Source organism: Micromys minutus, assembly GCF_963924665.1.
Source record: "Micromys minutus genome assembly, chromosome: 1".
In the NCBI taxonomy this organism is placed as follows: Eukaryota; Metazoa; Chordata; class Mammalia; order Rodentia; family Muridae; genus Micromys; species Micromys minutus.
In genome coordinates, this window is record NC_137969.1 from 102,495,435 (window position 1) to 102,567,523 (window position 72,089).

A 72,089-nucleotide genomic window follows, 5' to 3' on the forward strand; every position below is an offset into this window, starting at 1 on the left:
GGCAGAGGCAGGTGGGTTGAGAGTTCTAGCCTAGCCTAGGGTACATAAGAAAACCATGTCATAAAGAAGGCAGAAAAAAGGGGGGGAGAAAAAATATATGAGAATGAAAGGGAGGAAGAGGAGGAAGAGGAGGAAGAGGAAGATGGAAAGATAGAGACAGAGAGACAGAGAGTACACTTGGTGTCTGAGCAAACACACATGGACATTTTTTTATCTGTGGTTGTTAGCACCCTTTTTCCCCCATCACATGGCTATCTCTGGTTTTTGCTCTCCCACTCCCCATCCCTCCACTCCAACCCAGGCACTTGCCACTCTGAACTGTGCCTCCCCAAACCTCCTACCTCCCTACCTTGAACCCTGATGTCTGAGACTCATCTTGTCTCCTTGATATCTTGGCTGCTGGCAACACTTGCAGCACCCAAAGCACCCAGTTCGAATCCTGTGACCCCTGCAACTATCCTGCCTTTCCTTTCTCCCTCATGGAGAGTCCACTCATGGAACCCTCCATGACAGCAAGGCCGGGACCTGGGTTTCAGTTGGTGAATCTTCCTTGCCCAGAGGCCCACATCGCTCTATAGTATAACACAGATCTGGACGACAGGGGACCTTTGGTGCCAGCTCACTGCTAAGCTCTCCACAGATGACCGAGCTTGAGTTTCACAAGGGTCTAGGGAAGGAAACATTTTTATTACCTTGTTTTACAGAAGAGGAAATTGGGGGTCAGGGTGGTTCACTGACTCACCCAAGGGGAAACTAGGAAGTAGCAGATGAAGGATCCAAGCCTTCCTCTCTGAGCTCGCAATAAACCAGGATTTCTGCTTGAAGTTTTAGAAAGAGAACAGGGAGCCCCAGGGAACAGCCCTCTGTCCCACACTGTGGCCACATTTGCCTGTGTGTTCACTGATTTCAAGATGTACTCCAACAATTTCGAGCTCAGGAACCATGGCCAAAGGCCCTGTTGCAGATGACACAGGAAGGATCGTGGTCTCTGTCCTAATCACAAAGTGGAAAGGACTAACGCAGTTCACAAAGGATATACCATGAACACAGTACGAATGGCTGAGGTTCAGGTAGAGAGTAGTGCCAGAGACACATTTCATCCTGTGAGGAGGCTCATTAAGCATCGAGACATAAATACAACTTGGAATAGCAGGAAGCTCCTGAAACCCACAAGATTCACAAGGCTCCTGCCCAAGTTGTTTAAGCAGCCAGGATATTAAGGAGATGAGTCTTTCCAACCTGCGGAGAACACTAGGAATGGAGAGTTTCTGAGCTGTTACCCATGCTGAGGCAATCTCTCCAATGATGCAATTGCTTTGGAGTGATCTATGCTCTTGTAAGTCACCTCTTCTCCTCTGGTAAGTGACCCCAGTGAGCTTACAGGTTCACTAAGCTCGACTCAGATGGAGTCATTTCTTTGACCTGTCGCTGATTTCCCATCTGTGGTGAGTAGACATTTGTTCACCTCACACAAAAGATGGACAGGATTACAAGGTTTGGCTGGTGAAATCAGCAGGTTTAAGCATGGCCCTGGTGTTCTGTCTGCCCGTGAGAGAGACAGCTTCTTCCTTAACCTTCAATTCGTGACAGGATGACAGAGGGGCATAAAGGGGCAACTGTCACTCTGAACAGACTGACATCTCATGAAATAATGGCTTCTACGTCCTGTCTTAGGGGAAGTGATCTTGATGCTCAGACCCACACCAAAGGAAGCTGTACGCACCCCAGCCAGCATCAAGGAGAGACCAACAGATGTGTCAGCTTCGTGGATTAGCAAAATGTTCCAGAACAGGGATCCTTGGGTACTAGGTGGACACAAGCTACAGATTCCTGGGGAAAATAATGGGCAAGTATTTGTGTCCTATAACAGACTTTTCCTGGGGAGATGTCTTACACACACACACACACACACACACACACCTAATTATGCCAAAGGAGGAGCCCCTTGACAAACCAAAATAGAGATACTATCAAAGTCCAACTTAGTGAACCAATGAGTTTTATTAGGGTCACCTACAGGAATATGGGTATGGGATTACTTACAGGAGAGAAATGACTCAAAGACCGCAGCATCACCAAAGTCCACCCCAGCATGGCTTATAAACCTGGGAACCTGAAGCACACTGCACGGCCTGCTGGCAGCTCCAACAGTCGGAGAGAGTCCCTTTCAACTGACGCTGGTCTGAACCTCTTCTAAGCAGTTCAGTTGATTTCTGCTTCCTGCAGGGAGTTGGTCTGGTCTTAGTCTTCTTTACAGCTTGAGCGAATCTCAGCTGTCTTGAACTTTTATTTTTGAGAGGGAGGGGTCTAGTGAATCTTGTCAGTTTCAGGGACTTCCTGAAGCTGTTTTAAGTTGTCTACTTTATAACCAAAGGAGCTCCCCTGAAGGAGGGAATGTTTCAGTCTTGAAGGAAACTGCTATTCTCAAGTTGGTTAATAAGCTAAATTTGGGCATGGTCTCCAAAGAAGAAGATCCTAGTGTCACAATGGAGCACCCGAAGGACAGAAAATAATAAAAGGGCTGTTTTGTTTCACTTTGTTTTATTTTGTTTACCTTGGTCTGTCAGGATGGATATCTAGGTATGGACTGATACACTGACATGGAGCAAAGATGGTCTTCTGCCATGAAGACAGTATCTGCTCCATGTGATTTCTCCAGGTCACCTAGTCCTCAGTCCTCTTAAAAAATCGCCCCTCTCTTAATGACACCAAGCAGACTGACTATGACCTGCCCTAAAGATCTCCATTACCTCTGGTTATTCCAAAAGACTTTATTGCCAGATGAAGTCACAACATGAATCTGGAAGCCTCTCCTGGAGAAGGACACCATCACCCCTAATGCTTGACCTGCATAAAATGTGAAGACCTTTCAGCAGGAGGATGTGGGCACATCCTCAGAGACTAAGCCTCCATACAAGGAGTATGTTGATGGGTTCAGGTTAGCTGGTTCTCTGGCTGCCTCTGAAGGTGGAGTGTGACAGTCACACCTGCTGGATTCCTCCAGGTCACTACAGAGCCCCCGATTGTGGCCTCCTTCGTTGGGAACCAGTGCTACCCTTTATACTTCTGTGACATACATCACAAGTCGGCGACAGCTTCATGGAGCATACAGCCTGTGCCTGGGTCAGCATGCTCTCTGACATCCTCACAGCAGCAGTGAACCACAGGGGTGCAGCCTGATGCCCATCCTGCCAAAGGACAAACAGGCAAATGGTTCACAGGGCTCAAGAGCGATGGGGCCAGGCTTCAAGCCCAGCTGTAGTCAGGGTCTCCAGAGAAACAAGACCCACAGAGTAAGAATCTAGACAGAGAGCTATTACCCAATATTACCCATACTATTACCCAATCTGTGACATCCTATCCTTGGCAGTGTGCAAGCCAGAGCTGCTAAGAAGCTGCTGTTCCTGCACAGATCCAAGGACAGTGAAGGTCTCCTGTGGGTGGGCAGGAGAATTTAATTCCCTCTTTCCCTGTGCTTTGCTCAGGTCAACAACTAATCACATGAAGTCTGCCATGTTGGAGAGGTCTGGGTGCTTTTCTATCCATAGACTCAAGGGCAAGAACCATCTGCAAACTCCCAGACATACACACAATACATGACCAAATATCTGGACACCCAGGGACCCAGGCAAGTTGACCCTTATAGTTCCTCGTCTTACTGAGATCATGACTAGTCACCAGATGCCTTCAATGCTACCCGATGACCAGGGCTCTGCAGGTTGTCCCATCTGAACGTCACCAGAGCACTGAGTGTCTGTAGACTCAGAGAATCAGTCTCCTGTGCTAGCTGAATGAGACCTCATGCAGTACCCATGCTGCCGGGGTTCTATACTCATGAGCAATTAGCCCAGCTAAGTTTTGCTGAGGCTAATTCCCCATCCTTCCACCAGGGACAAGTCAGGTACACTTGAAAGCCAAGTACAAGCCTATACCTAATGTGACTGAGCATGGAGCCTGCATCTCCCCTGGAGGTCAGAGGTCAACCAGATAGACAGACAGACAGACAGACAGATAGACAGACAGACACACACACACACACACACACATAGGGGGAGTGTCATGTGCTGTCCACAGACTGGAAGAGGAAATCCCTAGAATGTGCCCACCATTCCAAAATTCATAGCATCTGTGGCCTGGGTATGGTGATACTCTACCCCTCTGCATACACGTATCCAGCATTAAAGAGGTAGTTAAGCCCCTAAAATTTATCTGTATCTTTCCTTGGCATTTGCTTCTGTGGGAACAGCAGAATTCTGTACCAAGGCTTCACAATGCTGCAATAGCAAGCCAGCTCAGGGTGGAATTTGCCCTGCAGCAGGACCAACCGTGATCATGGGGGCAGGCCCATGGTTTCTCTTGGCTCTGGCAGGCTTCATCTCTAAGGGTGGTTGGCTGAGGGTGATGCAGGGAGAGCTATGAGTGTGCAGAGCAAGTACTCTGGACCTGGAAGGCAGTTAGACAGCCAGTAGTGTCTGCAGGGAGGTTGGGTAGAGGCCTGTGCTGGGTTCCTGGAGAACAGACCCTAGGGGACTGCAGACTCTCAGGCCCTACGCACCTCTGAGTAGACAACAGCTGGCATTGGAAGCTGCTGTCTCCAAGTCACCAATGGTTTTGGCTTCTATTTGTGCTTCCTGTGGGTCTTTAGCTAAACTCCCAGTCAGAGGAACAAGGGAGGACTGTTGTACTGGCCTTGGGCTCACCTGAATACCCTCCCCCCACCTCCCTGTATCTTCCCACTGTCCCCCTCCCCCATCCAGCTGCCTCATGTCCTCACTGGTTTCCTCCCCACCTGATATTCCCAGCCCACCTACCCCCACACCTCCTCCTGAGCCCTCTACAACTCCCCATCTCCCTTCCTTGGCAATTCTGCCTCCCGCCCAACCCCCACATACTCCTGAGTCCCACCCTCCATCCATGCCTCAGTACAGTGGCCAACTGTGTTCTTGCTCCTCTATCCTCCAGTCTCATCTCCTTTCCCACACTATCTCATCTCCCTCCTCAGTCCCCCCTCCCCACATTGCCTCTCTCCCTGCCCTCTTCCTCCTCCTTTCCCTCCCACCCTCTCTTCTGTACTTTCCCCAATTCTTCCTCTCCTATTCCTTCTCCTCTTCCTCTTCCTTCTCACACTATTTGGTAGGCACCACCTTATGCCCATGCCTCATACCACAGGACTTCTGGCTGGACCCAGTCTACCCTTGCCTGTGCTCTGAAATAAATCATGGAGCTTTCTTTCCATTCAACCACCTAGGATGCCTGCTGTCTGTGGTCAGGGCCATGGTAAGAGGCCACCCAGCTTCTGTGGTGACCACCAAGGATTCCCTCCCAGGTGAAACCCACTTCCTGCCCAGGCTGCCACCCTATCATGGCTTAGAAATATCCCTCCTTTCGCTTATCCTTCAGATCCTTAGACCCACCACCAACCTCAGAGTCCCTCCCTGACCCCTACAATGCCTACCACCCACCTTCACCTTGATGCTCACACCCCAAGAGATGCTTCCCTTAAGAGAGACCACCAAGATGAGAACAGTTTAAACTGCTTGAGGTGGTATCCACCTAAAAAAGCTTCAACCACCACCCAGAAGGAGACCCAGAGCCATAAGAAAAAAAAAATCAGTGGAACTCACGCCCATAAAGGATGCAGGGCTTCCTGCCCATCTCCAGTATAGCCCAGCAAAGCTGCATCTTCCCATGGGGCTCAAACCTACATCCCCGGCCCTCTAAACAAGGGACTCCCCTTTCCAGCAGGTCACCCAAACAGGTCCCACATGTTTGTAGGATTCATCTTCAGACTCCTGCAGTACCCCGCTAATGCCTGACAGCTGATCTGAACAATTTATTAACTTCGAGTCAGATTCCTCAGCATATCTTCTGAGTTGAAATTCTATCCATCCTCCACATGCCCGGCCTCATTCCCCAGCAGCTGCATGGGAGAAGAAATACGGTCTCTTTGAAGCTGTGAGCCACCCAGGCCCTGCAACTGTGTAAAGGTGCAGTTGAGCAGGACAGAAAAGTCTTGGCAGGGGGATTTGCTGGTGTCGGGGCATGGGTGGGGGTGGGGGCTTACTCAGATCTCCAGGAGAATCTGTCCGGAAGCCACAGGCTTGCCATGGAAAGCAGATGTGCTTCTAGTTTTGATCCTGAGGACACAGAAAAGAGCTGCTAGGAAAAGGCATTGTCTGAGCAGCTGTGGAGATTCTGCATCTGTTTTCTCTCCAGAGGTTGCCAGCTCCACCATTGGCATTGTTGTGTTGTTGTTATGTTGTTCTTGTTGTTGTAGTTGTTGTTTTTCACTGAGGTAAGTAAGCCCCCACTGGTTTCCCAGACGGTTGTAACAGATATTCATGGAGCTAAAGACAAAGCAGAAAGAGGTGCCAAGGGGCTGCGACAATGGCTCAGTCAAGTGCTTAGAGACAAGGCTCGGCACTTAAGTGTGATCTCCATGTACAAACCTGAGCAGTGGGGCATGTGCTGGTAATCCCCACTCAGGGGAGGTGGGTACAGGAAGATCCTCGGGGATCACTTGACTACCAGCCTGCCCTAGTCAGTTAGCTCAATGGAAAATGAGAACTTCTGTCTCAAAACAACACAAAATAGACAACGCTTCTGGAACAATATTAGGTTGATCTCTGACCTGCAGACACATAGAAACACATACGTACACATGGAGAAAAATAAAATAAGTAAAAAAAATATGGTGCCCACAAACTCACTTCCTGCCACCTTGGAGCCCACTTCCTGGCATTTGGAGCTCACTTTCTGCCACTTAGGAGCCTACTTCCGGTCAACATGGTGCCTGTGGTGGTGTTCTTATACCCCAAATGCCTCCCCAGAGGCTGGACAATTATCTGCTTTGTGGCTCTAAACTTGTCACCCTTGATCAACTTCCTTTATTCTCATGGGTCAGGAATTTAGTCCAGCAGAAGTGGCTTCTGATTCCTCACAAGACAACTGTTGAGTTTCCATAACAGGCACATGTTATCCTGTCTGCCACAGCATCTCCGGCAGCCTCAAGGGTTCTGTGTAGCTATGGTGATAGAACAACCCTCCTGACTTTCAGAGGAGATAGGGAGGCATCCACAAACGATCTCCCACAGTGATGGACAAGCAGGACCCAGTGCCCCACCCACCAACTTGCCTGTCTTTTCTTGCTTTCTCTCCCATGTCCATGCTTAAGCGAAGATCGCATTCTTGAGATGACCCTGCCCAGGGAAGAATGTCTGCCTTCTGCAATTTCCTGAGGTTGCTTTCATGTTTTCTGTAAGAATCACATCCAGATTTTTAAAAGGGAGAGACTTCACCCATGCCTTCAAGGTGGCCTCTGAGTTATTGCTGAATGCCCTCTCTGCTAACGGCTGCTGGCAGTAAGTTGGGATTCCTTCTCAGGGCATGCACTAGGCAATTGCTAGCATATTGCTTCAGCATGCGCAGTCTGTCCTATAGAGATGCTCATCTACTGTTCAGCTGCCCACTGTGCAAGCCCAGGCCATGTGGCATCCCGCCCTGGTTAACTGACTGTATGGTCACACCATGTGGCCAAAGCCGCTCCCCTGGACCACACTCAGTCTGGCCAGACACTCCAACAGTCACTGTCCTGGCAGGCTGTGTATCAGGTGCGTGGCCCGCCATGATCTCAGCCTGAGCCACCCCTGTGTGAAGTCTCTTGCATGACGAGTGTGGCTCAGCAGTTCCCCGAGCACCCGGCCCAGGTGACGAGGCTTTTCTGTCTACCCACTAATTGCCATTTTCACCGAGCTCTGTCTGGCCGCAACTCCGAAATTCCATTCTAACAGACTGCATCGTGTCCCCAAGCAGGGAGTCATTCCTCACTGTCTGTCGGTGTTTGGGATCGGGTAACACAGACACATAGATCAAGGCTGTTCATGGTCCTCGGTAAGCAGGTCTGAGCCTGCTGCTGGTCCATAGACCTTTGTCTTGTGTGGTGTAGACAGCCCAAGAGATGAGTGGGTGGTACGTGGGGACAAGACACTGGCTACGCAGATGCCCACATGGTTTTTCTCTCCCTAGTCTGCAGAAGTCTGTGAGACCCAAGGCTCACATCGCTGTCCAAGAAATGAGGGATGATTTCTTCCTGGCAGATTCCTACTTGCCCCGGAGACCCCCACGTGGGGCTGCCGGCTGCAGGAACCACCCAGCGAGCATTAATCAGCTCTGCAGATTGGCCTCCAAGGACACACTGTGCTACAAGGAGAAAGCTTTGAACTTCAGCTGCCACAGCTGGGGGGAACTTGATAGTGGGAAGCAATAAACAACCCTGGAAGGCAGGTCATCCGCAGCCTGCGAGACAGGAACGGAAGCCCTGGCACCTAGCCATTTTTCTGCCTGCATCATCGGCTTCCTAGATGGGCAGGAAGTGGAGATCTAAGGGCCAAAATCCAGGGCCAGACTATATGGTAAAGAAAGCACTCTGGTCCTTAGATGACTTTGAACCATGACAGGCTGTTCTCTCTCGGGAAGCGACACTCCACTCTGAGGCAGGTTTCAGAGGCTGAAGAGCTTGTAGAATACCAAGGTTCACCTGACTCAGCTCCTTTGAGAGGCCTCAGAGGGAACAAGTCATTGACTTGAAACCTTTGCAGATCCCAGTGGTCTGCTGAGCTCTTTGCGGCTCTGGGCCAGCCTGTACTCTGCCTTGTGGGCGTGGCCTTCGCAAAGCCATGTCTTCCTTAATGTAATTCACTAAGTGCTAGGGCAGGGGCAAACAGAAGCAAGTCCTGCCTTCTGCTGTCCACTGTATGTAAAGAGGAGTCTGTAAAGAGCTAAGGCAAAACAAAAGCAAGTGAAGAGAGTTCTGGGGCTTAGAAGGGCAGCCCATTCAGGAAGGCAACTCTGCAGGAAGAAAGGAGATTCTAGTCAGAATAGTCAAGTCCTTGATGAACTGGGAGACAGATAATACAAGTTCCTGGCCCTAAACACCAGCAACTCACAGAGGACTCTGTGGCAGTGTCTTGGTGTATTTATTGTCAATGTGGACCTTTTGGACCTTGACAGAGTCAGAGTAACTCTACAAAAGCTACTTTAAAGGACACTATGTGACCACAACCCCTCATACAAGGTGTATCTTCTTATTCAGGATCCCACGACATATGGGCCAAAGAAGAACATGCCAAGGGCCTGGGGAAATGTCAGTAAAGTTCCTACCTCACAAGCATAAGGATCTGGGCTTGATGCCCAGAAGCTGTATAAAAAGCATGGTGGCACGTTCCTATAATCCCACCACCAAGAAGGCTGATACAGGGGCGTCTCTGGGGTTTGCTGGCCAACCAGGTTAACCTAATAGGGAGGTTCCAGGTCAATCAGAGATCCTATCTCAAAAGTGGGGGAATCTTACACACACACACACACACACACACACACACACACGAGGAATACACTTGTGAACCCACAAAAGACACACGAAGTAGTTAAATTTGAAAAAAAAAAATGGAGAGGGGATGTTGAAATGGCTTAGTGGTTAAGAACACTGACTGATCTTCCAAAGGTCCTGAGTTTCATTCCCAGCAACTACACGTTGCTCACAGCCATCTATAATAGAACCCAATGTTGTCTTCTGGTGTGTCTGAAGAGAATGACACTGTACTCATATTCATAAAAAATAAACCTTTTGAAAGCAAATGAAGACGATATCGCACTCTATAATTAGACATGGCCATGCAGATACCAGAGTTTGGTCATTTGCTAGAATGACAGAAAATCCAGGGAGCACCGTGCAACTGTCATTGTCTGCCATGCAAGGCACAACCCAAATGAAATCTCAGAGTCTCAGAGACTCGCAAACAAAAAGTTTCTGGGCTCCTGGGATTTGTCACCTTCCTGGCTCATTAATGTATGACCAACTCAGGAAGCTAACCTGAGTGTCATGTGCCCAATTTCCCCTGAAGTCTCATGAGCCTGTGGGACCAATGGCTCTGCTAAATACAATCTCCACCATCACACCTTCTTCTGCCCTCTTGTGTAATCCCCAAGGGCAGACCGATAACCTGGATGCTCTAATTTTCAACCACAGTGTTGGTCATTCTGGCATGACTGGCCCTTTTCTCCTCATCAGAAGCTGACCCTGCCACTGTGTTTTCGAGCCTCCAGAATCATAAGCCAATATCAACCTTTTTGCTTACAAATCACCCAGCCTAGAGGGTTGTCTTACAGCACCAGAAAACTAAGTGATGAATAGGAAACCCACAGGTGTTCAATTATGATCACACACACACACACACACACACACAGAGAGAGAGAGAGAGAGAGAGAGAGAGAGAGAGAGAGAGAGAGAGAGAGAGAGAGATATCATCATTCACAAAGGCCTAATGGGTCTCTGAGCTAAAGGTGTTACCTCTGCTAGATGAGAATTCTAATCCTTCCATCACTCATATCGAAACAGAAACTCAGCTCAGCCAAATGTCTCTGGCCTTCACTTTTCTTATCCATCAAATATACTTAGGAAGAAGTCCTGTGCCCCTTGGAAGTTGGTGGCACAGAAGTTATGACCTTCAGGATGGATCGGATCAGTGGCATTCTGAAGGTTCATTGCTCAGTCCCCTCTGAACAAAACCTTTGTCTGATGCAAACTGGGCACAAGTTTAAGGGAACACTGACTCAGAAGCCACCGACAGGCACTGTTCCCCCGGGACCGGACCCCTCTGGAGCTTCCCATGCTCACCTTGTGCCCCCCAAACCATGATGCAATCATGGGAAAGGGAACACTTTGCCAGTCACACAAAGGTCCCTGCTGCCAACACTAGGTCACTGAAGTCACAGGATCTGGTTTTCCAAGAAGAGGCCAGCCAGGCAGCAGGGGCAAACACTGGGAATGGAAACAGGCAGAAGCTTGTCAGTGTTTTCACACAGGGGAGACGAGGCTATAAGGCTTGGGGTGCCAAGCTAAACAGACACACAAGCAACCTGCTCCTGCACGCCACCAACACTTTAGCCCAGCCCTGGGGAGAGAGAAGAAGAATGAAATTTCCATCATTGCCTTAGCCTCAATCCAGTTTGAAGCCTCAACTGCAGAGGCATCTCAGGATAGTGCAGCCTCAAGGCAAGGGAGATGTCAAACAGGTCTCAGGTGGGAGAGTGGGTAAGGGAGAAAGCGGGCATTAATCCACTAAGAAGCATAGTCACATCCCCAGCTCTTCCCGGTTATCGTTTCCAAAACTTAAAAACAACGCTATACAGACCCCGGGGTTGCCACTGCTGCAGAGGTCTGTGTTTGATTTCCACCACTTCTCTAAGGCAACATCAAAACCTGACACTGACCTGGCTATTCCTCCTGGGACAGGAGGACACCAACACATTCAGGCAAACAGTCAGGCGCAATTGAAAGCAGCATCTTGCCGTCTGCTCCTGCCCGCTCCATCATCCTGTGCTCCAAGAGACTCTGCACCCAGAAGGGCATCCAGGACACTCCTCCGGCCTCACAAGCCCATCACCCTCCTGCAGTCCCAGCTTTTTGGAGCAAAGTAGCTTTGTGACAGATTGTAAGCGGCACATGAAACAGCCCCTTCAAAGAGACGGGGTGCCTCTAAGGAGCTTTTGAAAGACACAGGGCCCCACCCCACAAAAAAAAGCATGAAGTGGCCACCCAGGCTCTGCAGACTCAGAGCCATGTTCCATGGGTTGCTTTGTGGCAGGAATTCTCAGAAGGCCAGTCATCTACCTAGCATCGTGCTCAAAGTCCACAGAGGGCAGGAATGGCTGCTATAGGAGCTGGGTGCACCTTGGCTCTAGTTTCAGTCTAACCACCACCTCTCAGCCTGGAATCTCTGGGCATAGGGGTGTGTGTATGTGTGTGTGTAAGTCTGTGAATGCAAGTATATGTACACTTACATAGATGTGCATGTGAAAGCCCCAAGTGTCCCACCCCAGGCATCGTCTACCTTGATATTTCATGCAAAGTCATCGTGTTGGGTTTTTTTGTTTGTTGTCAACTTGACACAAACTAGAGTTGTCTGGGAACAGGCTGCCTCACCTGAGAAGTTGCCTGCATTGTACTGACCCATGGGCATCTCTGTAGGGTTTTATTTTTTTAATTGGCTGGTTAATGTGGGGGAGCCTAGCCCACTGTGGACAGTGCCAACACTTGGTGGGTGGTTCTAGGTTATATAAAAAAGCAAACAGAACAAACCATGAAAGTCAAGCCAGTAAGCCTTGTAGCTGCTGCCTCAAGGGCTTGCCTTGAGTTCCCTCTTTGGCTTCCCTGGGTGAAGGACTGTAAGCCATATTAACAACCCCATCCTCCACCAAATAGCTTTTGGTCACTATGTTGTCACAGCAACAGAAACTAAATTAGAACAGACTCTCACTGACCTCGACTCGCTGACTCGGCTGTGCTGGTCAACCAGTAAGCTCCAGGAATCTGCCAGTCTCTCCCTCCCCAATAGTGGGACATAGCAGGTCCTAACACAGCTTGGCTTTCTTAGCATACATTGTAAACATCAAATTCAGGCCCTCAGGCTCAAAAGGAAAGTAATGGCTATATCTCTTGAAGTTCCCTGCTATTCTTTTCTTGGTTTCCTTGGAACTATCTTTTATGACCTAGGCTGCCCTTAAGTTTGATGTATAACTAAGGATGGTCTTGAACTCCTGATCCTGCTGCCTCTGATTCCCAGTGGCAGCTCTCATTCACTTGGGAAACCCACCCAGCTGAGGGGTCACCTCAAACCACAGGGAGTGCCAAGCACTTCAGCAGCAGCACAGATGAAAGGCCTATGCAAAGATCAAGCACAACATACGGTCCAACGGAAAAGCGTGTGCCTACCGAAGATTGTCACAGAGTACTGCCGTGTTCAGAGGCCCATCACAGAGTTGGCAAAGGGGACCTCTCTTTCCATATTTGGCCAGACGTGTGGTTGACAGAACACATGCTACTATTTTGAAATAAATAGGGTGTTATTTTTGTATGTCTGTTATTGGTCTTACGTTTCATGGCTGATATCAAACACTCCTAAATGCCCATGTAGAAATATTAAACCCAAATTGGAGTACTGGTGGAATGAGAAATGCATTTGCTCATCTGTTGCCATGGAAGCAGATGCGTTCCTCCTGTTTAAGACCGAATCTGGCATTTGTAAGTTTTCTTGGCCATCAGATTACTCACCAGATTCTCACTGCACTCTGAAGAGGAGCTCGGAGAATTGCAAGGTCTTCTACATGACGTGCACCTGTCAGTGGACTTGGTCCCCTGAAAGGGACTCAGGGGATACTGGACTGGACCTGGAGTTAGAGGTTTAAGTTGGAAAATCTCGGCATTTTATAAAGTCTCAGGTGCCCTTTCAGATTCTATCTGAATCCACAATAACCTGATTCGTCCTGTATTTCGGAGGGCCACAGAGGCCATTTTATTTAGATGAGAGAAGGCCCAGTTTTTTCAACCTAGTGGGCAGCAGCTGAAGAGGGAGGTAGGACAATCGTGGAATGCAGAGTAGAGTTGAGGTCACATGCAGGTCAGTAGCATGAATGGGATTCAAGAACCCAAGTGATGGAGGTGGCTTCTGGACTGTGGTCCTGCTCACCCTCTAATGGTGACATGGCTAGCACCCTCAGAAGTCCCACTACACAGACATTGTGATGACCTGGCTTGTCATCTTAACCTATGACAAGCTGTAACAGAGATCCACAGAGTCAGCATAGTGCCCCCTCCAGGCTGAAAGGCACACACTGCCAGGATGTAGTTTTGGCCAGTGGAGCAGTGCCAGTCTCTGATGATTAACATCTAATCACCTAATGGAGAATTTCTGTGTCTCTGAAGGGTTCCCCCCCCCCTACTTTCTCTCTCTCTAATGTATGTGTATGTGTGTGTGCTGCCGTGTTTCCTTTCTAGATAAGTAAACATTCAATAGACCTTTGGAGCAACCCTAATATGCCTTTGGACCATTGATAAGTGAAGTTTTCTCTCCCTACATGTCAGCACCATGAAATTCTTTAGGTTAACATTTAGACTTTAGGCTTGACCTTCAGTTATGTTACCACTGTCCCCAAGTGGGCAAAGCCTTTGGAGGTGGTGGTGGGGGGTTATGAATTCTTGCAAGGAGCTTTGGAAACCTTGACTAATACCTAGACTTCCCAAAGACCTGGTTCCTGACTGTAACTCTTCTGGCTGAGGCAGAGTGGAGCTGTGACTATTTGACGTGGGGTGTGTGCTGGGGTGGCAGGTAGCGGGCAAGTGACAGTCGTTGGCCTATATTTATTATAACTCAGAATATCAAGGCCTAGAGGTAAGCTTCCCAGGCTGGGTTTACAGCAGAGCCCCATGGGGAACTCCTAATCTTTTGTATGCATAGGTCTTTGTTCAGATCCACTGAAGGGACAAGGCGGCCCCAGACATTTAGACTTGTCCCTCTGGTTACATGGTACAGCCCAGCAATAAATGAGCAAGCTGAACTCTCATCGGGTCAAAGTGAAGGGGAGGCAGAGCACCACTTCCGGTTGGTTTCCCAGCTCCCAGGCACTGCTCCTCAGATGAGTCACCACAGCTGGGCAAGTGGTACCTCCCTATTTACTTCCCCATGTCTACAGGAGACGGGCACATGGGACCAGGGCTCTGTCCTCCTGTGCCATGTGGGCAGAGGGGCTGGAGGGGTCTCTGCCCAGCCAGGCCTGCGGAGTCTCTGCCTCTGAAGGACCCTCCACATGGACCTGGGTTGCAGGAGCGACTGAGAACGTTGCTGCGTGGACCACCTTCTGAGTCTCTACATGGTTTGGCCAGGGTCCAGGAAGCACGGACACTGCGCAGACGACTCATCTGCTTTCCTGAGAGCTCACACGTTGACCCCATCGCAGTGAGAGAGGCCGAGCGACAGCAGCTGCCCTTCATCTGAGGACATCCTCTGCCAGTGACTGTCTGTCTTCTGGGACAGCGAGGGATCACAATACTGACACTGCATCAATTACTTCTCTCATCATTGTGACAAAATGCAAGACAAATGCAACCTCAGGAAGGGAGGACGGGGTTATTATGGCTCCCAGTCTGAGCGTACAAGCCATCATGGTGGAAAGGGTCTAGGAGGGGAGGGAGCCTGAGGTGTGAGGCAGTTGATCCCATTGCCTTTGCGGTAAAGAACGCTGGCACTCAGCTCATGACCTCCTTTTTATTTAGCCAATGGGACAGTGCCACTTCCCTGGTTAAACTTCTCTGGTTGCTCCCTAACAGATGTGCTCAGAAGTGTGTCTTTGGTACACTTTCAAATCTATCTGATTGACCTTGAGGATAAGTCACCACAGCCTCCAAGACAGGTGACCCAAGCAAGCACAGAGGAGCAAAGACTTGAGTTCTGGGCATGGGCAAGAGTCTGGGCTACTAAGACCTGTGCTAGCCTCCTCTCCTGCCCTCAGCTACCTCCTGTTGTCCCCAGAGCCACTGTGCTATAAAGCCAGGGGGCCTCCGCCTCTCCAAAGGGACCTTGGCTAGTTCTTTCCCCTGGCTGTGATCAATACATGAAAGCAACTTAAGGAAGGAAGGCTTAATTCCAGAGCTTGGAGTTCACAGGGTTACTCCATCATGGAGGGACAGACATGGCAGGAGGTGAAAAAGACCAGCTGGTCCCCCGGGAAGCAGACTGCAGGCAGGAAATGATGCTGGGCCCTCAGGTTGGCTCAGTGAGTGAAGGGTTTGCTCTCAAGATGGATGACCTAAGTTCAAGCCTTGGGATTGGCAGAGTGGAAAAAGAGAGCCAACTCCTACAAATTGTCCTCAGACCTTCACACTCATGTTATGGTGCATTCACACACAACACACACACACACACACACACACACACACACACACACACACACGCATGCATGCACATATTTTTTTAAATGTTTAACTTCAAGGCCTGACCCCAGTGTCTTACTTCCTCCAGCATGGCTTTGTCTCTTAAAGGTTCCACAGCCTCCCCAAACAGCGCCACTAACTGAGGACCTAGAGCCCATTGGGAGCATTCAAACTAATACAAATCCCTTAACCCAGGCCACCTGGGAAGGATCTAGTGGGGTGGATTTGCCATTTTATTAAACTCCAAATGGCACAGGATTGGGCCAGGTGTGAAGACACAGCCATTGGCTGAAGGATCCCATCAAAGTCCCCATTCTGCGGAAGCCCTTCACATGAGCCTTCCTTTCCGGGTCAGTGTGTCCTGGATGCTTCAGGGAAGCTACCTTCTACACACCTGCCCTCCCTCCGAACCCCTCTTCTGTTCCTCCTGCTGCCCAACCAGGAAACACAGACACATCATCTCTAAGCTGATCATAGCAGAGCAGGCCTGTCATCCCAAACACAGAGGGAGGGGGATTGCTGCCATCTGGAGATCAGTGTGTGTATGGTGAGTTCAAGACCAGCTGGAGACTTCACAGTAAACTGAAGGCTAGTCTTTAACAAACAAACAAACGAATAAATAAATACCTCATTTGAGGTATGATTTCAACTATTCTTTAATCTCTAAGGCCTGTACTATGTCCCACTCTCAGAAAATAACTTGAAGATTACTTAACCTACTTAACACTAAGAAGTTAATGGCTACTGCTGTCTCTGGGGCTGTTCATTACAGCAGGTGTGTGTGTGTGTGTGTGTGTGTGTGTGTGTGTGTGTGTGTGTGTGTACACATAGAGAGAGAGGCAGAGACAGCGACAGACAGACAGAGACAGAGAGACAGAGAAAGAGAGAGTTATCCAGAATCACATATCCAGCTACAGTTATATGAATCCAGCCTGGATTCTTTGCCTGGTGGTAACCACCCCAGAGACAATTCCCACCTCGACTTATAGTATTCAGGTGGCTCCCATCATACATGAAAGGCCCCCTGATCCGAGTCTCAGTTCCCATCAAATCTCGATCAGGAGAACAGTAGCATCTTTTCCGACCTCCCACTGGAGCACAAGGTATCTGAGGGTTCTGTGCCCCCCCTTCCGCCACAAAAGCCTCTCTGTAGCCTCCAAGAAAGGGTTGAAAGCAGCTGGGGTTCAGCATCTGGGTTCCTACTCACAGCCAAGGAAAGACCCTACACAGGAGGACCGGAGGAGCCTCAGGCTGACAGTGCCTTCCTGCCTCCTTCCTCCCCTCCTCCTAGCAGCATGTGGGGCGCACATGGCTGCCAGCAGACACACAGCGGCTGCTGCGCAAACACATCTTAAGACTTCTTTTTCTTTTTTGTAACCTGGAAACTGTCATTTATAATCTGATTTTTATCTTTATAGGGCTTTGGCGCCCGAAGGTATCAGGCTTCTTATATTATCTTGTGTCACCCAAGCTTGCAGCACCAGCTTGACATGCTGTTTAATCTCCGCACATCAAAGGCAAGGGCCTTGCTACACTAGTTACATTGTTACCAGGGCTCAGACCCATCCCTACTCCCAGGGAACTGCAGTTCCCCCCACCAACGGAGCCTCCTCCCACCTCCAGTCTGCAAGACACAGCAAAGCCATTGCCTTGAAAAATAATAATTAAATAGCAGAATAAAAAAGCCAGCGGGGAAGGGGTGGTTGGGGGTGAGCAGGGGAGCAAAGAACAACACTTCTGTTGCTTTCCAAAGTGTTCCATTATGTAAATGGAGTCAGGACCAGGGCACCAGCAGGGTGCCCCCTCGTTAATGGCCTTTTCCCAGTTTACAGTGTAATAATAAAGTAGGGTCTGTCTGCTTATGTGAAATCTTTACTCCAAGGGGCCTAGAGTATTCTGGAAGATTGGAAAGGAAAGAAAGGTCTGATAAGCAGTAGACTATTATTCCAGGACTGCTCCAGAGGATGACAGCTGCCCCCACCAGCCTTTGCCCAGTATGGAACAGTTTCTTTGCAGGAAGACAGTCTTCCATCACTAAAAACCCAAGCAGAAGCTCACAGTGGCAAGGGCAAAGGCTCCCCACAGTCTCTCGGTGCTCCTGTCACTATGGTGACTTTGTAGCTGAGGGTCTATTTCCAAACTCTGTGATATGAGCCACATTCAGCTGGAAAAGTAGGCCCAAAGCCCATGGGTGTCGTCCATTGGTGTCACATTCCTCTACATAATATCACGGGTGAGAGCTTGCGAGATGACTTAGCCTGTGAAGGTGTTTGCTGTCAACTTTAATGACCTGAGTTCAATTCTTGGGAGAGACTTCATGGAAGGAAAGAGATTCTGGCTCCTGAAAGCCATTCTGTTTTCCATATGCACCATGGCACACATGGGTACAGATGTACATACACACACATGCACACACACCATAAATGTTGATACACATTACAGGTGAGAAATGAGAAACACCCTGGCCATGAGGTTACCTGTCACAGAGTGGAACATTCACAGCCACCAACCATCCAGAACTCCAGCTGGATTCTCTGGTTGTATGTGCCCCACCCCACAGGGCAGAATAGTACAGCCAAACCCCAAAGGGATGGGAGCTCCCAAATCCACACAGAAGGTGACACGGGATCCTGACGGTGTAGGTACATTACAGCCCGTGTCTGACAATGCTCCCTCACAGTGGAATTTTATAGGGTGGGAGACAAAACAGACCGAAATCCCAATGGCAGGAGCTGGGACCTTAGAGGCTGAAGAAGTCATAGGGAATGAGAAAAATGGAGACTTATTCTCCCCAAAGCAGCCCCAGACAGACAGGACACAACATGAACAGCTGCCGGAGCCCTTCAAGCAGCGCCTGTGGCCAAAAGAGTGGAGAAAGATCTAGGAATTGGCCACCTTTGGGCATCCACACCTCCTGGAGAAGGCTTCACTTGATGGTGGGGGGAAGCACTGTTTTTGTTTCCATAGCAACTTCCTCAGCATAGACATTACCTTTTCATTGTATGTGCTATGACTAAGACAATGATTTGCTCAGGCTAAAGTTCAATAGGCAAATGTGTGTTTCACAAACAAGTCTAGTCTTCTAGAAACAATGTCTGGAGATATGTGTTACTCTGGGCTTTTTAAATTACTCTAATAAAATATTTTAACCAGGCTACTTCATTTGTAAAGGGAGTGTGGCTCACCATTCTGAAGGGCCCATGTCTCTTGATAGACTAGTGGTGATAGCAATCTGAAGTGGTATAGAGCATCAACTCAACACAACATGAACCATCCTCTGGGTTTTTCTTCCTTTCCTTACAAAGCCACCAGGGTTCAGCCATGGGGTTCCACCTTAGTGGTCTTCCATAACTCCAACGGCACCCTATAATCATTCTGATTGTCTGTTACCCTCTTAGCTCCTTGCCATGGGGGACATACTCAAGCTATATCCAATTGGTAGCGTCATGGCACACCTGAAGCCACCTGTCCCTCACTGCCCAGACTGCTAAGTCAACAAGACATTTGCCTTGCAAACACAAGGACCTGAGCTTGACCAGAAGACTCAGTTGAACCGTGCTTGAGGGTGTGTCTTCTGGCCTCCATATGCATGCTTATTCCTGTGTACCTATCTACACATTCGAGCGTGTGCACTTGTACACACACACACACACACACACACACACACACACACACACTCTCACACAATCACATATACTCACTCATACTTACACACTCACATATACTCACACTCACACATACACATACACATGCACTCACATTCACACACTCACACACTTACACACACACTCACATACACTCACACACACAGACAGAGACAGGCAGGCAGGCAGACAGACAAACAGACAGAGAGATGGGGGGGGAGATCTTACCAGCTCTCTTGCTCCCTCAGCCATTCAGACCAGGTCCTACCAGAGACGGAACAGGAATGGCTGCCACCTTGTCAGAGGTTCTCTCTCTATCACAGCCCTGTACTCAAACCTCCACACAGTCAGACAGCACAGCTGCTCGAGCCCTGGTAAAACACACCACCTATGTCACAGGGAGGACCTGAGTCAAGACCTGATCTGAGCATGTCACCGCTCTGTCCTTGATGAGAAAGTGCTGGAAGGCATCGGGACATGAAACGAACCCGTTCCATACCCTGACTGGAACTGCAACTTGACTTTGTAAAAACGTCCGGCCTGGGTCTGCAGGCCGGGTCCTGGTTCCTGTTTCTAGAAGTCTGAGCTGCAGCATCTCTGGCCTGACTCTGTCTTCCTAACTCCTGGTTGTTGTTTCAAAAGCCACTGTTTAAACATAAAACAAGTGTGATCCCAAGGGCGGGTTGTATGTCACACCTGGAGCAAACTAAGCCTTGGGACATTATGTTCTCCCCTGTGAACCAGGAGGGTATGTGTCTGCCCTACCACACAGCTGGGAGCTCTTCCATTGAATGTCTCTGTGAAAACATCAGCTCCCACACCCATAATCCCCTTTCTATGGCTCCATTCCCTGAAATCAACTTCAGTCCTAACACACTGCTTGTGAGCTGGGGGTGTGGCTCAACTGGAAGAGTACTTGTCTGGCATGCATGAAGCCCTGGATCCATCTCCGGCCTGGCATTGAACCAGTTATGGTGGTACATTCCTGTAATCCGAGTGCTGGAGCCTAGAGGGAAAAAAAAAAAAATTCAACACCATCTTCAGCTACAAAGAAAATTTGAGGCAAGCCTGACCTACGAGCAACCCTGTCTCCGTGGTGATAGTGGTACTGATGGTGCTGATATTGATGGTGGTAGCAATGATAACAGTGATAGAAAAGGTGGTGATCATGGTGGTGATGGTGGTAAAGACGGTGATGGGAATAATCATGGTGATGGTGATGGTGGTGATAGCGATGATGATGGTGATGGTGATTTCTCCAGAGGAAAATCCCATTTGCATAGCTTTTATTAAGTATTGTTGCAATCTTTCTATTTCATTGCTGTTGTCAATCTTTTTCTGAGCCTAATAGATACATTAGTTTCTGTCATATGTTTATATATTAGAAAAAAAATAGCATACACAGGATTCATTATGTAGGACTTTAAAGCACTAGTGGGCCTTGGGTGGTGTCCCCCATGACTGGTTCTGACTATACAATGTTCGTTAAGACATAATTATCTGAGGCTTCTGTGTATATTATTAAACTCCCACACAACTGCCCCAGACCCTGCTTGGGATACCTGTGTTTGTAGACTGTGTTTTGTCCCACCAGCCCTCAGAGTCACCGTTGCTTGGTGATGGTAAATAGCAGGCTAGGGTAGTGGTGGGTGATTTTTGTTTGAGGATTCCCCAAAGACAGTGAACCTGCCTTTCATCTACAGGAGGAGGTAACCATCTCCACCTTGGAGTCTTTCCAAGGGTCCCTGGAGTAGGGCAGAGGCAGGGTGAGGTCAGAGGGATCGCTGAGTTTCAGGTCACAAAGAAGATCCATGGCTTTCCTGGAAGGTTCAACCCTCTACCCCTCAAACTCCTTCTAGTGACATAACTCAAATGTCTTCGCTGTGTCCAAGTCACTAACCCTGCCTTGCCTCTACAGAAACACATTTTAGGATACAAAGGACCACAGTCTCTGCAAAGATGCTCATACCCTACACAAGCAGATACTTTCTTGCACCCCAGTCTCTGCAAAGACGCTCACACCCCTACACAGGCAGATACACTCTTGCAGGTCTTTGTTTTCCTGTGAGGATCTTAGAAAAATGATTTTAAAAAAACTCATTCTGCTACCTGTGAGCTCTGAGCGACACTCCCGGGAATACGCTCAAAATCGCTGGCTGCAGAGACTCTGGGAGATATCTCCACACCTAAACTCACAGCAGAATGGTTGGAAGCCATCAAGATATGCAAATAACCCACATGTGCATCACCAAATGAGTGGGTATGGCCTACAGTGGGATACTGTTCAACCTCTCAGAGAAGAGGAATTCTGCAACAGTACCAGGAAACCATGACAGCATCCATGCTGAGTAAAGCCAGCCAGTTACACAGAATCAAATGCTGTGTGATTCCACACACTAGAGGTCCCTAGGCTTGTCAAGTCCAGAGACACAGCAGAGGATGGAGGTGCCAGGAGTGGATGGAAGGGAAATGCATGCTCAGGGCTTAACAAGGGTGGAACTGCAAGATGGTTCAAAGGTTCTGAAGGTTGTCAGGGAGAACAGCTGCCCTGCAATGCTGACACCTTTAATACCACCCACCTTACCCCCCAAAACACTGAAAATGGTCGGTGTCATATTACATACATTTTAGCATAATTTTTTAAGTTAAAAAACATTGGGTCAAAGGAAGCAGGTTCCCTAAAGGAATAGAAGAACAGGGTGAATGCCTATTACAGAGAGATTTATTGGTTTCCAGGTTAGGGAGCGGGTACTTCATGCTGTAGATGCCGAGAACATGACAACTGCTTTAGCCTTCAGGGCCAGATACCTTGGCTCTCCCCATCTGACAGTCAAGGGCTGGAGCATTCCCGAAAAGTGGTCTTCAGTCCACATGGAAAGACCTAAGGAGAGAGACTGCAGCAGTGGCAGCAGTGTTAGGCCAAACACACGCATCGGCCAGGAATGGGCAGCCCTGGGCTCTCTCTCTCTCTGCGTGTGCATTTGTTGAACCCAAGAGTGTGAGCTGCACTGTGAGAAGAGTAGAGGCAAAAAGGTCAGTGACCCATCAGTGCCTATGCCAAACACTGCTCTTGGCCAGTGTGTAAGCGAACTCTCTAGGTTCCCTGTCGCCTAGGACAGGAGCCATCACTGTCCTGCCCTGGCAGCTCAGAAGAGTAGCGGAGCACAAGGCTCCATAATGACCATACTCATGACTAACACCTGGGCCACCAGGACACCTCTGGTACCTTTAGTTAGTATTGTCATTTTGACTTCACCCAGTCTTAAGTTTTGAAAATCTGCTTTTCATTTAAGGACATGTTTCATTTTGTAACTGTCTTAGGGTTTACTGCTGTGAACAGACACCATGACCAAGGCAACTCTTATGAAGGGAAACATTTAGTTGGGGCTGGCTTACAGTTCAGAGGTTTAGTACAGTCTCATTATGGTGGAAGTATGGCAGTGTGCAGACAGACATGGTGCTGGAGGAGCAGAGAGTTCTGCATCTTGATCAGAAGGCAGCCAGAGGGAGACTGTCTCTTCTGTAGTGGGCAGAGCTTGACCACTAAGAGCCCTCCAAGCCCACCTACACAGTGACACACTTCCTCCAATGAGACCACACCTATCCCAACAAGGCCATGCCTCCTAACAGTGCTGCTTACCCCTAGGCCAAGCATATTCAAACCACCACAGCAACTGAATTCTAATACCACCAGCACAACTTGGAATTCATGCCTACTGCTACTTTGTTACTAAGTCTTAGTCTGGACTGCATGAAACCCCTTAGAGATGTGAATCTGAGTGTGGGATACATCAGGGCAGGAGAACAGCTCTAGCTATCAGCCTTTAGCTGAGGAAGGTCCTCTAACGATAAATACACTGAAAGGCTGATCTGTAGTCCTCTACTGAGCTTCCCATGGGAGGAAAGTGGGCAGGGACTTGGGCCATTGATTGAGTACGTCCCCAGAGGTCTGCATTTTGGTACCAGCATTGGAATTATCTGTAAGGCAATGGTTCTTGAGTTTGCACGGACATCTTGATCATCAGAAGAATTTGATCTGACGTGGTTGCCAGACACCTGGAGTCTCTAATGTATTCGTGGGTCAGGACACCTGAGGAGTCTGCTCTGGGACCCAGTGCCGAGAGGTGCCACAGTTCCTTCCATGACTGATCTTAAGGATCTCTGGCCAAGTCAGTTGACAGCCTCAGGTAAGAGACTAACTCCTGGCCTAGACACTGGTCCACTAGCCACCTGATCACCGTCACAGGCGAGCATCTGCACCTGTGCCCACTATTGAACTGGGAAGCAAGACAAGGCAGCCGTGAGAATGAATTAAGAAAGAGAACTTTGTAGGGACCTTTAGTTGGTGACATGATGATTTATTTACCCCTGGTACTACCCTGAGGCAGACAAAGAGGCCCAGTGACCCTCAGGGAAGTCCTGTCATCTTGGCCAAGAGGAACCACTGACCTATGACATCTGAAAGGCTACCCTTCTTTGTCAGCCTGACTGCACTTGGCATCACCTGGGAGAGCATGTCTGTGTGGATATCTCCAGAGGTGTGACCGAGGAGGGAAGACGCACCTCTGTGAGGGCAGCACCATCCACGAGGCTGGAGTCCTGGAATAGCGCAGGTAAAATGGAGAAAGCTAGCTGAGCAGCAACATCCTCTGCTTCCTGGCTGCAGGTACAATGTGATCAGCTGCTGCAGGCTTTTGCCTTCCTAAGCCCTAAACCAGGAGCCAAAAAAAAAGGGGGGGTGTTGGGGGTAAGTCCTTTACATTGCTTCTGTCAGACAATCTGTTACAGGGACGGGACAAAATGGGCAGCGTCTATGCTGCCTCCAGGCAAGCCTAGGGTTATTTCAAAAGAACTGGGAGTCCCTGGTGATGCGGTAGAGTATGGGGCGTGTGCCCACGTTTGGAAAACAAGCAAAGTTCACTAAGATAAAAGGGGAAAGGTTTCTGAAGTTGACTCTTGGAGTGTGCCCCACCCACCTTCTCAGAAGTCTTTGGTAAATGCTCTGGCTGAGAAGCTGAAAGAGAGCAGCTGATGTGGGGAATGAGGTCCGGGGAGGGTGGATTTGGGCCTGGAAAATACAGTGTCTGGTGAAGCCACCAGAGGCCCAGTCAGAGCACAACTGGAGACACACTGCCTGGTGAGAGCGGGAGACTGAGCTAAAGCCCACTGGCTGGGGGAATGGGGTCCCCCCATCCAGTCAGCTCACTGGGTAGCTGCTCCTAACTCTCGAGGTCAAATGCTGCTAATGCTAAAATTTCAGCTATCTCAAAATGGAGCACAAGGAGGTTTGTTATAGGTGAATCGCTTCAGAGGAGAGGTGATGCTTTCTAGCCCAGAGTGTCCCACTTCCAGAACCATTGATCCGGCTGAAATCATCACTCGCCCGTCCGTCCCTCTGCCTCTACCAAAAGAAGGCCTCCCACGTAGACTGTTCATGGTGACCAAGGTACCCTCTTTCCTTGCCAGTCCACAGCCAGCTTTCAGTCTGTGTAGGTGCTCTAGTGAACAGATGACAGAGTAACACTTGAGTTGTGAGCTGACAGGAACCACACAGCCCCCTGAAAACTGGTATTACATCTGCTAAGGCAGTCCCTTCCCAACCTGGGGCCTCAGGAGTCCTCAAAAAAAGGGGGAGGGGATTCCTAAGCCCTTGACTCTCACTGTTCTTACCTCCAGGCTGTCTCTCAGATGAGATGGGTTTTCTTTCTTTCTTTTTTCTTTCTCTCTTTCTTCCTTTCTTTCTCATTTTCTTTTGTTCTTCTTTTCTTCTTTTACTTTCTTTTTTAGGCAGCAAGAAAACCTGTGTTTAGTCCAAAAATACACATTAAAAAGGAAAAGAAAAATAGCCAGGTGTAGTGGCACACCCTTGGAGAGGTAGAAGCAGCGAGATATCTGGGGCTAACTGGCCAGTCAATCTAGCCAATGAGAGACCCTGCTTCAACAGTTAGTAAATGTGGATGAGGAACTAGAATGCAGATTGTTTTGCCCCCACAAGCATGCAGACATGCACATACATACATGCACATACATACTACACACACATACATAAACCAGCTTGAAGGCACAAATATACACACAAATACACACACGTTCAGACATGCATGTTCACACACAAACCAGCCTGAAGGCACAAATACACACACAAACATGCAGGCATACATGTGTACACACTTGTGCACACACTCAAGCATACAAACATTCATGTGCACACACACACAAGCATGCAGATATGCACATACACACACATTTGTGCACACACACAATCATGCAGACACTTAAATGAACACACACATACACACACCAACTTAAAAACACAAATGCACACAAGCATGCAGACACATGCACACACACACAAACACACACAAACCAATCTGAAGACACAAATATACACACAAATATGTAGACACACATATGTACACACACATACATATGCAAACAAGTGTATGAGTGTGTATATACCCACATACACATATAGATAGATGCTCATACATACCCAAATAGTACCACCTACTAGGAACCAAATGTTCAAACACATGAACCTATGGAAGATAGTTCATATCCAAACCACAATGTATAAACCTTCCATGGATATCAGAGAGAGAAAAGGAGGAGAGAAGGGAAGTCAATTCCTGCTAGCCATATCTCTTTCCCTGTGTTCACCTACGGAATTTGTCACTAGCCCTGGAATCACAAAGTGGGCACAGTGCTGACCCCACCATATGCTGGCAGCCACCTCTGTCTGCCCCTGCCTTCTTAGGTGCAGGTGGGCACAAGCTCCATCGGCGTGGGAATGGCCCCTTTTCCCTTAGAAGCCCAACCTTGAAGCCATTTTGGAAAGATATCAAGGTTTCTGGTATCTGCCCGTTAGCCCCCAGCTGGTTGGTTTGAAAGCGCCTTTGAGGATCAAAGGTATTATAGAAGGTTATAAGACTTGAAGATCAAGGAGAGTCACCTGTTCATCAAAGGAGAGGAGGCCTTTCCTAGGAGGTTCAGGCCAGGACAATGTTAACCACAGGGAACTCTGCTTTTGGAGGAATGCTCCACATGGCTAGGGAGCTAGAGAGGCTGGAGGGCCTGCCCCCCCCCCCAGCCCCCGACCCACACACACTCAGTGTGAGACTAGGAAGCAGCCAAGAGGAGCCCAAGAGGGGGACCAGGGACTGAGGTTGCATGATGTTACCACAACCTTGTGTGGCTGTGAGGAAGTCAGAAGAAAAAAAAAAAAAGACACCGAGGCAGAAGGGAAGGAAGGCAAGACAGGCAGAGGACAGCCACATCCTTAGAAACAGAGCAGCACTGGATGGATGGCGTGTGTGCACATGTTGTGCTGGCTCCTGTGGAGGGAAGGCTCACCCAGTTCTGAAAAACTGCTGACACCATGTCACCAAATAACCACAACTCCTCACACTGTGTGTATGCATATTTTTAAACAGTGGTAGAGAGGGACAGGGGGGACTTTGGTCTCCTTCCCGGAGAGCACTGGGCTGGGCTCAGGAGAATAGACTGCTTTCAAATACTGCCCATCTATTCCCATGCAACCCAGCCTTCCTCGGGGCCAGAATTCCCTCCTATGGACAACCTTGGCTGTGGGAATTCAATCCATAGGATCCCTTACCTCTTGAATCAGGCCAGGGGCATTGACTTCATGGTGATCCAGAGAAGTCTGAATCCTGGCATCATGGGTGTGGTTCCAGCTCCACAGGTCTCCCACTCCTCCAGGGCTGTGCTTGGTTTTTAGAATCTCAAAGGGGCCTCCCTCCCTCCCCTCTGTCTCTGAGGCTCAGACAATAGAAGCTTGCTAATTGGGAGTCTCATCTTACACCTGGTGTGGTTTGCTAAAAGCTTGGGTATTCACTCTCACCTTGGGAGAGTAAAGGGACTGCTGTAGCAACAGGCTTCAGAAATATCATTCCATCTGGTAATGGGAAAGAAAAAGCAATATGCCTCCCCTACAGCCATGCTTCAGCTACACCCCAGGTAGCAGCAGGACCAGCTGCAAAATGCCCTCCCTAAAGGAGATGCAGCCGACACAGCATGTTTGAAATAAGCTTGCTCCCCTTCTCCTGCCCTTCATATAAAGAACTGAGGGAATTTCCCAGCCAGCTACAGAGTGGGTGATTTGGAGGAACTCATTCTGTACAGTCATGGGGCAGGGGGAGATGGCTCAGTTACCTACATGCTTGCCCTGATATCATAAAGTCCTGATGCTCACATCAAAAAATAAAATAAGACAAAAGAATAAAAAGAAAAAAAATGTGGTGGTATCTTCTTGCAACCCTAGCTCTGGAAAGGCAGAGTCAGGCAGATCCCTGGGGCTTTCTGGCCAGCCAAGTAGCCTACTTGAAGAGCTTCAGTCCTGAGACAGATTTTGTTAGGAAGAAAGAAAGAAAGAAAGAAAGAAAGAAAGAGAGAGAGAGAGAGAGAGAGAGAGAGAGAGAGAGAGAGAGAGAGAGAGAGGGAGGGAGGGAGGGAGGGAGGGAGGGAGGGAAGGAGGGAGGGAAGGAGGGAGGGAGTGAGGGAGAGAGGGGAGGAAGGGGAAAGGAAGGGAGAGAGGGAAGGGGAAGGAAAGAAAAGGAAAGGAAAGGGAAGGGAAGGGGAGGGGAGGGAAGGAAAAAGAAAAGGAAGGGAAAGAATCAAAATGTAAACTGCCAAGATGACTTAGCATGTAAAAGAGTTTGCTACCAAGTCTGATGACAAGAGTTCAATCCCTGGGACCCACTGTAAGGTAAGAACGGTCTCTCACAAAATGTTGGCCTCTGACATCCATATGCAATTCAGTCTCTGGTCTTACACACACACACACACACACACACATGCACAGGACGTACACAAATGCACATGTACACAAGCACATGCACACACATATATAAACATACACAAATGAATACAAGTACACTCGAATAAATAGATACTTGAAATTTTAACACACCCCAGCATGCAAGTGTGTGCACACACAAAGAAAAATCCAAACAAGCCACTAAGCCATTGACATGAAAGAAATACTTTATCTTTTCTAAAGCATGTCAGATCTGGCTCCAAGCTTCCCACCGGCTTGCCAAGGGTTGGGGGAGGGGGGAGCTGGTTTCAGTTGTATCTTGTGGTTCCTTCTTAACCTCTTGCAGTGTTTGATGCTCATGCTGTCCGAGAAAATGAGGTACCAGGCCACAGTTGGTTTCCCTTCAAAGCAGCGCAGCCCCTCCCAGTCCCCACCAGCGAGCCTGCAATCAGAGCTGGCAGGCCTCCTGGAACTCCCCAAAGCTCCCAGGTTCTTTCCTGGATCCTGAGGACAACCTCCTTGCACTGCACACAGCAGTGTAATGAGATGCTATTGGCTGTTCTTCCTCCTCATCCCAGGCTTCAAAGCAGCAGGCCTGTCACAGTCACGCCCTCCTCCATCCTCGGCACTTCTAAATATACATGCTGGCAATCTACAACTCATTCCTTTTAGGCACAATAAAATTGCCCTTAGGTTTCCCAAAAAACCGTGGTGCTGTGTAAGTGATCTCTTCAAATAACCAGTTGCTCGCTCCCTCCCTGACTCACTACAAGAACGTGTCAAACTAACCAAGCTTGTTCCTTGTTATTTATGAGTCACAGATGTGGACCAGAGAGATCCCGGGGGATTGGATGGGCCGGCTCCTAAGAGTCTTTGATGGTTAGGGAAAGTGGCTTCCATAGATGGTAGTTCAAACATTTGGAGATAAAAGAGCACACGGGGACCTGCTCCAAAGCCAAATGCCTTGCTCAGTTTCTCTGATTCCTTGTAGCTAACTTATAATGGGATGCCTGGAATAGTCTAGAAAACCTCTACACAGAGTTAAGGGAAAATAATAGGCTGCTAGTGTTTCCTGGCTATGAAAAAAAAATGTTGGAGAAATTCAACAGAGTAGGGAGAGTTTGTTTTGACATCTGGTTGGTTTCAGAAGCTTAGGTTCATAGTTGGCTGGCCCTGCTGCTCCAGGACCTGTGGCAGGGTGGCATGTCATGCCCCGCAACTCACAAAAGCTGCTCACCTTATGGCATCCAATAATCAAAGGGAAGGACAAGGAGATATCGGAGTCACAGCCTGGGTGATCTAACGTCCTTCTACCAGGCCCTGCCGCCTGAACCCTTCTTCAACCTTCCAAAGGTACCATCAGCGGAGGAACAAGCCCTCTGTGTTTGGTCCTCTGTGGGACATTCATGATGCCACCATTACTGAGTCACTGCTGTGTCTAGACTAGAAGCTGAGCCCTCCCTCCATTAGAATTCTGCTTGCATGAGATTCCCCATAGGATCTCACAAAATCCAGGGGAGCCTGCATCTCACGGTGTGGTTATGTGGAGTACTCCTGGTCATCAATCTATTCCAGATAACCAAGACTAAAAGGTATTTCCGCAGTCTATAAAGCACTTGCCTTGAAAACACAAGGACTTAACTTAAATGCCCAGAACCCATGCTAAAAACAAAAATCAAATAAAAGAACAAAACAAAACAGCAAAAACCAAACAAGTGTGGCACTGTCCACACATAACCCCGGTGCTGCGGAGGTAGAGACGGAGCCTTTCCAGAGTCCATAGGGCCACCCAGCAAGTTCCAGTCAGCAAGTTCCAGGCCTGTGAGAAACCCTGTCTGGAAAACCAAGGTGGACAGTGTCCTGAAGAATTATGCCTGAGATTGATCTCTGACCTACACACACACACACACACACACACACACACACACGTGCATACACAGGCATGCACACACCCACACAAAGACTCTATCTCTACACCTCCAGCCCAAAAGAATTAGAGTGTTTGTGCAAAGGCAGAGAGCCCCTCACACGCCTGCCATGGTCATGTCTCTTGGGTATGTGTTTGTGTCCCACATTTTGGCATTTCACAGGTCCGAGGAAACAGCAACACTCTGAGTCACACACAGCTTAATGGAGTCCACGTTAGACATGGTCCTCCTTAATTTGTGCCTTAAGGACATTCATAGATTTGTCATTAATATAACAGACCTTTCCCCAGAAGAACAGTCAGCTTTGATGCTGGCAGGTTTGTGTTCTGATCCATGAGGTGGAAGTCAGCCATGTGCCCTGGGAAGCCAGGTTGGCCCACAGGCCTCTTAAAGCTAATGTTGTTCACTTTCAAACACTTGGAGATCTTATGTTCAAGCACCACTGAGTCCATAAAACTGTGATATGTGCTTTTTCAAGTAGAGGACTGAACTCTGATTCATTGTTTTTCCTACTAAAGAAAAGCATGCCTCCTTTATTTCTTCTAAATGGAGAACAAATTATAAGTCTTGACCCTTGGGGAAGTAGGAGGAATCCCACAAGTCCATCAACATATGGGCCCCTCCTTCCTTCAGGTGGGTCATGTGTCCCCCTGTGAGGCCCCTGGTTCCCTCCTTCTTTCTCCAGAAGCCCTTCAGCTCAGTCTTTATTGACAGCCATGTAGAGGGAAAACCCTAGAAGGTCAGAGTGACCTTTTCCACTATTCCTTGGGGGTTGCGTTGTTCTGCTTGGCTCCAAAGAAGGGAAGCAGAAAACTGACAGCCAGGGAGCAACTGTTTGGAACCAGTCTTGAATGTCCTTATGAATTTTCAAGGACCATGCCTGAGGCAGCAGGGTGGTGGAAATACATTTCATACTCATTCACCATTCCTTACACCCCCAAACAAACACTCCTGTTATCTTTCCTAGGTTTCACACAGATGGAGCTTGTTCTAGCCAGAGTTTCTTCATGGGGCTTTTCTGGCTGTGACTGAGGCCCAAGCTGCCAGAGAATGAAGTGAGGGGGTGTGTTACATTCATACAGTAGTCACACACACTCAAACGTGCCTATGTATGCATGAGAATTGCATTAAATGAAATTAATTTAATTAATTAAAATTAACCTGATTTCCCTCCCTAGAATACCCAGACACCCTGGTAAGCCCCAGATTTTCTTGGTGACACTGATTGTAGACCACCCCAGTAGTCTTAGTCATGGTTTCAATTCCTGCACAAAATATCATGACCAAAAAACAAGATGGGGAGAAAAGGGTTTATTCAGCTTACACTTCCATATCACTGTTTATCACCAGAAGAAGTCAGGACTGGAACCCAAGCAGGTCAGGAAGCAGGAGCTGATGCACAGGCCATGAAGGGATGTTACTTACTGCCTTGCTTCCCCTGGCTTGCTCAGCTTCCTTTCTTATAGAACCCAGGTCTACCAGCCCAGAGATGGTACCACCCACAATGGGCTGGGCCCTCCCCCCTTGGTCACTAGTTGAGAAAATGCCTTACAGCTGGATCTCATGGAGGGTTTTCTCAACTGAGTCTCCTTTCTCTGTGGTAACTCCAGTTTGTGTCAAGTTGACACAAAACCAGCCAATACAATTGACCCCTTGTCAACTTGACACACAAACACATCACTATTAAGCCTCAACCCTTACTTTCTTATTCATCTTCAAGTTCTAAATAACCTTAAGAGTACCACAGTATTTACAAAATCTTACATATTAAAATTATAATCTCTTTAAAATATCCACTCTCTTTTTAAAAATCAAAGTTTTTTACAACTCAAAGTCTCTTTAACTGTCAGCTTCACTTCCTCCTTCAAGAGGAAAAATATCAGGGCACAGTCACAATCAAAAGCAAAATCAAACTCTAACCATCCAATGTCTGGGATCCATTCATAAACTTCTGGGTTCCTCCAAGAGTTTGGGTCACTTCTCCAGCTCTGCCCTTTGTAGCACAAGCCTTGTCTTCTAGGCTCCAGCTGCCTGTTCTCCACTAACACTGCTTGCTGGTCTTGGCGGCCATCTCATGGTACTGGCATCTCCAAAACACTACTATCAGTCCTGGGGCACTAATTGCAACTGAGACTGCACCTTCACCAATGGCCTTCCATGGCCTCTCACAGTGCCAAGACTCAGTTGTTCTCCATGACCCCTACATTCCTTCAAAACCAGTACCACCTGGGTGACTCTTACACATTACCAAATCCAGCCACAACACAAGGTACAACCTCGGCTATCTCTGGAACACAGCCTCTTTGTACTCTCAGAAAACACTTCCCAGAAGATTTCAAAAACTTCAATAATGCTGGCTTCTTCTTAATCATCACCAATTTCTTAGCTCCAGCTGACCAGCATCAATAGTCCCAGTAATACCAAGGTTTTGCTTTAGTAGTTCTGGTATCTTGTTAATCACAGCTGATTCTTTAGCCCCAGCTAACCAAAACCACAGAATCTTCATAATCAAAACAGCAATGGCTCTGATAAGAGTCTTTAATCTTCCCTTTGAAATTTTACAAGCCAGGCCTCCATCTTCTGCACTGTTCTCAACATTACCTTCCAAGCTCCTACAGAACATCCCACAGAGCTCTTAATATCCCAATGACTCTTCTAGTTCAAAGTTCCAAAGTCCTTCCACAGTCCTTCCTGAAACATGGTCAGGTTGTCACAGGAATACCCCAGTATGCTGGTACCAGTCTGTCTTAGTCAGGGTTTCTATTCCTTCACAAAACATCATGACCAAGATGCAAGTTGGGGAGAAAAGGATTTATTCAGCTTACACTTCCACATTAATATTCATCACCAGAGGAAGTCAGGACTGGAACTCAAGCAGGTCAGGAAGCAGGAGCTGATGCAGAGGCCATGGAGGGATGTTACTTACTGGCTTGCTTCCCTGGCTTACTCAGTCTGCTTTCTTATAGAACCCCAGTCTATATGAACAGGGCAAATGCAGCCTTACCTACCAGTGATCACAGGGAAGGGTCTCTTTCCTGGGGGAGTTTCTTGGAATGCCAATCAAGGGAATCTAGATACCTCGGGGAGACTGAGGGAAGAGAGATCACCTCAGACACCTCTTGGTGATCACTGGTAGGTAAAGCTGCATTCGCCCTGTTCTATGAGAAATTAGGGCAGCCCTGGATACTTGGCATCGAACCCAGGATGCCACACTCCATCTAGCTCAGAATCCTTGGAGTGAGACCCTCCCCTAAGCCTGTGCATAAAATGGCCAGGTGCCAAAGTTCCACCAAGGAGGGTTTCCAAGCCTTCCTGGGTCAGGATATCTTCTCAGTAAGGTCTATGCTAAAGCCACCGGGTCAGGAGACTCTGGGAAATGGGAGAGAGCCAGGGGGCAAAATAGGTGCTGAACAGAGACAAAGTACAAAGCAGACAGACATTGTGGGCCAAGCGAAAGAGAGTCTGGTGAAGAGACACGCACACCACCAGAGCCACCTCTGACAAAGACACAGACACGGTGATGTAGGCTCTAAAGAACTGGGACTAATAGGAAATGGTCAACAAGTAAATGGCTGATGTGATGTCATGGATAGAAATTGAGACAGAGCTTGGGTAAGAGCATTGAGAACAAAGTGGGAAGCAGAGGAGGGTAAAGGCGGCTTGACAGGGTGAACGCAGCAACTAGAGCCAGGGTGCGTCGCAGCGGGCCAGTCGAAATGGCTGAATGCAATGTCCCTTGGTTGTTTCTGTCTTGATGGGGTTTATTCACTTAAAAGAAAAAAATCTACTAATCAGCAACCTGGCTCCTCCTGTAGTCATCCCATTGCCCCTCCCTCTGGCATCTGTCCACCTTGACCTGCAGAGCACTGGAGATCTTCCTTTATATGTATCTACTCTATCACTTCTCTACCTTGTTGATCAGGAGACTGGGATTCCATGAGTAGAGACTTGGGTCCTTATTCTCCCATTTCTACGTTTTTGCTGTGTCATTCTTTTAAAAAGATAGTTGCTGTGTTTAAGTTTCCCTCTAAGGTCTTTCTCCCACCAACCCTTTGCCCCAGATTCCATGAATCAAAGATGTGACTTCCCGTGCTCCTTGCTCCCTGCCCTGAATGTCTCCCACTTTTGTTGCTGAAGCCAATAATAACATTTCCTTCTTCCAGCCCCACTCTTCACCCTCAGCTTGGTCTCAGTGGGAAAAATAGGGAAAAAAAATCCGAAGGAAAGAAAGATACCAACTTCCAAGCCTTCTAATGAGAAGAGGTAACAGGTACACACCCTGCTTACTAGAGAAACCCAAGGGTTTGCTGAGCAGGAGAGAAGTTTGCCTGAGGAGCCTCACGTGTTATCCCCACCTCTGAGTCATGAACTTTCCAGGCTCACACCCTGCACTGGACCACTGTTCTCCTGTAGCATCCATGTGTCCCTTGCTCATCTATGTGCTTTCTGTGTGCATGGCTGCCAGAGATCAAACTCCGGTCATTCCTCAATCACGCTACACCTTATCTTTCAAGACAAGGTGTCTCACTGAACTTAGAGCTCACCAACTGGACTAGGCTGGAGCCCCAAGATCCTTCTGTCTCAGCCTCCTCGGCATTGGGGTTACAAGCATGCCAACATGTCCCGCTTTTTGTACAGGTTCTGGGGAGCAAACTTGGGCCCTTCTGCTCGTAAAGCAAGTACTTTACCTGTTAAGCTAGCACCATACCCTGAAGCATTCACTTTCAGGCAGCAAGTGAGCAGAGCTTGGGCAGGACTCAGGCCTTTACTTTAGCTCACCAGTGCCCATGTGAGCCACGTGGAAGGGAGAGGCCAGTGCCAGCTCGGGTGAGGAGTGTCTGTCTGTCCATCATGCCCTCAGTATCTACAGAGCTACCTGAGGTGCCCCAGTCAATCAGGACTCAGTGAGCGACAGCCTGCGTCCTGTAGTCACTATCGGCCACTTCACCCTTCCTAGAGCCTCAGGACTCTCAGTGGGCTCATGGAAGTCCCTTGGGCTTTGTGCCACTCAGCTTTTGTATTGGGGGCTTTAGATAATTGTCCACAGTGATGCTTGGGCATGACTTCTTCCTTCTGTTGCTCTTCTGCCCAAAGCACACCACACACCCTCAGTGCTACACAAACACACACGGCACACACCATACCATATCACATCCAGTGCACATAACAGACCACAATACAACACACCATACCACACACCACACAAACCACAATACATACACCACATACACACCACACACCACACACTACATACAGACAAACACAGACACACCGCAGCCACCACACCACATACAACATCCACATCCACATCCACATATACCCGGATACACACCACACCACAATGCAGCATACCACACACCTACTTCACACACCACAGCACACATATACACACACCACATACACCATGCACATTCCACACATACCACACACACCATACACATTTACCACACCAAAGCACTCGCCACACACAGAGAGAGACATGCTGTATTAATCTATTAATACAATATATGCATAATAGCCAGGCTTAAACAAAAGGTTGGGGAGGAGTTGCTCAAGGGGTTCAGAGCTTGGGTCTTAGAAGATAAAATGGTCCTGCAGCCCCACGGTGAGACTATACAGTCACCTGAGAGGTGAGCACTGGGCATGTTTATGAAAGAGTATCAGGTTAATTGAGATTGGGAAGAGCCGCCTACAATGTGTGGCACCATTCCCTAGGCCGGATAAGAATTAAGAGAAGGTGAACTGAGCACTACCATGAATTCATCACATGTCATAGTCCTGACTGCAGATGCAGTGTGACTGGCTCCCTCAAGGCCCTGTCGTTGGAACTGTTCCACCATGATGGCCTGGAACCTTGAACTGTGAGCCAAAAGAAAGCCTTTGTCCCTTAAGTTGCTTTTTTTGGGGTACTTATCACAGCAACAGGAAAGGATCTAAGACATGGGGCATAAATTGGTGCCAGGACCTACGAGTATAAAAATCGACACTCACCTTCCTCACATAAAAAGCTCTAGGATCTACGTAGAACCTACACACACACACACACACTCACACAGACACACACACACACACACACACACTCACACAGACACACACACATACCCACACTCACACATACCCACACTCACACATACACACACTCACACATACACACATTCATACATACACACACTCATACATACACACATACACACTCACACGAACATGCACACACACAAACACACACACACACCCCATAGACATTAAACAACCACTGCATCACATCACACATAACAGTGTGGCTGCTGCAGAAACAACTGTCAGTTCTGTTGTTTAGGGCACAGGGACAGGAGCAATGGTTTCCTGATAGTTTTGACCCATGGCTGGTTGGATCCAGGGAGGCAGATCTGCAGGGATATGGTGAAATATTCATGGACAGAGGCAGACTCGATGCCGTACTGTCTCTGGATTAGAGCACAGCACCTATGCCTTGCTGCCCTGTCTCTTCTGCTCCCACCTGCCTCCTGAGCAGCCAGCCCTTCAGGCTCTGCCCCAGGAAGACAGAGCTCCAAATGCTGTGAGCCAAGCCAAAGGCCGCCAGGGATTCCTGCTGCCCAAGAGAGGCAAGCCGGCATGTTAACAGCTTGACCAGATGCACTGACAAGAAGTGCCATCTTTTGAAGATGGGGTTTAGTGAGGAGCAGTAGGATCCTTGGGGACCACTTTTGGAGAAGATGATGAGACTGTGGGCTCTTCCTGGTTTTGCTTCCTGACCAGGAAATGAGTCATCCTGTCCAACCCCACACTTCCACCAGAATGTCATGTCTTTCCACTGGCCCCAAGCAACAGTGCCAGTCAATCGCCAACTGACCTTGAAGCCATGAGCCAAAATCAACCTTTTTTTTTATAAGGTGATCTTCTTGGGTAGTTGTCATAGTGAAGGAAAGCTAGCTGGCACAGCTATGTTCTCTAAACAGTGCGGTGAAGTCAGGCTTTGTTTGCAGAAAGCCATGACTGTGCTTCAAGTACTGATGACTACAGACCAAAGCTGGACATCAGTAACATGAGCAGTGTAATGGGGGCTGGAGGGTGGGGGCTGATAGGAGGTGCCTCCTGAGAACCATCTGCCTCCACACATCTTAAAAGGAGAAGCCTTCTGTATGACAGAGCTCATGAAGGGAATGGAAGTCACTGTCCTGGAAGGATCTCTTTGAAAAGCAAAAGCCTAACATGACTGTGCCCACTACACTGGAGGGGAAGGCAGGAGAGTCATAGACTCAAAGCCAGCGGGGACTACAGAGGGAGATCCTATCTCAGACAGGATACCTTCTAACCTGTCCACTGAGATGCTGACTGTAGTTTTTAAAAGAGAGAGGGAGAGACTGTGCATGTGGATGTGTAGTGTGTATGTGTGTGTGTGTGTGTGTGTGTGTGTATGTGTGTATACAGAATCTAATATGGCCCAAGCTGGCCTCGTTTGCCACACAACCTAGTATTCCTGTCTTTACCCACACCCCTCAGGTGTGGATAAACTTCTTGCAAAAATTTCCCCCTTAAATTATCTGTTCTCATAGCCTCAGAAGGACCCCTCCCTCTCTCTCTCCCCCTCCCTCTCTCCCTTTCTCTCTCCCTCCCTCTCCCCCTCTCCCCCTCCTTCCCCTTCTCCCTCCCCCTTCCTCTCTCCCTCCCTCTCTCCTTCTCCCTCCTCCTCCTTCTCCCCCTTCCTCTCTCCCTCCCTCTCTCCTTCTCCCTCCCCCTCCTTTTTCCTCTCCCTTTCCCCCTCCCTTTCTCCCCCTCCCCTTCCCCTTCCCTTTCCCCTCCCTCTCCACCTCCCTCCTGTTTCTTCCTCCCCCCTCATCATCCTTCTCTTCCACCCTCCCTCTTCTCCTCCACCCCTTCTTTGCTCCCTTTTCCTTTTCTGCCTTGCATGCAGTCTGAGTAGTCTCAGATTCCCTCCAGAGGTCCACCCTTGCTCCTTGCAGGATTTTAAATTAGGCTTCCTGGACTTCTTCCTCCCACTGGTCTCTCTGGGTCTGCAGGATGAGCCAGTCTTCTCTGAGATTCCTCAGCACTACTCATGAGCAGACCCCAAATGCCCAGCTTCTGCCTGGTTTCTCCTGTGCTCAGTCCTAACATGCCTGTCAACCTACAAAGGAGACCCTAAAAGAAGCTATATCTTGAGTGTCATAGCTTTGTCATCCCTTCATTTGTTCCTGTCCTCTTTACCCTTCCCCCTCCCTGGCATTGCTCCACCAAACTATGGATCAGAGGAAAAATAAATGAATGTTCCATGCATTTGCATGTGCATGTGTATATGTATGTGCACAAGTGTTTGTGTGTGTGTGTGTGACTGTGATTGTGTGTGTTGTGCATGTGCACATTTTCATGTGTGTGCCTGTATTTGTGTACTGGTATGAAAGCAGAAGCATGCATATGCATGTGTAGCCAAAGGTCAACATCAAATGCCTTCCTTTATGGCTCTGTTTGTTTGTTTGGAGATAAGACCTCTCACTGAACCCCAAACTCACCAATCCAAGAACTTATGGAGATCTCTCAGGATCCTCCCCATCCCCCCTCTAATGCTGGGGTTATGGGTATGTGCAACCGAGTCCAGCTTGTTTTATGGGAGCCAAGGCTCAGATCTATGTACTTATACACCACTTTACACTGTGTCTTTCCAGCTCCAGCTTCTTTGTCTTAAACACAACCCATGCTTCTTGTCATGTCTTGTGAGTACCCATGTATTAGACTGCTTCTCACCCCAACTGCTTACCCTAGCACCCCATTCCTTGGTCATACAGTGTGACTTTTCCTGGGATGGATAAACAAATGTCAATTTGATGCAGATAGGACACTAACAACAGCCCAAAGAACCAATTCCACCAGAATCTGAGCTGACGATCCAGAGACTTTTTCAGCATTGCTTATAGGGGCTTGAGTGACTCAGAAGCAGCTGTCCACCCCAGCATGAGTAATGACTCAGGAAAGACATCCTGAACACTTGCAGGCAGCCTGTCTGGCTGGAGACTCTCTTTTCCCAGAAATGTTGCTGCTTATGTGATCATAGCAGGGACTTTGTGAATCTTATAACTTTCAGGAGCTTCCTGTGCCTTCTAAGTGTCCTTTAGTTCCTGAATCTTTAGGAGCCTCCCTCTTCCTCCCAGGACAGAAATTAAGTACATAACAAGTCCTCACAGACACCATCCCAGAATACTCTTTGTACTTAGAGAGCCCGTTCCACTGTTACTACCTCAGCAGCCTCTTCTCAGACAGGCCCTTCAGATTTACTATCCTTAGCCCAGCTCCACCCTTTTTGTTCTTGTGATGACCTGCCCCTTGCACCCTTTCCATCTCAATTCTTAAATCACACTTTTTCTCTGGTCTTATCATTTCTACATATATTCTATCTAGAAACTCTCAGGCCTACATCATGCCTGCCTGTTTATAAAGTGACTGCCACACTCCCAATGTTCCTGCCTGAGCATTCAGTAGCTACTCATAATTCACTTTGTAAATGAGGCCTGAGATCTTATGAATAGATGCTGGTGATGATTTACAAACAGAAAAATAGGCCTTCTGATTACAAATGGATTTTTCATACATGGGGGCAATTGTAGCCTGGTTCCCAGCTCTCACTGCTGAGGAGAGTTGTCGAGGAACTAAGAAACATAAGTTTGTAACATCAGCTTGTGGGAGCAAGCTGAGGAGGAAACAGCCCTCACAGGTAAGTTCTCTGACAGCCTCAGTTTCATGCTTTTGTGGAATGCTGTCCTCTGGGCACAGTGTGGCTGTTATCATCAGAACAGCTCTTGGTACCCACAGGAGACCCTCATGAGATCAGACCCTTTGATAGTCCCTAACATCAGGGAGATGGAGCAGGTAGTTAGATTGAAAGCTGAGATTTCAGCCACTCACCCCTGCAGCTTCCTTCCAGCTGTGTGTGATTCTGAGTTGCACATTGCTTTGAACATGGTGCAAGAGCTTTTAGAGGGTGAAGGGTTAACTGAAAGAGGGCTCTAGCTACGTATCTATGAGAAAGCCATCGTCCATGCCAGGGTAGAACTTTTGGGATGAAGAAATGTTTAGAGGTTTCCATATTCCTGTAAATAAACCCTCACCCGCCCTCCTGTAAGTAACCTAAATAAGTCCAGCAGTTTAACATCCTGGGCGTGGATGTCGTTCCCTTGGCCTGCCCTTATCTTGGGTAAATAAACATTTGTTCAAGTGTTCGAAGAAAGAGTTAGCACAGTACACATCTAGACTGTCAAGGCAGGGGGCTGGGGCAGGAAGCACAGCACCTGCTTCCTGCATTGTCAAAACCCACAGATCTCACAGGTTTTAGATGATGTCCCAAAAGGCTGACCCCCAAACCCAAGCACACACCTGAGTCACTGTAAAGGGCAAGTGTCGACACATCAAAGCCCGAGTCCAAAAAGGGGTAAAACACACCTTTCTAAAAGCTGTCTCTCCCACAAAACAAATGGGTTTTTTTTTTTTTTTTTTTTTTTTCCCGTATGTAAGACTTCCATTCAAAGAGCCACTTGAGGACATTAGGTAAAACGTAAAGGAAACAAAAGTCAGTGGAATGCATGCGGACCAGCTGGTTGCCAAGACTAAGTCACGTGGTCTGAGACCGGGTTCCTCTGCACCTCTATATTCTCAGCCATTGGGGTTCGGGGCACTTAGAACAAAAACCAAAACGTGCTTGTACAGTTCTGTGGTGATGAAACCAGTCAGGTGTGTAAGGCGTGTTGCAGGAAGACCTGGGCATATGTTCCTAACAGCTTCCCCAAGCTGAGTTCGGCTCTGCTAGCAGAGGACCCGGGGACAAATGCCCTTGCACATCTTGTTTGGTTTGTTGTCTGTTGGCAAAAAGCTGGGAGGGAAGAGCATCGGATGAGGGTGGTGAGGGCTCTCCAGCTCCATAGAGACAGGTTAAGTGAGGACTCAGATGGGACAAGCTGGCTCTAAACATTTCTGTGAGCCCTGGAGCCAATGTCACTAAGGAGACATGTTTGATTTAAAATAATAATAATAATGAGAGAGACATTGAGGGTCTAGGAAAGTGGCTCAGTCAGTAAAACATTGGCTGGGCCAGTGTGAAGCCTGGAATTGATGTCCCTAGAACCCACACACGAACAGATGCAGCAGCACGGATGCCCGGGACTCCAGTGCTGGGGGAATGGAGCTGGGGACCTCGGAAGCTCAGTGGTCAAGCTGGTACAGCAGAATCCATGGTGCCAGGTGCACTGAGAGGTCCTGTCTCAGAACACACGTGCAGAGACAGCAGGTGGCTGGCTCAGTAGGTTAAAAGCTAATGACCTGAGTTCAGTCTCCAGAACACACATGGTAGGAGAAAACTGAAATCCCATGCATGTCATGGTACACACACACACACACACACACACATTTGTGCCAATCAGACCTGCACCAGCAGAGGGGACCCCAGCACCTGAATGTCTGCTGCTTGAGACACTGGGCAGAGGCAGGGCCCAAGACTTATGGGGAGCCTCAGATAGAGATATTGATGAATAGAGATATAGAGCTCGTGGAAGAAGACCCAGACACAAGCCTGCACACAGACACCAAAGCCACTAGCAAAGGGCACTTCAGAGGTCTTAACTGGAGAACCAAGTAAAGCACAGTGTGGCTCTTACAGATCTGCACGTGGTGGTATTGTAGCCTTTCCCATAAATTATTTTTGTTTCGGAAGCTTTAAGAAAACTGAGCTAAAAAGAAACTAAACACTCATTAATCTGGGTCTAGCATGATCTGAAAATCAATGCATACCACAAGATTACCCAACTCTAGATCAGCCATCAGCCTCAGGGCCTGGTGGTTACTGTCTTTCTGATAGCTGTGAAAAAGTGGCTGTCAACAGCCTGTCCCAGCACCCACTCCTTCACACAGCTCTTCAGCCATGTCCTCTTGCTTTTGAACCCATGAGCAACCCCCAGATAGCTCCCCACACCTCAGACATAGTGACCCAAAATACCATCTTAAAACAGCAGCCCATTTCTCCAGAAACAGACTAGCTCTTTAGATTCATTGCATACTCTGGACAGTTCTGATATCAACTTGAGATAGCTAGAGTCATTTAGAAGAGGGTACCTCAATTGAGACTATTCCCCCACTAGACTGATCTATGGGATAACCTATGGTACATTTTCTTATGATTGCTATGAAAGGGTCCAGTTCAGTGTAGGTGTGCCAATCCTGGGCTGGTGGTCCTAGTGCTGTAAGAAAGCGGGCTGATAAAGTCATGGGAAACAAGCCAGTAAGTATCACTCCATGGTCTCTGCCTCAGTTCCTGCCTCCAAGTTCCTGGCATGCTTCAGTTCCTGCCCTGACATCCCTTAATGATAGCCCACTACCTAGGAGTACAAGCTAAATAAACCCTTTCCTCCCCATGTTTCTTTTGGTCATGGTGTTTTATCAGAGCAGTAGAAACCCCAAAGACAGAAATTATTACCAGAGGTGGTGTCAGGCCTGCCCATGTCTTTTCAGAAGGATTGTGGTCATATAATACCTCTCACACTGAGGAACTGATACAATCTTGCTCACTGAGGAGTTCCAGGAAGACATAGTATTTATGGTCCAGTGCTGTCTGGTCAGAGACTGGCTCCTGAAGAAGTGGGAAAAGGGCAGACAACTCTCAGTCCCTCTTTGAGCATCATGGTAATCTTCACTGCAGGAAGGGTAAACTACAATTCAGCTGCTGCTGCAGTGTAAACAGGGTGGTGTGTTTGTCTGATTTGGCCCGTGATTGGCTCTCATTACTTTGGCGTCTTTGGCTGCTCAGATACCAAGTGAAATTTAAAAAAAAAAAAAAAAAAAAGATAAGCAGGACAAGTGGCAACTGTCAGCACAACCAAGGAATGATGCTTCTCTAGGGGACACGTCACCCAAAGAAGTATAAAGGGGAGGTATAGGGAGCCAAGAATTTAGAGGTGGCAGGGGTCAGAGGTCAACCTCAGGCATAATTTCTCAGGACACCGTATACCTTGGTTTTTGAGTCAGGGTTTCTCACAAGCCTGTAGCTCTCTCTCCTGGTTGGCCTGTCTCTCTGCCCAACACCGGGACTACAAGTGTACCAGACCACCGTACCCAGGGACTACAAGTGTACCAGACCACCGTACCCAGGGACTACAAGTGTACCAGACCACCGTACCCAGGTTCCCTGTTTTCACATGGATCCTCAGCATCCAAGGCACGTTCTTTCTCCACCATCCTTGGCCCACGAATTTGGGTTTGAACTGAGAACAGACATTAGCCCCAAATGGAAATTGTCCAGAATCTTTCAAGAGCACACCTGAGCTCAGGACACGCTGCAAGGAAAACTAGTTCCAAAAAGACTCTCAAGGCCAAAATCACCCTAAAGGGGATTCTAAAGTCTCCTGTAGCTAACAGGAGCGGTATCCAAATGAAGTGTGATTCTTCAGATCAGCGTTGGGGGACAGGGTTGTGTCTGGGATTCTCCTGCAAGTCTGTTCTCACTGACAACTGTAAGTTTGACTTCCAGTTGTCGGCATTTAACTCTGAAAACTGGTGACTGTGCCTCTGTCATAGCTAGGGTTTCTATCACTGTAATAAAACACCATGACCAAAAGCAACGCAGGAAGGAAAGTGTTCACATTATGGCTTAGCACCGAGAGAAGACAAGGTAGGAACTGGAATAGAAGCTGCGGAGAAACACTGCTTGCTGGCTTGCTCCTCACGTCTTGCTCAGCCTGCTTTCTGGTACACCAGGGCCACTCTCCCACAATGGCGGTGGCCCAGCCTCACTGATCACCGATCAAGGCCAAGCTGGTGGGATGTCTCCTCCATTGATGTTCTCATTTCTGAAAAGACTCTAGCCTGTGTCAGACTGACATAAAATCTACCCAGCACAGTCTTCATTCTTTCTGCTTCTTTTTCTTTTTCCCCTTATTTACCTTTTTGGGTGAGTTACCAGGTTTCCACGAGCAGCAACCAACTTCGGTGCTTTAGTCAGGGTCAAGCTGTGAAGAAACCCAAGTAGCAGGTATGGGAAGGGAATAAAATCCCAGCCACAGCCCACTAACCTGTCAGACTGACGTGAGGAGAACTCAGACATCCCAGCCCAGGCCCCAGACACAGAAGACCAAAAGGAGCTGCTTTGCTGTGTGGTATCAATGTTTCTGGTCCACAGGACCTGGGTACTTATTTGTGTCTCATACTAGGTGTTTAGGAAGCTCACTGACACCTTAAATTACCAATAGTTCATGTTCACACAGCAGGGCACAGCATTCTCAGGTTTGTCGAGAGGGTTTTTTTTTTGTTTTAGTTTTTGTTTGTTTGTTTGTTTGTTTGCTTGTTTGTTTGTTTGTTTGCTTGTTTGTTTGTTTGTTTGTTTGCTTGCTTGCTTGCTTTTGCAGTAGGAATAGGCCTTGGGGTCAGCCCTGCCTGTTTTAGTCATGTAGCAACCTTGTAAGTATTTGTGAGGAAATTCACGCATGAACCCGACATTAGCAATGCAAGCCACTGGAGATGATTCCTGAGAGCCATGCTAAGCCCTGATTGAAATATGTTGTACCCAAGAAGCTAAGTATTCGCCATGCAGGTGAACAGAAAATAGGAAGCCCAGGGGACAGCTGGTCAGAGTATTGTTCCCATCTCCCTGGAGCAGAAGTTGGATCCTGCCTGGCTTTCTAGCACAGAGAACCCCTCCAGCTCACAGTCTACCCAGGGTCTCTTAAAGACCTGCTGCCTTCGATTTCAAATGCTTGCGTATTTTCTGGAGGGTCTGGAGATTGGGTTTTTAATGAGTTAATTTGTCAAATATTTAGCAAACCAAAGCAAAAAATAAATGTAGCAAATGATAGATGATAGATAGGTAGGTAGGTAGGTAGATAGATGATAGATAGATAGATATAGATAGATAGATAGATAGATAGATAGATAGACAGACAGACAGACAGATAGATGATAGGTAGGTATAGATAGATAGGTAGGTAGATAGATAGATAGATGATAGATAGATAAATGATAGATAGATAGATGATAGATAGATAGATAGATGATAGATAGATAGATAGATAGATAGATAGATAGATGATAGATAGATAGATAGACAGATAGATAGATAGATGATAGATAGGTGATAGATAGATAGATAGATAGATAGATGATAGATAGATAGATAGATAGATAGATGATAGATTGATTGATAGATTGATCAATTGATAGATTGATAGATAATAGATAGATAATAGATAGATAGATAGGTGATGAGGATTAAACTTCATCAAACTACATGCTCAAAACATGCAGCAGAAATCAACCAGGAAAGCCCAGCTTAGGCAGTCACTGGAGTTTCCATAGAAAGAGTACCAGCCAGAGTAGAGTGTCCCCACCCCCGAGCGATGAGTCTTCCAAATGACAGAACAAATGGCAACAAATAGAGATGACATCATTCAACAGCACCCAGAAGAAGTTGACTGGGGAAGTTGAGACAGGCAGCTAGCATTCCTGGTTGAGCTTTGTTTTTCTCCATGGCTGCTTCCCATAGCTAACCTTCAGTCTCTTTCTGACAGAAGACACTTTTGTATCACACAGTACAGTAGTAGCCCCTGCTAGAAATGGTTTACCTTTTAACTGGGATTATAGACCTATATGATTCTACCTTTGGGTGGCTTTGCTGTTCTCTCTTCCCTGCCACAGAGTTGGGACATCACACTCCCAAACAGGAAGTCTTGGAGGACACTCTGAGACAAAAATGCTTAGGTCTGAGATGAGGGCAGGGGGGGCAACCCGGCTTTCTGAGATAGCCTTTCAGTTCCAAAAGCTCCAGACAATTTTTCAATAAAAAGTACATTACTCCAGGGGTCCTGTAGTGCTCTCTTTTGTGCCAGCAGCCCAGCTATGGGAGAAGCAGCTGCAGTCAACCAAAGGAAATAATGGAGTTGCTGTGGAGGACCAATCTCTCCTTGACTCCATAAGCCACATCTGGTGCCCACCCAGTTACAAGAGACTTCCCTCAGCAGCAGCTGCTTGACAACTGGGCTTCAGCCACCTTCACCATACAGATGGCCAAATGACAGGTGCCATGTAAGCTCTATTCTCAGACTGCCAGAGTAGAACTGACCTGTTGCTCAGCATTTCATGGGCTCTGAAGTCACTCAGATAGATGGCACTGTTTAGTCCAGCCTGCCTCCCCAGACCTAGCCTTATCCTTAGCACACAAGCCAATGGGCCACCAGGGACATAGGCTAGGTAACAGAAGGATATGGGCTTAAAATCTGACCACCCAGCCTTGAATCCTGTGTGGCCTCCGATAAAGCCACCATGTGAGATTCAGTCTACTTGTATACAGGATAGACTACTCGGTCATACTGTTGTAAGAGTCAAGGAATGGCTTGGGCAGACTTCCACCAAGGCCAAATGAAAAACAGTGAGTGCATAACCACAGTGTGTGTGTGTGTGTGTGTGTGTGTGTGTGTGCATGCCAATGGGGTATGTGTATGTGCCCATAGGTGTGTATGTATGTGTATTATATATGCTGTTTACCAGATGTGTGTGAATGCACACAAGATGCATGTATATATGTGTGTTCACATGCCTCTTTCTGGGACAGAGTCCATAGCCACAGACACAAACACCCTGTGAACACTAGTGAGCACACACACATACACAAACTTTGGAGAAGGCTCCACCCACTCTTCAATGCTGTTTGCTTTGGCTGATAATCTTGCAGTCTGTCTTTCACATTTCCACGTGAACACATGCAGCCTTGGGTCCCTAATAAAGTTGATAATGTCTCCATCATCCTTCTCCCTTCTTCCACCACCCACCCTGCATTTACCTCCTAGACCCTTCCTGAAGGCCTAGATCAGCAGACTATGAATGCTAAGTTAGCCCCAGGACCAAGGTGACTGTGTCAGCTCCTAGAATGCACGGAGAGAGCAGGAAGAAATTCCCAGGAAGCCACACTGGAGATAGTCCAGGAACTTTATGCCCTGCTGACTCCAGGACAGTTCAGTATACAGTGACAGAACTTGATATCTTTTTACCACAGGGTGTTTTAAGGGGAGATGCCTGTAGATCACAGCCCCCGGGGCCCGGAGGACTTAGCACTGTGCAGAACAGTGAATAAAAGAAGAGGTAGGGCAGAGGCCTGCAACATTTCCCACAGAATGCTAGAGGCACATCGTCTCTGGAGCCATGGTAGGACACCAGTCCTCAAGTACTCCATGATGAAGTAGTGGGTGTTGGTGACAGTGTCTGTGGATGTCCTAATGATCCCATGACAGTCTATGACTCCTGTAAAGTAATCTGTAGATGAACTTAAATGCTCATGAGCTTGACTCTTGTTTCAGCGATCTCTTGCTATGAAATCTCTACTTAATCCTGGCTCCTTTGCTTCCCTTTCCATGGACCCATATTTTAACTGGTTTTCTCATTGCCATGACCAAATATCTGTAAAAGCCAACTTAGCAAAAAAATGATCATGGCTCATGATTTAAAGGGACACAGCCCCTTGTGATGGGGAAAGCCTCGTGACAGGCAGCATCATGGTGCAAGGGGTTTGAGAAGGCTACTTGTTCTCATCTATAGAGATAAGCAGTTCTCAACCCGTGGGTCACAAACCTCCCGTGGGACATATACCATATATCCTACATATAGGATATTTATATTAAACGATTCACAACAGTAGCAAAATTACACTTATAAAGTAGCAATGAAGATAATTTTATGAGTACGGGTCACCACAACATGAGGAACTGTATTAGAGGATCACAGCATTAGGAAGGTTGAGAACCACTGATAAAGGAGAAATCAGACAGAAAAGACAGGAAGTAGGCCAGGTTATTACAGGCCTCAAGGCCCACCTTTAGTAACCAGTTCCCTCCAGCATGGTCTTAAAGATTCCACTACACCTCACTCCCCAGCGCCCCACACCCCAACAGCACCACCGTATGAGGACCAATTGCTCAGACCCATGAGCCTGTAGTGGGAAGTTTCATATTCAGATCTTTAGCCAAAACAGCAGCAGTCTGTGCAGACTCTTGTGAGCCCGTGTCTCAGACGCTTACCTCAGAACATCTACGGCCCACCCTGGGAAGTATCAAATCTATTCCAGAGACTGGTAACCCTGCTGCTTAGACCACTGAGGGCTCAAAGAAATAAGTGAAGGGAAAGGCAATGTTATGTCAGCTTATCTGAGTTGACAGATGGATACCCTGATAACAGGAAATGAATCATTTCTGGGTATATGTGGAAAGACATTGCTGGAGGGATGGGTACCAAAATCGGAAGGCCAGGAAAGATCTGTCCTCAACACTGCAAGTGCTGACCACCCTGATGGAGGAGCAGGGCTGAGGAAGAGGTAATGTGCTTGACCTGAACCCCTACTTCCATCTTTGAACTTCCGTGTCTTGGTTCTGGTCTCAGGTTTTTGGTAAGATATGGTACTCACCATTACTACACCAGACAGTGACTCTCCAAGTCTCTACTTCCCACAATCCCCTGTCCCTCTCCTCTGATTATCTATCTGTCTGTCTGTACACACACACACACACACACACACACACACACACACCCCAAATGGACAAGATTCACAGTAGGTGTGTGGGTATTGTAGATGAGGATCAGAGCCCCAGGGCACCAACTGTGGGGGTTCCAGTGCACCTATCAATTTATTAGGTTCCTGTGTATGTGACTGCAGGCAATAAATTGGACCAAGGACACAGAAATGACTTGGCGGTTAAGAGTAACTAGGGACAGCTCCTCAGTTAAGAGAACCAGAGTCTGATTTTCAGTGTCCCCCATCAGGTGGTTGGCCATCACATTCGACTCCAGCTTCAAGGAATCTGATGCCCTCTTCTGGATTCCATGGTACCTACACCCACATTCATAACCACAGACAACACACATTATTTTAAACATCAAATAAAATAAGAAATAAAGAGATAGTTTGCTAAGGAAAGGAAAGCACCCCTGGGGATAGGGTCGGAGTAGGTCAGTGAGCCAAAGGCAAAGTCAGTGGGTCACAGGGCACCAGAACCTTTCTAGAACATTACACAGCACCTGCCTCTCACCCATGCTTTTTTGGGGTAAGGGCTGATGCTCTCCCTCTCCTCCCCTCCCCCTCCACACCCCTCTTTCTTTCTCTCTGTCTCTCTGTCTCTCTGTCTCTCTCTCTGTCTCTCTCTCATGTATGTGTGTGTGTGTGTGTGTGTGTGTGTGTGTGTGTGTGTGTGTAAGGACTTCCACTCTTTCTGCGAACTAGCCTGGGTGTGCTCCATTTGTTGTAGAACATCAGGTGGGGGAGGAGCTTCCTTTGTGTGCTAATCTTGACACAGATTTGTCCTGCCACAAGGGTGTGCAGGTCCCTGGTGGCAGCTGCTCCAGCGTGGAGCCTTTCTCCTCTTTCTGGGGCCAGCTGCAAGGAAGGCAATTGTGAAAGTGACCTAGAAAAGCTGCTTGGACCCAAGCAGGAAAGGCAGAAAGGAGAGAGAAGCTGCTGCCTACCGGCTCTGAGCAAATTGTCAGTTGGCCCCTCTGTCCCCTCCAGCAGCAGGAGCAGGGCCTGCTGTCACCTTCTGTGTGTCAGCTCTCCAAGAAGACCTAAGGCAGCCCCATGGTTCCATTAACCCTGCCACCTGGAGCTCCCCCTCCCCCAGCCTTCCTTTACTCCTTTGCTGGGGACTTGACAGCTCACTGCTGAAGGCCTGCTCATTCCAGAGACTGACCCTCCCCTGAGTCACTGTCTCCATACCCTTCTCAAACAACCATCAGCAAACCAATAAAATCCTTTTCTTCGTGTTGGAGGTGAAGTCGGATTACATCTCTGCCTGCACGCCTCAGAAGGTTGGTTCAGTCTAAAGGGCCCTAAGGAGGCTGGCAGCTACAAACCAGACCCACAGTACTGGGTGATCTTCAACCAGTTCCAAGAGTTCTTGAAGGCAAGAGGCCTGCAGGGCAGGCATGAGGGTCTGGGTCCAGCGGTGGCTGGGGGTAGGGGGAGCAAGCTTCTGCACAGCTGGAGGATGCTGATAAGAACCTTAGCAGGGTAGGGCAGGTCCACTGGGTGCATGCTCTCCCTGCCTCCCGGCTTCTTCATACTTTGTCCCCTGCCACAGTACAGTGTGACCTGTCACATTCCAGAGCTGTGGCCTGGAGCCACCCAGCCCATCCTGTGGGCAAAAGAAGGGCTGGGCCACACAGCTGCTAAAAATGGCTGCTTCAGCCTTCCTATCCCAAAGAGTACACGCTGACATTCCTGCCATAGTTGAGGAAGGTCCAGCCCTGCTCCACTTTGTGGCAGCTGCTCCCCAGGACTCCCCTAGACTGCAGTAGCTCCGCCCAGGTCTTCCTGCATTCCACAAACTCCAGTTAGAAACCTCTGTTTGCAGGAGCTGCAAGCCCCCCAGGCAGAAGGCGCTCCATGCTCCCTGGTACCACAAGGGTCAGGGACAGGCAAGTCATGGGCATGCCTCCTCCCAGAGAGAGGTAGTAAGCCACCAAATGCCAGCCTCGATGCTGAGGTAGGGAAACTGGATCTGAGAATGCTTATGCCAAGCTACCCTTACCCCAAGCCCAGCAGGGTCTGACTCCAGGATTACAGTCTCCTGGCTTGTCAGTGAGTTATCTCAAAGGACTGCTTTGGAAGGTGAAACTATAAAATGCACAAACAGTTTTTCTTCCCCGGGGTGAGCCCGAGAATTAGCACATACCTCTCCAGACAGGCTGGTGTGTGGCTTACCTCCTCCAAGGTCTCTGGGGAGCAGGGAACTCAGCTGGGTCTCCAGCCCACGCCCGAACTAGAGTCGGGCGCCATGGAAGCCGAGTTGGCGGCCTTCCCGGGTTGGGAAGAGGGCTTCATTGGGTGAGTCCCACAGACCGGGGTGCCCCTGGGGCTTGTAGACCAGAGCAGAGTTAGGAGCCCTGCCAAGCCTCCTCTCCAACGACACCAAAATTATCCTGTCGCTCCTAGCGCTCCAGTAAACATTACAAAACTCTTTGAAGTTCAAACTGTGCCTGCCCACAGAAGGGGCTCAGCAGCCAAACTGTCTTACAGGGCAATTAAGATGTTGTCTGCAGGTATCAGACTGTCTGCTGGTACTCAGGTTGGCTCTGCCAGAAAGTCAGGCACAGCCAGGCAGTGGCCACAGACCTAGCATAGGGGCTGCAGCTGAAGGAAATGGGCCCTGGGGGTGGGGGGTGCCAGAGCCAGTGCTGGGACCCACACAGTCTCCCTCCCACCTGCACCTTGGTCTCAGGCCACACACCTGAGCTCCAGCACTTTGATGGCCTGCCTGCCTTTGTGGACAGTGCCAGCCTCAGTTCCTAGAGTTGACTCTGTTTGCTTTTTATCAGAGAGCTAAGGAAGGAGTTGAAAGCTGAGGCTCAGGCTTTCCAGACTGGGGAGGGAAGAAGACCACCAAAAGCCCTGGAAAGGAGCCAACATGTGTCTGCAGCCTCCTGGGCCTGGGCTGGGCTGGGCTGGCAGCTAGTTCCATATTGCACTGGGAACCCAGTTTGGGCATTGGGCTGTGGCTTCATCAGGATCCAGTCAAGAACCTAAGTATAAAAACCAAAGTATAGTTTCTCCTGTTCCGCTTCTCGGGCTTTTTGCATACTACCTGTGCCTTCTCCAACTGAGAGTCCCGTCTGCCTGGGAACCCGCTTCATGACTGGTGCCCCTGGGCTAGGCAGGTGGGGTAGCAATGCCACCAAATGGATGCAAACGGGGACACAGAAGAAACCCAAGCAGCTTCAGTGTAGACCAAGGAACAAAATGACTCTTCTCCTGTTGGGGTTCTGTAAACCCCACCCCTCAGTTACCTAGCACCAGCCAGGTATGCTCTGCTCTAGTGACCTAACAGTATAAAAGGGGTTGCTTGCCCCCTCCTCTCTCTCTTGTCCTTGTTTTTCCCCCCTTGCCCCCCTCTTCCCCTTCCCTTCCCTGCCTCTCTCCACGTGCTCATGGCCGGTCTCTACTCCTCTACTCCTCTATTTCTCTTCTTCTTCTTCTTCTTCTTCTTCTTCTTCTTCTTCTTCTTCTTCTTCTTCTTCTTCTTCTTCTTCTTCTTCTTCTTCTTCTCTCTCTCTCTCTCTCTCTCTCTCTCTCTCTCTCTCTCTGCCTCTTCTACTACCCTCTTAACTCCCATGACTAAATAAACTCTATTCTGTACTATACCATTGTGTGGCTGGTCCCTCTGGTCCCTCAGGGGGAAGGGATTCCCAACACGGATCGCCCAGAAGCATCCCCCTCGCCTCCAGGCTTCGCCACACCTCCATGGGTCATACCCCCCCCACTCTCTTTATCCTTTTCTTAAGATTGGTGCGGAAACCTGGGACGTCATCTTTTAACAACTGCAAATGGGCACAAATGTAGTTGCAGAAAGAACAGAGTAACCCACCCATCCAAAGAAGGGGTGCCTGGGGTTCCTAGGCCTGAGAACGCTGGAAAACCTTCTCCAGGACTCAAGGGACCAGCACCCATTGAGGGCTGCTTGTCAAAGCTGCATTTGTATGTTTGGTCAGGAGGAGGCCTTCCAGCCGTACGGCTAGGTCAGGTTCCTGCAGCTCATGACTGACCAGTGCCCACACCTGACCAAGAACACTGTGCCCCATTCAGAACACCTTAGTCCAGGCACCTGCTGGGTGTGGGCCATACCAGAGAGTGCTGCACTTGTCCTTAGTGACTCCCACACACTGAGCTGATGGCCAGCAGCCCAGCTGATTCTTTATTCTGAGGTAAAACATACATGATATTTACTACTTTATGGCTTGCGCGTGTATGTTCGTGTCCATGTGGGTGTGTACATATAGGCGCGTGTGGGTATTTGTGCATGTAGAGACATTACTCCTCAATACTTTTGGAGACACTATCTCCCACTGAACCAACAGGTAATTCGGCGACTCTGCAAAATAAACTGACCAGCAAACTCCAGGAGTCCCTCTGTTCTTGTCTCCCCAGGGCCCTCTGTTTAATGTGCACACTGGGATCTGAACTCAGATTTTTATGCTTCTGAAGCAAGCAACTTACCAACTGAGCCATGTCTGCACCCCACCCCCACCTTCTAACCACCTCTAAATACGCAGACCAATGACTCTAAGCATATCCACAGTCACTGCTGTCGCCTGCCTCTAGAACGCCCTGTTTTCCAAACTGAAGCCAAGTCCCTGTTAACCGCTGACTCCCCTTCCCCACACGCCCTGCAAACCGCTCTCCTTTCTGTCTTTGAATTTAGCTACTTTTAAAACTTTGTGGAATGGAGCCAGATGGAATTAGCTCCCTTTTGCTCTTTTACCAGGAGAGAGGTCTTTTTAAGACAGTCCTGTCAACCCAGTACAGTTATGTTACTTGATTTTCTTTATTTTTCTCCATTAAAAATAAAGTAAAAGCAATAACCCCAGCTCTTTGAGTTGTAAAGTCTATTGTAAAATATAATGGTGTGAGTCCCGCCACAGTTAGTTCATAGAAAGGTTTCATGCCCTGCCCCCCACCCAAATAACTCCCCAGAGTTTCACCTTTACCTTAATGTACTCACATAACCACTCCATCTCCCAATTCACTCTTCTGAGAACATCTGCTGGTGACCTACCCTAGCTCAGTGCTGATTTTCCTGCTTCATGACCAGAACACAATTCAGTGGAAACTACCCTTGGTATTTTGAATTTGAGTCTTTTCTCTCATTAGCCAAATGCATTGTGATTTGGGGGGGGGGTGATATGCAGGGCTGGGGTGTAGATGGTATCTTCTAAAGTGTTCCATCGCTGCCAAAGAACAGGTAAGGTACCCCACAGCACCCCACATTCACCAAGTTGTGTGAGATATCTGGCACTTCGTTGTAAACAGGCTTTGTTTGCTGAGGCTTGGTTGAACACCGGGCTGATATCCTCTCAGCATATCGAGAGGATGAGGTAAAAACAGGCTCTGGGAAGTCACTAACTCTCCCTGTGTTCTCCATTCCCGACCCATTCAGTGGTGTGAGAACAGCTAGCTGCTTTCTGAACCCTGTGGTCTGAGACTGGCCGCTCCTTCAAGTCACTGGTACATGGGTAGCTAGTTCTTCATATCATATCATTGCCCAGTAGCACCCCTTGTTCTTGCACGGAATCTGCCCTGTTCTCTCTGTCCACCCGTCTCACCTGCATTCTCAAAGTTCTTCCCTGTTGGCTATATGCCAAAGCTTCGTTTCTTGTGTGTGGATGGATATTACTCAAGCGCATGTTTCTAAAGTATTCAGGGTTCATTTGCTCCCATACAGCAAAGCCTGACGTGGAAGACAGGATGCTTGTGAAGGGAAAAGTGTCTCCTCTAAGATTCGTGGTGGCAGGAGGCCATGCCACACGCAGAACCCACAGGAGGCCCCAGGGAAAGGTCAGGAGGTAGGAGTGAGGCAAACAGCAGTGAGACTTCTGATTGTGGCCTGCTTGGAAAGAACCAGTCAGACAGGGTGAGCAGGCTCCTGGGCAGAGGTGTCCCTCTTGTCTGCTTCCTGGACCCACATGAGGAGATCTACAGTGGCTCAGAGTGGGGAAGTCTGAGACAGGAGGTACTGGAGGAGACAGGGGATTGGTGGATTGGCAAGAGGTCCTTTCCTAGGAATTAGCTATGTGTCTCTGCAGGGTCAGTGAGGCCTCACAGCGCAGTCTCAGAAGATAGGAAAGGTGGTTGGCACACGCACACGCGTGTAGAAGGCATTTTATTCTCCATCCATGAGAGCATATCCACCCATTAATACGCCCTCAGTTTGTGTCTGCCTTTCGGCTACTACAGTAAAAGCTGCTGGTAGGAAGATGCAGAAAGGCATTGGTCCAGTTCTGGGCAGCCTTCCTATTTCTAGATGTTTGTATTTGTGTGAGGGAGAGGGAGAATGTGTGTTTGTGCAAGTGCACAAGTGGGGGTGAGGGGGAACCCTGAAGAGACCCTCTAAGTTCGTCATCACATTTTCTTGGAGTCAGGGTCTCCCACTGACTCAGAATTGATCAAATAGGCCAGCCCAGCTGCCCCGAGAAACCCAGGGAGCCTCCCACCTGTCACTGACTCCCCAGCACTGGGGTAACAGGTGCGCACCAGCAACGTGGCTTTTTTATAAAAGGGTTTTGGGGATCGCACACAGGTCCTCTAGCACTTTGCCATTTGTAAAGGTTTCGGGTTGTTTATGTGTTTGTTTGATTGTTTGTTTTAATAAATTGGTGAATTAGCTGGCCAGTGGTGGTACAGACCTTTAATCCCATTGCTCCATCAGCAGAGGCAGGTGGCTCTCCATGTCCAAGGACAGCCTGGTCTACAGATAGTGTTCCCTGACAGTCAGGCCCACAAAGAGAAACTGTCAGACAAACAAACAACAACAAAACTAAGCAAATAAATATTTTTTAAGGGGAAATCCCTCCACATCCATCCCAAAGGCTGAATCAGGAAATGCACTCACCTGCTTTATTCTCAGCACCTTTTCCCCCTGCAGCACTCACCAGAGCCATCACGAAGTCTGTACCTGCCCATCCGCTCCCTACAGTAGCAAACAGTCCCAGTGTGTAGCTTCATGGGAAGGGACAGCACCCTGGCCCCAGCCCCACCCCACCCCTCTCTCTGTAAGCTGGGGGCCCTCGGAGTTGTCTGCCAACACATAAGGTAATTCACGAGCCCCTCTCTCCACAAACTCCCAGCTTGCAGAACCCTCTGAGGCCTGTGTCTGCGTCTCAGTCGCCTTCCTTCCCTAGACCCTTGTAGCCATCCGGGGTGCTGCATCATCAGAAGTCAGGGGAGCCAGGACAGGAGTAAGCCACAGTTCTTCCAGATAAAGGACACCCTTATCTCTACTAGAACCCAGTATTTTAGACTTTGTGTTACAGTTCATCCCGGATTGTTGGAGGGGAAAGAGTCAGCGCACGTAACAACCCAGGTGATAACCATCTTCAAGAACTGGAGAGGGAAGCCACAGGTGACTCATTGCTGGCCCACTGACATACAGCTGTGGCCCGCCTGTCGCTACTGGAAGGTGGAGGTCAGCAGGAAGCTCGCCCTCCTCCCTCTACACCTCAGTCAGCCTGAGTCATGACTCATGGGAACTTCCCACATGGCTCTAAGAAAAAGAAAAGATGTGAGGCCACTTTGGAGATGGTAGAGGAGAAAGGGAAAGGGAAAACGTAAGCAGCCAGTGCCCTGCCAAGGAAACCAAGCAAAGAGCCGCACCAATAGCTACACACACACACACACACACACACACACACACACACACCATGCACCCATGCACCTATGCAAGTTGGACTGGACCCCAGAAACCTCGATGAGGAGCTCCTGAGTGAGTGCAGAGATGCTTAAATGTGGCAGACACCACAATACCATCAGCTTGTAGAGACTCCCAAACCAACAAAGCAGGAGTGGGGATCTCGTGGAAGTGAATAGCTGGTGTGGGGAAGAAGGGATCAGAGGCAGGGAGGGGAAGCAGGACATTTAGGGTGACAAGAAGAAGAGGGCCAGAAAATCCTAAACAGAGAGGAGACCAGGCGAGAACTGTTCTGACTCTCTGTCCAGTGGTGCCTGGATTTTACACAGGAGGGTCTGCACTTGTCTTGCGTAAGTAGAAAGACCTATACAAAGTGGTCCTCGAGGCACGTGTGAGGACCCAGCAGCTGTAGGTCAACCAGGGGTTCCTGCAAAATGCACACAGGCTTCAGAAAATTGGGGAGGCAGGCCACTCCTCACCTACTGCCTGGGCTTAAAAACATGGAAGTCCACCCTACTCAGAGCCCAGTGAGACGTCTGGAGAGGTACCCAACAGCTGATCACAGACCAGACACCACACTCCCAATATCCTGTGTCTGCCTGGTGTTCCCTAAGGGTTGAACCTTCAGAGGAGGACAGAGGAGAAAAGCAGGCTCAAAGGACTCATATACAACAACCTCTGGGGCTTGGAGGAGAAGCAGACAGTGTGGTCTGGACACATGACAACGTTATGGCACTTAACAAAGTCCCAGAGGAGAGGGGAGAAGAAACTTCTGACTCACAGAATCACCCCAGGAATGAGACCAAGGACTGGACCATTCTGGGGTGTGAAGAGGTAACCCCAGGCCTGTACTCGATGCTCACAAGCCCCCTAGTCACACGGCTGCATGCTAGATAGGCCTGGAGGAATAGTCACAGCACAGCATGCTGAACATGTCTGAAAGAGGCCTGACGGAAAAAGGAGGAATCTGCTCAGCAGAAAGTCATAAATGCAGAGCCGGGGAGACGGTGTCAGTAAAATGGCCATGTGTATGCATAAGGACCAGAATTAGACAGACAACCCAAATAGGAAAGGCCGGGTGTGGTGACAGGCACTTGTAAATTCTGCTCTGGGGAGGTGGAGACAGTCAAATCCCTGGGGCTGGGCTAATTGCTAAGTCTCAGGTCCCAGTGAGAAAGTTTATCTCAAAACCCAGGATAGACCACGGCTCAAGAAGAATGGCATCTGACAGAAACTGTCCTCTGGCCTCCACATACACTCGAAGATGCGTGTGCACACCCACACATGCACATTCATATTTGTGCACCAACACATAGGTAGGAACATAGAAGGCAACATGAGCAGATTAAAGTCTGAACATGGTCAGGCCCTCCTCTCTCCCCCACGCCGTGTACTCAGCTTGGCTCTGCACCCAAGTGCCAAGAACTCATCTGCAGACGTAAAGGGTGCAGATTAATATCCTGTTAATGCCCTGTCTCTTTAAATCTGAACCGCCGTTGAGGAAGAATACATAGAGGAGTGTTGTTCTTTTTTTCCCCCCTTTCCTCCTGTAAAGTTCAAGTTGAGAAAGACCTTTTAGGATGGGACAGTTGCATAAGCCCAGGATTAGCTGTCCTTGATTATAAATAAATGAATGGCTGTAGATGAGGTAAAGCAGGCCTATGTCAGGGATCTGCTCCGCCCTCATCTTTAAGACTTGGCTGGAACCGGCTGTTTGGTTTACTTTCAGGCTTCATGATTCTCTGTCACTTGCTCCACAAACCTGCATCTTCTGCCAGCCAACCACTGAGTGCCTGCGTGCAAAGGCTTAGTGTCGCCCCATAGTCCAGGGTTCTCTTAAGCTCTCTGGCTTCTCCAACCCCGTGGAGCACTCTGGTCATTAACATCTGCCTCCGATGGCCTCTCCTGGGGTAAGCAGCCTGGGACAGTTGTTGGTGTGCTGATAGAGCCACTACACAGCAGCCCCCAGCCTGAGCTCCATGCTCATAAACAGGTAAACTAAGGGAGGCCAGGCATGGAGCTTCATGGGTGATGTGCTTTGCTTCCATGCAAGATGCCAAGATCCAGGCCCAAGAACCACATAGAGTGGATGTGGTGGTGTACGTGTGTACCTGGCACTTAGGGTTGCAGGCAGGAAGATTGGAAATTCAAGGACATTCTCTTCCACACAGGAAGTTGGAGGCCAGTCTGAGCTACATGAAACCTTCTCAACAAGGAAGGACATCTGTAGCCGGAGATGCTGAGGCCACACATCACCACGGTGACTAACAGAAAAGGGCTCTAGGCCTATACTGGAGAATGGTTTTGTGCACTGGGTGCTATGCTGGTTACTGTGCCTAGAGATCTGGTTGCAGTCTGGATGCCAGCATGACCGTGACCACGCAGGCATCTACTGTCTCTGTGATGTGGAAAGATGGTTTTCCATCACCTCTGGTTGGTTAATAAAGTGCTGATCAACCAATGGCTGGGAAGGAGAAGAGAGTAGGGCAGCAGAGTAGGGGGATAGGAGGGGACGAGATGGACCACAAGGATGTACCATGAGAGGTGGAGAAGGGAGTGGCCATGCAGACTCAGATGGCAGGTAAAGAACCACATAGTTGGGAAGTAGTCCAGGCCAGCATAGTCAGGTTAGAATAGTTGGTTTTCTGTCTAGCTGTAGGTCTCTGTTTTGTCTATTTGGGAACAAGGGGGAATAGAAAGGCCTCCCCAGAACCACATTTACAAGCCTAGGCCTTGCCAAGCCCTGCTTTGTTTCCAACTGTCCCTTGTATCTGTGACTTCATTTTAGATCAAGAGGATGAAGGGATGGATAATTCTTGGTGTAGAAACATAAGGGCTTGAGTTCTGTTTCCCATCACCCATGGAAAGGCTGGGTGCAGAGGTATATGCCTATAGTTCTAGCACTGGGGAGGAGGAGGCATGTGGATTCTTGAGGCTCACTGACCAAGCCAACTAACTGAAGCAAGGAACTGCAGGATCTGTGAGAAACCCTGTGTCTAAAAGCAAAACAAAAACCAAATAAACAAAGACAAAAAATGAGCTGGAAAGGGGTTGAAGAAGATGGCTTACATTGACCTTTGGCCTCAACATGCACACCCATGCATATGTACCTCTACACACATGTATATGCACACATGCATATGTACCTCTACACACATGTATATGCACCCATGCATATGTACCTCTACATACAGCTCACAGCACACTGACAGAGAGGAAAATCAGACTCAGGAGGAGTGTGGGTCCAGTGTCACTCATTCTTCGGCCATTAGCAATAGTAGCCATAGCCCTGATAGGACCCCAGAAGGCAGACAGGAGCCTACATCCAGATTCTGGTGCCTCCATCTTTGATGGCACCAGTGACCCATGAAAAGATCTGGTGCATTTCATAGTGAACGTTCAAAAGCCAGGGTCTTGGGCCTTGGGTGGCGGTGAGCCGGCTGGTGGTAGATGCCTGGCTCTATGCCAGCCTCGGGGCCACCTCGACTTCGTATTGTTTCTGCTGAAATTCTGTGCACAGTCAGCACTAGGCACAGAGTCATTATGAGTGATCACGAAGGAAACAAGCTACACCCTTGCACACACTCTGGTCTGGATGTTTTCCAGCCCAGGGTCCAGTGAGCTTTCTCCTCACCAATGGCTCTTCTCTCTTAGGAGGTGGTAGTCGACTCTGTGCTGTGGATTCATGGGACAGTGTGGAAACATCTAGGGATCGCCCCATGGTAACAGTTTTTAAAAGTTTCTTTTTTTTTTTTTAGTTATGAATGTTTGTGTGTGTTTGTGTGTGTGTGTGTGTGTGTGGTGTGTGTGTTAGTGTGTGTGTGTATTTTGTGTTGTGTGTGTGTTTGTGTGTGTGTGTTTGTGTGTGTATGTGTGTTTGTGTGTGTGTGCGTGGTGTGTGTTTGTGTCTGTGTGTGGTATGTGTATGTTTGTGTGTGTGTGTGTATTTTGTGTTGTGTGTGTGTGGTGTGTATGTTTTGTGTGTGTGTGTGTTTTGTAGTATGTGTGTATTGTGTGTGTGTGTACATAGCTGAGGTATCCATTGAAACCAGAAGAGGGCGTCGGACCCCCTAGAGCTGTAATTACAGGCATTTGAAAGTCTTCAGACAGGTGCAGGGAACTGAAGAGACTCCAGTTTTCTGCAAGGGCAGCTGGTACTCCTAACCACTATGCCATCTCTCTAGCCTTTGAGGGACAATATTTAAATGGACAAATTATCTGCCCTGACAAAGGAAACCAGTTGGGATGAATGACAGCTACACTTCTTTAAAATTTAGAATATCCTTCATAAAAGTATGGGGTAACAATCAGTGTTTAGTCTTTTCACAGCTGGTCCCAGATGGTACTGAAGAGAAGAAATACCAAGATGCTCTAACATCTTCCCTAAAAGAACATTCTCTGTGGTGCTACCAGAGGTCAGGGGTCAGAGCTGTCATCCATAGTGAATAAAAATGCCCAGGGTATAGATCAGTTAGTAAAGTGTTTGCCTAGCATGCATGAGGCCCTGAGTTCAATCCCCAACACCTCATAAACTAGTCATGAGGATATACTCCTATAACCTTAGTACAAGGAAGGCGAAGGCTAGCCTCCACTTGTGAATCTAGGGTCAGCATGGGCAACATAAGACCCTGACTCAGAAAACAAAGATACAAAAAAATTAAATGTTGAAATTGATAATTAATAATAAGTTGTCTTCACTTCACGGATGCTTGTGAAGGCCCTGGTCATCTGTGTTACTGCCAAGTTGATGACATCCTATATCCCTAGTTCCCAGTATAGTCTCACTTTTGGAAGGAAGGGTGGGGGCTGTTGACGAGCACTGAAACCATTGAACATGCCTCTCCATTTCATAAACACGGGACAGTGATTGGCTCTTCCTCCGGTAGAGTCCTTGCTGAACATTTGTGCTGCCTGTTTTCATCCTCCAAATGACAAACAAGTAAACAAGGCCCCAAGAAGAAACAGAAAGGGACACATACACTTGTCCATGACCGTCAAACACAGACAGATTCCAAGTTCAGAGGTGTCATTTATGAACAGCACAGACTACTGGATTCTCATCAGGCCCTTAGAGGTACATTGACCAAGACCCCACTGTAACCTGCTGTCCTTTCCCCAGTCCGTTGCTACCCAGGGTCAGCTCAGTGTCCCCACCTAAAGCTCCAGGGGAAGCCACCTCCCAGCATCCACACCCCCTAGATGGTGCCAAACTCAGCGAAGGCAGACAGAATGTGGCTCACTGCCAGGAAAGGAGAAACAGCCTTTGGAAACAACTAAATCATCCCCTTTGTTCTAAGTATCCCAAGACAGTAGAATGATCTGGAAAACAATTTCCCATGAAATGATTCACTAGAAAAGAAGAATGTTCCTGAGGCCAACTTCTACTTAAGCCATCTGAGCAGGTATGTCTATATAACAGCCCCGGGACCTGCCCTTTCTCCACATGGAAGGGCTGTTTCCAGCAGAGAGGGTCATTCGACCTGCTGTGGAACACATCTGCTTGTGAGCAAGTCAAGCTGTTGATGAATGTGCACAGAAAAGCTAGTCCCTAAAAGCTAGGCACCACCCTGTGTGGCCCAGGCACACCCAGGGAAGACCTTGGTCCCTATCTACACAGCAGGAACACGAGTGCTTCAGACAGGCCATGCTGGGTTTTGTTCCACCCTCAAAGAAAGCCCACCTTCTTCCCCCAAGTGAAGTCTCCTTTACAATGCTTCCAGGACCAGGGTGGGATTTGTAAGGCTCTGGTTGTTCGGGTGGGCTGGTCCCCAGGCCCTCTGAGTCACACCGGAAGAGGCATACTTCACAATTCTCAGCAGGCCCGGCAGGCCCTGCAGGCTTTGTCTGTACACCTGCCTGTTTCCTGTGCCACCCCCAGTCCTTCCTCCACCTGCACACGCTGGCACTGCAGAAAGAACCTTGGCTGTGTGTGCTAGCCTTAAAAATGAAGACAAAAACAACAACAACAACAAAAATTAGTTCTTCCTCATCAGCTTTCCCTGAGCTCAGAGAAAGAGAAAAGAAAAACCTGGAAGACACTGAAGGTGGGGAACCCTTTCTCCTGCAGCTGAAATCCATATTCCAACATGGCTTCCGGACCCCTCACCAAGATAGAGAACCCTTCAGCCCTACAGTGTTAGAGAGAAAGTTCTCATCCTCCACAATCTGTTTCCTCAAAACCCTGGGAGTTCTTCATGAACTGCTCAGAGCAACTGTGGAGGAAGAGAAGGCTGAGAGACTGAGGCAAGCCAAACACGAGATTCTAGTGCAGAACCGAGGTCTCACTTCACTCAGATCAGCACCTTCCCCCAACTGCCTAGGCCACAAGCAGGCTGAAAAGAGAAAGGAACTCCACTCTGGGAGTTTTCTGGGGGCATGCCATCCTCTCTGTGACCCTGTATGGCTACAATTATTTACAAAGCTTGGGACATTACACTGAATGCAATTACTCTGTGTGACCTGCCTGCTAGAGGGATGATCATGAGATCAACATTCAAAGCTCCAACCCAGAATTGTTCCTGTCTGAAGGAACTGCAGGGACAAAAAGGGAGAAGATCATGAGAGAAAGGAGGTCCAGTGGCAGGCCCAAACTGAGATCCAGCTCAAGGGAAAGCCCCGGAGCCTGACACTGTTACTAATGCTGTGGTGTGTACCGAAAGGAGCCTAGCATGGCTGCCCTCTAAGAGGCCTAACAAGCAGATGAAGGAGTCAGATGCAGATACTAGCACCCAACCAAAGGACAGAAGCAAGGACCCCTGCGGTTGAATTGGGGAAAAGCTGGAAGAAGCTGAGAAAGAGGGTAACCCCATGGGAAGACCAGCAGCAACTGACCTGGACCACAGAGATCTCTCAGACAGCAGAGACTTGAGGCCCCAGGGAATGGGGAGGTCTGGTAGGGTAAGGATGGGAGGTGGGGATATCCTCTTGGTGACAGAAAGGGGTATGGGATGGGGAACAGTTGGGATGCAGACCGGGAGAGGGATGGAAGATATGAGACTTGGCCAAAAAAGAGGAGGGATGGAGGAGACAGCAGATTTATTTCTTGGGAAACTACAAGTGTGTTGGTCAGACAACAAAAAGCCAGAGCGATGGTGTGAGAAGAGGTGAGCCGAGGGTCAGACAAGAACCAATGAGAAAGCCAGCAGTGTTAAGCAGCCATGGGCATAAATCATCCAGAGCAATTGAGAACCTTGATCCCCTGCTGTGGAGACATCTTCAGGATGAAGAACAGAGAGCTCATTTAGTCCAGGTTGCTAACAGCGGATATGATGGCACGTGTCTGGCACATTTGTGTGTAGTAATCTCTCACACACATCCTTGAACTAGAACCAGAGTACCCACTGAACCCCATCAGGGTGTGAGGGGAGGAAATTCTCGGCTACCGTGCATGGAGTTCCAGAGATCCAAGCCTTCAATGCCCCGAGTTGAAAAATCTTCTTAGACTAAGACAATGTGCAGCCATCAAACCGCCTCAACTGCTTGAAAGAGCCTAAGGGGCTTGGATGATTCTGTCAGTTACTAGGGAGAGTCGCTGACCCCCCAGCAAAGTTACTGATTCCACCAGGCCTTGGGCAGCGGCTGAGCAAGGAGCCGCAGAGCTCACAGACCCACCCAGCTGCAAAACACAAATGTTCCATGTCGACTGAAAAGCTAGCTGAAAGCAAATGCCTGCTGACATCCACAAGGCCCCTGACCTAAAGGGGAGTGTCACCACCCTGCTATGGGACCAAACTACAACCACACACCGCCCGCTCACAGTGTAAACAGACTCCAGCTGCCAGGGCCACCCTGGACTCTCCCAGAATCACAGGAAGCAGGTCACTGAAGTTTCCTAAATCTAATAGCCTACTCACCGTGGGACTGAGTTTCTAAAAACTCCATCGTCTGCTTTGCCTCTCCCTGCACTTTGACTCACACCCGGTAAACAAAGCTGTGGGCCTGCTGCCCTGACCCTGGCCTAAGGGGTGTGGGGAACTCTGCTACAGTGACCACTCGATCCTGCCTCCTTCATGCGCCCCGTAGGCCACAACACAGACTACACACACTACACGTTTGTACACAAAACATACACTACATACACGCTATGCATGCTCTATGCAAACACACAACATGTACTCACATACTACACACACATACAACACCCATCCCCTACTACCTGGACACACTGTATGCAGACATGCACAATTCACAGGTACTACACGCATACAACACACACCCCATACTACAGAGAAAGTAACTCTACAGACAAACACGACAAGCATTCACATACTACACTTACACATACACACGATGCATACACGCTACACTGGCACACCCAACATAGACTACGCCACACCACATCCCCCACACCCTAATCTGGAGCACTCGAGTGACTGAATCTTGTGTCTCAACCCAAGCCCCCAAAGCTTGAGAGTGTTGTCTTTTAAAGCAGCCAGACCTCAGACCTTCACACCTCTTGATTTGGGTCAGGGACCTTTAGACGGTGACAGCTGCTCCTAGATGTGTGCAGTGCCCCAGGTCATACAGCCTCCTGAGACAGTTTTCCACAGAGTCTGGAGACATTGGGATTCTCCTCCCATTTGGGCCACACCTGCAATTCCCAAAGAGAGGAACAGGAGAAACAAAGAACTAAGCTTGACCATTCAGGAGAAGAAAAATGCCCTTCAGCCAAGGATGTCAGGCCTTGCTCTGGGTGAAGTCCCTGTCCTGAGTTCAGAATGCTTTCCCAGTGTCATTGGAGCCTCAGACTTGCTCCAGCAGCCCCATCTGGCTATGTGTGACCTCTGTCTTTTCAGACTGGAAACACAAAACCCCAGGGTCCAAGCAAAATCTTATAGTGTGGTACTGCCATCAAAATGCTCCCAAGCAAGGTCCCTCCTCCATGGACTGTCCAAAAGGGCTGCTTATCAAGCATCTCTCAGACAGAAAGAAGGGCATGATTGTCCCATCTGACAGCTAGAAGCAGGAGTGGGAACAGGGGCAAGGGAGCTACGCGAGTCAGAAAGGTTTGGTACTTTCACTCTCAGAGGAAGGTCTGCAGACTGTGCCTGGGGCTAACCTTGTCAGCACTTTGGACAGTTTCTTTATTTTTATTTATTTACTCTTCAGTGCTAGGGATGGCAGGCAGGCCTTGGACATGTCTGGCAAGCGCTGTACCCCTGGGCTAAGCTCCCAGATGAGAGGGCATTGGCAATTGCACACATAAATAGCCTTGAGCAACCTCTAAGATGGAGACTTTTCTTAGACAGTAGTCTCTTCTACTCACCTTGATTTTGGAGTTTTCAAATCTACCCCAACAGCTACTTTCCGATCCTTATCAGTCTAGAATTGTCTAGTTTGCTGTTGATGGCATACAGACAGTCTTGTTTCAAATTAATTTGTGGGGGGGGGGGTGTAGCTGTGCCCGTTGTGTTCAAGTGTGAGGCCAGAAGGAGACTTTGTATGTCTGTTCTTCCCTCCAGACTGTCACACTGAGCCTGGAATTTACCATTTTTTGGCTGGGCTGGCAGCCAGCGCAGTGATCCTCCTGTCTCCACCCCCACCTCAACAGCATTGGCATTACAGGAATGCACAAACATGCCCAGCTCTCCTGTGGGTGCCAGAGATCCAAACTTAGGTCTTTGAGCTCTTGCAGCAACCCGTGGAGACATAACCTCCCACCACCCTGACCCTGGCCTCCACACACTTTCTAAGAAGTTTACCAAGGAGTCTATGGAGGAAATTCTGGGGCGGTCTCTGAATCCGAAGAAATCCAAAAACTGCATTGTCTTTCCATGAACCTCTAAGTAGAATTTTTAGCTTCATTATAAATGCAAATCACTTCCTTGTAGGATTTAAAGAACCCATGATTTATGGCTTAAATGGAAATCTCACACACACACACACCCCTCATGTGCTTGAACACTTCATCACAGCAGATAGCACTAGGAGATTTGGACATAGGGCCTAACCAGTGGAAACGGCTTATAGAGATGAAGGCAGATGGTTTGGCCTGCTCTGTTTCTAGCCCAAGCTCTCTACTTCACGGTTGTTGTCCTCTGAGATGTGATAAGGCCATCTCAGACCACAGATGACCAGGCACTTCACCATCAAGAATACTACTATGCCTTCCCACCGTGAAGCTGTGAGCTTCTCCCCCACACTGCTTAGCCGGGTGTCATTGGACATCAAATAGCCCAGTGATCCTTTACATCCTTCTGCATGCAGCTTTAAGAAGCAGGCGGTGGAGGCTGAAAAGATGAAGGTTCAACTAGTAAAGCATTTGCCTCGCGCACAAGAACCTGAATTCTAACCCCCAGAGCTCACGTATTAAAAGGCTAGCATGGTTTATAATTCCAGCCCTGGAAAGATAGAAGTAAGCAGCCAGGCCAGTGAGAAATCCTGTCATAGAAAACATAATGAACAGCATCTGAGAAATGACAGCCATGTTTGTCCTCTGGCCTCTATATTCAGCAACACACACACACACACACACACACACACACCTATACACATAGTGAACAAACATGTATTTACGTATAGACAAATAAAAAAAATGACAGAGACAGTACGTCTGGTTTCTCCCTTGAAAATATGAGTGGAAATACTGCCTGTGTAGACAGTGTAAGCAACACAAAGGCCAGGCTTTGTCTGATTCTGTGTAATGCTTGCTGTGTTTCTGGCACCCGGTCTAGTGTGTTAAGCTCGGTCACTACTGAGCAAACACTGTTTATTGAACTAAAAACACTGGGGAAACAAGAGCTTAGAAATCCACAGATTTGGTTGAGATTTTTAAACTATGAAAGTAATGCTTGTCTATAGAAAAAAATCAAACTGAGGTTCAAAGAGTAAGAGGGAGCTCTTGTGGGCTGGGTGTATAGTCAGTAGTAGAATATGTTCTTTGCATGTGCAAAGCCCTGAGTCCAAGGCCAGCAGCACATACCAAAAAGAAACCCCATCTAACCCCTCCTTCCCTCCTTCCTGAGTGAGCCTCCCCCCTGCAGTATGAACCCTTTCAAATCTACTTCAAACATACAAATTACCAAAAATAGCATTTTTTCCTCTTTTGGATATTGGTGGGTTTTGTTGTCATTTGTTTCTAGTTTTGGAATTCTGCTTCGAAAGTGCAGAAGCAAGAAGAGGAGGAGGAGGAGGAAGAGGAGGAGGAGGAAGAGAAAGAAGAAGAAGAAGAAGAAGAAGAAGAAGAAGAAGAAGAAGAAGAAGAAGAAGAAGAAGAAGAAGAAGAAAAGAGAGAGATAAAGGGAGGGATGGAGAGAGGGAGGGAGGGAGGAAGGAAGGAAGGAAGGAAGAAGGAAGGAAAGAAGGAAGGAAGGAAGGAAGAAAGAAAAAAAGAAAGAAAGAAAAAAAGAAAGAAAGAAAAGTGCAGAAGTAGAATCTAGTTATGTAGCCCAGACTGGCCTGGAACTCACCACCCACCTGCCTCAGCCTTCACAGTACTGGGATTACAAACCTGCATCCCCATACCTGGTTTGAGATGCATACCAAAGTGACTCATGCTTCAGCCAGAGAACCACCAGGATGAAAGTGACTCATGGCAGAGGCAGAAGCAGAAGACTTGTGACAAAAGGAAAGTCCCAGCATCTGAGCTTATAGCCTTCCAAAGGAAAGAAGCAAACGATTGACAATGATGTATTTATAAATGAGCCCTGGTGCTCTGAAAGATGGGGTCAGGGATGGGAAGTCAAAGTCCAGCCATAGACAAGGGGAGAAACGAAGGCTGGTTCCTCGGCTGTGCGCCTGGCTTCAGGTGAACCTTGGGGGGACAGCAGAACCCATGCTGTCCCTAACCTCCAGGTTTTGATAGTCAAAGATCAGCAAAGGCTCTGCTGGCCCTGGCTGGAAGATGAGATTTTAAGGAGGATAAAGGGCTTCTGCAGAAGCCATATGGAAATTTCAGAGCCGGCTGAGCGGACTCGGGAAACCGTTTGATAGGTAGAACAACAGGCAAGCGAGCATGAGGGTCTGAATTCAGACCCCAGAACCTACGGAAAGCCAGACACAGCAGTGCACATCTGTAATCCGAGGGATCCTGTGCTAAAATGGAAGGGATTAAATTAACCCAGAATCCCACAGGCCAGTAGGCCTGGCACATCCAAGGACAAATAGACAGCTGCCTCAAAGAAACCAGAAAGCAAAGACCAGTGCTTGCAGGGTAACTTTCCCTCCTCCCCCCCCCCCTCTCTCTCTCTCTCACACACACACACACAGGGGTAGCAAACACTCACGGGTGCTCACACACAGGAACACACATAAATACATAAATACATCATACATGTACACAATACACATGCAGCTTTTAAATTAAAAAAAGAATAAATAAAACAGTCAGGGAAATGTCATCCAGCATAACCCTCTTATCCCATTCTCCACACCGAACCCAAACATGACAGATGCAAACGACCAGAAGCCAGATCTCATCCCCACAAGGCAATGCCCTAGGCAGAGAGCTCTTATTAGAACTTCCTGATTCCTGAGGAAGAGTCGAGGTGTGAAGCTATCTGCTAAGAGGGAGTGGAACCAGCCCGGGAGAAAGAAGTTTGTTGCAGTCAACAAAGATGAAAAATTCATCATATCAGGCAAGTCCCTGTCTTAAGAGGGACACAAGACCCCCTGTTCACCTGGTGAATTGGGAATATCTAGATGCCTGGCAAGCCTCTTTAGAGTACTGAAACTCTTATGCTGTGTCACACTCCCAAGCCATTACACACACAAACATACACACTCACACACACACATATACAAACATACACACACTCACACATACACACACACTCCCAAGCCATTGCACACACACATATACACACTCACACACACACACTCACACACACATACACAAACATACACACAATCACATACACACATATACCCACACTCACTCATACACACATACACACACATATCACACACATACACAAACATACACACACTCACACACATACACACACTCACACATACAAACACACACACAAACACTCACACACACATACACAAGGATACACACAATCACACACACACATATACCCACACTCACTCACATACACATACACACACATATACAACACACATACACACTCAACACACACACTCTCACACACATACACAAACATACACACACTCACACACATACACACACTCACACATACAAACACACACACACACATACACAAGGATACACACAATCACACACACACATATACCCACACTCACTCACACACACATATACAACACACATACACACTCAACACACACACTCTCACAAACATACACACACTCACACACATATACACACTCACACACACACACACACACACTCTCACACACATACACAAACATACACACACTCATACACATACATACACTCACCTATACATACACATATACAAACATACACACAATTACACACACATATACCCACACTCACTCACACACACATATACAACACACATACACACTCAACACACACACTCTCACAAACATACACACACTCACACACACACACACACACACACACGTCTCATGACTTTAAGCAAGGACTTGGATTATTCTGGGCTGTGCATAAATCCCCCCTCATCTTCCCATCCTCACAGACACAGACATCTACTTTTCCCTCGGCTCGTTTCCCAGCACAGACCATATTTCTGGAAAATCTCTTGGCTGACAGACACTTTCCCGACGCTAGCATCCCAACTGTGACTTCCATCTGAGGGGGAGCTCTCTGCAGAGATGTGTGTGAAGGTGGCCACTTGCCTGCTTTGGTGACTTTATGTACTGACTTAAGGACAGTGCTGCTCTAACAGTTTTGAACTTCTAGCCCAGATGACAGGACATTACACACACGCACACATTCCAGGCATTTTTTTAACATTTATCTGTGCACTGAGAGGGGGGGTCACATGTGTTTGTAAGTGTGAGCGCACATGTAGACATCAGAGGACACCTCAACTATCACTCCTTGCCTTCCACCTTGTTTGAGACAAGCTCTGTTTGCTGCTATCTGCCCACAGCAGGCTGTCTAGCCTGCCAAGTTCTGAAGATCCCCCTGTCTTCACTTCCCATCTTTCTGTAAAAGTGCTGGGTTGGGGCTGAAGACATAGCTCACTGGTTAAGAGCCCTGGGGACTCTTTGAGAGGAGCAGGGTTCAGTTTCTAGCACCCACATCTAGGGGATCTGACACCCTCCGGCCTCCAAGAGCACCAGGCACACATGTGGTGTACAGACATACACATAGACAAAACACACATAAAATGATACATATCTTTAATTTTGTAAGAGTCCTGGGTTTACTGAGACAGGCCTCCAGCATCTGGATTTAGGTGGTTCGGGGATTTGAACTCAGGCATGCCATATTGCAAGACAAGCCCTTTACCTAGTACAGCCATTAACCCAGTCTTTCAGTAAATATGTTTAGCATCCTAAAGAGAAGTGCATTTGTTTACAAAAAGGGCTTTGAGAAAGAAAAGCAAACGGCTTACAGAAACCCAAAGTTTTGCCATCCTGAAGACCAGATTCCAGGGTCAAGGTGTGGGCAAGGTGGATGGATTCCTTTTGAGGCCAGAAGAAAGAGTCTACAAGCCTGTGACAGTCTCTTGGGGTTTGCCCTATCTTTATTGTCCTTAGCTTGGAGACGCCTTGTCCAGTCCCTGCCTCTGTCTCCGCAGGACATTCTCCCTGTCTAATGACTGTCCCCAAATTCCTCTTTTTTATGAGGTTAGCAGCCATGCTGGCTTAGGGCCCCACCCATTCCATTGGGGCCTCATCCTAACTATTCATTTGGAGGTACTGACAGGCTCATTTGTACTGGCACTCAAGAGCCACAATGCCCTTTAACATTACCATAAGACAGTCCACGTTTTCAATGATGCAGTGACTAGCACAGTTCTAACTTACAGTTCCTCTCTGTCGGCAGTTAGCTGTCATTTTGTCTCCTGTTCTTGAAGAGAGTCTCCTGTAACCCGGGCTGGCCCAAAGTTCACTACCTAGTCAAGGATGACCTTGAACATCTGGTCCTCCTGGCCCTTTCCCCCAATGACAACTCTCCTGCCCGCTATCTAACCTGCATCTGCCTTTATAGAGTTATGTGCAAAACCCCTTTCTTTTGGCCTTCTGAGAAACAACCCAAGAACACAGAGCTCAGCTCCTGCTCTGAGGCTGTGTTCCTTGTGGGCTATGAATCGTCTTCACCTCATGCTTAAAGTCTGGTTTTTGCTTTTGTTTTTCTCTGAGGAGGGCAAAAAAAAAAAAAAAAATCAATTCTGTCTGTATTTCCGAATGTATGGGTAGGAAACTGAATGATCTTCTCACTGAAACCCTGCCGTCTCTAACACCTGGCATCTCCCTCCCTCCCTCTGCCAAGTTCTCAGTAGGTGTGAGGGGCACCCTATGTGGGCCCAGGGAAGGGAAATCTTGGACCTAGATGTCAAGTCCCTGGCTGATGGGTTCATCCTCTATTTTTCCTCACTCCTTTTTGCCTTTTGTTGCTTTTGCCTTCTCCCTGGGTTTAGGGGAGAAACGCTTGGCTCATATCTTTTCAGTCCTGTATGCTCCCCCCATCCCCTGATAAGAGTTTTTAAATTAACCCTTCCTTTACCATACGCTGACAAAAGTCTTCCAAAAGTCGCTCCAGGCTCTGTGGCTGACTGGAAAATGCAGTTCTGCCCTTCAGCCCTCCCACAAACACATCGACTTTGGCTCCTATTCCCTCTGTTGTCAAAATAGTCAGTTTGGATCTTGTATATGTCAAACCTTTGCAGGGGTGACTAAGCCAGGACTACAGCTCCTCTGGGCTTCCGGCTTCTGTGC

At 48.3% G+C, this 72,089-nt stretch overlaps 1 long non-coding RNA gene across 1 annotated transcript; it reads right to left on the reverse strand.

The window, feature by feature from the left end:
• Positions 1–23,916: 23,916 nt before the first annotated feature.
• On the reverse strand, positions 23,917–25,201 carry LOC308437254. The gene is made up of 3 exons (XR_013975553.1): positions 25,078–25,201; positions 24,384–24,905; positions 23,917–24,116 (listed from the first exon to the last, which is right to left on the reverse strand). It is a non-coding gene; the product is annotated as an uncharacterized lncRNA (long non-coding RNA).
• Between the last annotated feature and the right edge of the window lie 46,888 nt (positions 25,202–72,089).